This window comes from Equus przewalskii, chromosome 3 (genome assembly GCF_037783145.1).
Source record: "Equus przewalskii isolate Varuska chromosome 3, EquPr2, whole genome shotgun sequence".
NCBI classification, from domain to species: domain Eukaryota; kingdom Metazoa; phylum Chordata; class Mammalia; order Perissodactyla; family Equidae; genus Equus; species Equus przewalskii.
This window is the reverse complement of record NC_091833.1, coordinates 97,885,681-97,957,769: the sequence shown is the minus strand read 5'-3', so window position 1 is coordinate 97,957,769 and position 72,089 is coordinate 97,885,681. Positions and strand designations below refer to the sequence as shown.

At 40.1% G+C, this 72,089-nt stretch overlaps 1 long non-coding RNA gene across 1 annotated transcript; it reads left to right on the top strand.

Moving 5' to 3' along the window:
* Positions 1-25,886: 25,886 nt before the first annotated feature.
* Positions 25,887-47,418, top strand: LOC139082670 (uncharacterized). The gene is made up of 3 exons (XR_011538880.1): positions 25,887-25,966; positions 41,650-41,708; positions 47,026-47,418. It is a non-coding gene; the product is annotated as an uncharacterized lncRNA (long non-coding RNA).
* The last annotated feature ends 24,671 nt before the right edge of the window (positions 47,419-72,089 follow it).

Sequence of the window (72,089 nt, the reverse complement as noted above, 5' to 3'; positions counted from 1 at the left end):
AAACAAAAAGCTTTAAATTTTACATAGTGTTTGGTATGGAAGTTTAATTTATAGAAACTAGACTTAAGAAAATTATTATAGATGTAATTGATTTTATAGAAAATATTGATTTTATAGAAAATAATTAAAAGCAATTTTGTATTCAATAATAGGGAACTGATTAAACAAATCGTTACGCAGCCTTGAGATGGAATACTATTCAGCCATTAAAATGAAGGAGAAGAATATTTAATGATAAGGACAAATGTTAACAATACATGTCAACTAAAGCAGAAGATTAGAAAGATGTATGGACTTTAAAGATGGGAAGGATATATGCCCCAAATTAATAATGGTTATCTCTGAGTTTAGGGATTATGAGTGGTTTTAAATTTCCATTTATACTTTTTGTATTTTCATTTTTTTTCAGTAAACATATTTTAATTTTGGAATCAGAAAGAAGTGTTAATAAGCAAACAAAACCCTCTTACAGATGAAAGTGGCATTGTTGTAATTATTAAAAATGAACAGATGCTAATATTAACAATTGCAATAATTAAGGTCATGATTATAGCACTGTTGTCAACTATTCTTTTCTGTGTTAAATTAAGTTAAATTTTTTTAAAAAAATGCAGAAATAAACACATTGAACAATACTTGAATAGTCCAGAAAAAATGACTCTTTTTATTAGTGGAGATAGGCCAAGTTATACTGTGCTAACAAACGACCCCAGACCTCAGTGTCTGAAAGTACAAAGGCTTATTTCTCATTCAGGATACAGGTGCATTGTGGATTTTGGATGGGAGGGGAAATGGAAGATCTTCCCATCTTGCTCTTCTCGAGATCTCTATCTTGAATGTTGTTAGAAACAGCAGCACAGTTGAACAGAATGCAGGAGAATCTCACGTTGGCTCAGAAGTGATATAGGCTTTCGCTTACAACTCATTGGCCAGAACTAGTTACGTGACCCTGCCAATCACAGTGCCCAGGAAGATGGAGAGTCAGAAATATTTGGTGAATGGCATTCATAACTTCCACACTCTTCTTTCCTGATCTGGGCAGGTGGGTCTAGAACGAAAATTGGAAGGCTAGGGGGGTCGTGATCTGGCAGTTACCATGCTCAAGGCTGAATCAACGAGCAAAAAATCAGAGATGAGACAGGAAACTATTAACACATTTCTAGAGGAACTTAAAGCATGTCCTGTGTTTAAATCTTAAACACAGGAACCTTAAAGCATGTCTTTCCCCACTGTGATTAACATGGAATTCTATAGGTTGCTCTATGATAATGTGAAATGATTCCATGACTACACTTAAAAATTATTTTTTGTATTTTGAAAGATACTCTAATATCCCTGCCCACCAGCATGATTAGATAATCTTTAATCAACCTGTTTCCAACAGAAGCCACATGTTTATGCTGTTAATCTTTTGCAGATATGGCTTGCTGCCCCAAAATTTTGTCATAGAGTATTATTATAGAACTACTTTCTTGTGGCCCGTTTCAAGCTTGGTCCATTCCAAATTCTCTACAAGGGACTCTGTTTTAAGAAGAAGCTTTCCAGTTAAGAAAGACTGGGTTACAGTGAGAGATGCAGTGTCTGCCGCATTGTCAGATGAAATACGCTTACAAATAACTGAACGAAAAATTTGATCTAATTTAATCTAGTTATCTAATTGGAATAGCCAAAAGCAGTATTCAGAGGTTAGGACACAAAGGTGATGTAACTGCATAGCAGCTGGATCAACAGCTGCCTGTGAGCTCAAGTAGGATTCCAGATGTTCCTATCCAATCCCAGGATGAGTAACGTCAACTGATGTCAACACAGTCGAAAGATGACACTCTAGTGCAGGGATATCTCCTGTCAGTTAGCTTCTGCTGAAAGTGACTAGTGAGTCTCAGTTTGCCATTCGTTTCTGCCCTGAACAATCCTGAAAAATTCAAACAAACTGAAAGCAGGCAAAGATCTTATTTCTAACAAATAAAATAAAAATTCCTTGGCTCGATGCTACACAAATTTTATTTCCTTTGCATTCTGGTCAACATAAAACCTAATATCAGTGGATAATTAAAAAGTTACATGGCTTCAGAGATGATCACAGGAACACTAGCCATAAATGGCTAGAGTTTTTTTTAAAAGTGAGGATTTTGAAGATTCCAAGACCAGCCAGATATAGACAGATATATATCTATATCTTTCTATAAGATATATGTCATAGTCATTTGAACTAGACATGTAGCACGTTCAACCACATATCTTCAGTTCAGACCTTTCTCATGAGCTTCAGACTCTCATCATGTAAGGTGGTGTCCCATAGACAACACACGTTCAACATATCTCAAGGGGAACTCATGTTTCTCTCCAAACTTTATGTCCTTCTCTTGCTCCTGTTCTTCCTCTTCTTATTGTGGTGATGACGGGAGTGTACACCTGTGCATTTGCCCAATCAGGAACCTGAGCAATAGTCTAGATTCTTGTCATCGAATCCAATCACTTTCTGTGATAGACACTGCTAGTTCCCTACCCATTATCCATTCTTCCCTTCTTCCTTACTCAGAATGCCAATTTTATTTAAGTGTGGCAACATGTCCAATAAAAATACTCACCTCTCCAGACTTTCTTGCCTCCAGGAGTGATTACATAATCCATTATTGGCCCGTAAGATAAGAGAGGAAGTCTCCTAGAATGCCTGAGGATGCTATTGTTCTTCTGATGAAAAACAACAGACTGAGTTGGCTCACATTTTTGCCTTCTCCCTTTCACATCTCCCTGTCTGAGCAGAGATACAAAGCCTGCCAGTAAAATGCCCATTTTTCAACCCTGGAGACAATAGCCACATGCTAAGGATGATAGAGCGGGAAACTAGGAAGAATCTAATCTTTGATGAGTTCCTTGTTCAGATACAGAATCTTGGATAGTCTACACCCAGACTTTAGTAATGCGAGAAAAACAAAACCTTTATTTAGTTGAGCCATTGCAGTGGGCTTCCATTACATGACACCTAATGCAATCCTAACTACACAACCCTCAAATTTGTTGGTTTTACCTATGTGATATCTTTCAGATCTTTCTGCTTCTTTCCATCCTCCCTGCCATTCCTTTGGTTCAGATCATCATTCTCTTTTTCCCGGGTTACTGCAATAGCTTCTTAACTGTGCTTTCTGACATTAGTATTGTTCCTTTTCTGTGCTCTCCTTAATATGGCCAGAGTATTTGAAAATCAGTATTAATCATTGACACCCTGCTTAGAGCACTTCAGTGTTTCCTCATGACTTTGTATATAAACAGAGACACTTCATCATGACTTACAGGACTTACACACCACACTTTCTTAGTCTAATCTCTTCCTATCCACTCTGTGCCTTGAGCTCCCAACTCAAGTCACATGGAACTTCCAATTTCATGATATGTCATTTTCTTTCTTTCACGCCCCTGAAAGTGTGGTTCCCCACTTTCTAGTCCTGTTTGTTGACTGTCTAACTCCTACTTATTCTACAGGCCTGAGCAACTGGATACTCAGGGATGCCTTTTAATACGATAGAGAAGGCTCGGGAAGGAAGAGCTTTGGGCGTGAATACCAAGTGTTTGGTTTTGGATGTTTGAAGTTTGATATATCGATTAAGGATAAAAATGGAGATGTCCATGATGCAGTTCAACACAGGAACTGGAAGCCGAGAAGAAAAGTCGCAAGTGGAGACATGCCTCTGGGAGTCATAAACATCTAGATTATATTTAAAAGCATGGGAAGCATGAGGTCAGCAGGGAGGGACTAGAGATAGAGAAGGGGCAGGACCAAGCAACGTCTGTGGTTCAGGAAAGGAGTTGCTGGCAAAGGACTTATTTTACTGCATTGTATTTTTTGTTGTTTGTTTGTTTTTGTCTGTATCTAGAGCCGGGCTCTAAGCTCTATGGAAACAGTGTCCATGTCTGTTTGATTTACCCCTAAATTCTTGGAGTCCAACAAAATGTCTGGTATATAGTAGCCATTTGATTAACTGTCTTCAATGAAAGAATAAACACGAGCTCAGATCTTGCCCCTATTATTAGCTGGATGATTGGTGTACCTTGGATTTTCTTCTGTAAGAAAACTAAAAAAGATACTTTCTAAGACTCCTTGAAGCTCTGAAATTCTGATTCCCAAATGCTTGTGTTCTACATCCAGTAAGAAAATATCCCAGATTTTTGCATCTGTCTTGTGATTCAGAATTAGTAAATGCATCCACTGACAAGTCAAAATATGAAGGGTTTGATGTGGCTTTTGATGCTTAACTTTTCATCTAGGCTATCAGTTTCCTCATCTCTAAAGTAACGGGTTGCGATTTCTGGGCCTCTACAGCCCTTCATAGCTTAAAAACTCTGCATCTCATATACTCTGGAAAGAGTACTTGTAAGAGCTGACTTGGATTTTGTGCCTTTTGTGGGCTTCATACTTTTCCAAGTTACTGCTTGGGATTATTCATTTGTTATGTGCTAAATTGTGTCCCCTCCCACATTCATATGTTGAAACTCTAACCCCTAGTCCCTCAGAATGTGACTACATTTGGAGAGAAGGCCTTTAAAGAGGTGATTGAGTTAAAATGGGTATGTTAGGGTGGAGCCTAATTCAATATGACTGGTGTCCTTGTAACAAGAGATTAGGACACAGAGACAGAGACAGATAGACAGACATCCATCAGACACATGTACACATAGAGAAATGACATGACAACAAATAGTGAGAAGGCAGCCATCTGCAAGCCAAGGAGAGAGGCCTCAGTCAAAATCAAACGTGCTGACACGTTGATCTGGGACCTCTAGCCCCCAAAACTGTGAGAAATAATTTTATGTCGTTTAAGCCACCCACTCTGTGGTACATTGTTATGGCAGCCCTAGCAAACGAATACATCATGTAATGCATATGAAAATCGTATGAGTTTGGTACTATTTTATTACCCACATTTATACATGAGGACATTGAGTGCAGTGAAGTGAAGTGACTTGCCATTATTGATACAGTTAGTTCATGGTCTGAACTATTACACTTTAACTGAAGTAATGAAAGTGGAAGTGAAGTAAGGAAACAAGGTTTTTCACTTAATAATAGTTAACAGTTGTTGGACATTTGGCAGGCATAATTGTATGCACTTTATATTACACATTTATTTTTCATAACAATAGTTGTTAGCTATTGCTGTGTAACAAATTATCACAAAACATAATTGCTTAAAACAACAAATATTCATTATCTCACAGTTTTTGTGGTTTGGGAATCCGGTCATGTCTTGGCTGTGTGCTTCGTACTCAGGGTCTCTCACAAAGCTGCATTCAAGATGTCGCTGGGACTGTAGTCATCACAGGCCTTGACTGAGTCCAAGGTCACCCACATGGTTGTTGGCAGGATTTAGTTCTTTTCAGGTTATTGTACTGAGGGCTTCAGATCCTTACTGGGTGTTGACCAGAGGCCTCCTTCGATTCCTTGCCATGTGCTCCTCTCTACACAGAGTCTCTCAACATGGCAACTGGCTTCCATCAGAGCAAGCAAGAGAGAGCAGAGAGGAGAGGAAGAAAGAAGTCTCAGTCTTTGTGTAACTGAACCTCAGAAGTGACGTGCCATCACTTTGCCATATTCTATTCATTAGAAGCAAGTCACCACATCCAGCCCATACTGAAGGGGAAAGGATTATACGGGGCATGCATACAAGAAGGTGGGGGCAGTGGCTGCCTATGATGGATGAGCAAACAGAGGCATAGAAATGGTAAACAACTTGCTCAAAGTCACACAGCTAGTAAGTGGCAGAGTCAGGGTTGGAATCCAACTGGTCAACTCCAGGTCCTGTGCTCTTAAGCTTTCTATGACAATGCTTCACTATGCATAGTAGATCAAATGTCATCAGCAAATATGCCTTAAAACCTCTTTGGACTAGAGGTGATGAGTCAAATCCAGAGTCACACTGTGCTATCCAAAACTCAGTTATAGTGTTTTGGGAACTGAGGGTTCTGCTGTCTATATCGGGGTCAGCAAAATATTTTTTGTGAAGAGCCGTATAGTATTTTAAGCATTGTGGGCCATAGAGTTTCTGTTGCAATTATTCAACTCTGCTGCTGCAGCATGAAAGCAGCCATAGATATTAGTTAAATGAAGGGTATGGCTGTGTTCTAATACAATTTTATTTACAAGAACAGGCAGCAGGCTGGGTTTGGCCTGCATACTATTATGTGCCAACTCCTGGTCTGAATCACTGTGGGCACACAGGAGTACCAAGGAATTCTTAATGTTTTAAAAGCTACAGTTACTTGCTTTATCGAGATCTCATGAGTTACTGAACCAAAAGATGGAGCAGAAGCCATTTTGAAGCAATAGAAGTAGAAAAGGTTGATGTATTTTTCCATGGTTCCCATGTCCCCAAAACATCACTTGAATGCATTCAGCCATCGCCACTCCTTCTGCCTTGGACAATTTGTTTGAACTTGGTGGAAGGAACACTTCCTTGCATTTCCCTTTGGGCTTTCATCCTGTTGTGTTCTGGCTAGTTCTTTCTTTGCCCAATGCCTGGGTCCTTTTCCCTTCTTATAAACCCTGCTCTAAGCCTAGCTTTTTTCAGATTGTTGACAATGGCATAATATCCAAAATTTCTCTTGCTGTCCCTATTATGCTCCCTTAGATGGAAGGGGTCAATAGTCCCTGGGAGTTCCATAAACTTGTAAGTTTCCTCACTCCTGAGCATGAATGCTTGTGAACTCTTGAGACACTTTAAGCTGGAACTCATCATAGAACTTTCCTAAAATTAAGAGTGAGCCCTGGACCTTGGTGAGTTGTAATTTTGAAAGATGTCTTTATTGATACAAACAGGGTGTAGGAAGCAAGAGGGTGGAGGGGTTTGCCTTATTAAGGGAGCAGACCCAAGAATGTGCTGTTTCCTGAAGCCAATAGCCAAGGTATAGTCGTGTACATGATCTCCACCAGACTTTTAAAATAGTTTAAAAAAGTTAAGTGCTTATGTCAGGATGTCATCAAATAGCCAACCAGCAATTTTATTCTTAGTATGTTTTCTTTCTCACTGCAGAAAATTATCTGCTAGGAAAAAAAATATTTGCAGCCTATGCCTCAGCCATTGTATTCTGATACTGGTAACGGCTCTAATAGTAACATGATCAACAACTTCCTAGCTCTTGGCCTAGGGCATTGTTAGTCTTTTATACATATTTATCTTATTTTATGTTGTGTCTTGGACCTTCTGACACTTAATAATATAATTTATCTTGATTATACCACAGATGGGACTCTCCCTGACTCAATTTAAAAAACTAATGCATTTAATTTTAGTAGAAGTATGCACAAGACACCAGGTGATTCAGCTAAGTAAGAGAAGGGCTGCTAATTACATTTCTAAATCAAATTGCTCTCTGAGCGCCCTTCTGGGGTTAAATCCTGCAGAAGTTTAGGGCAGTCGAGGATTGCTGACTCAGTTTTCCTAAACTGTAAAATGGAGGGGGGTGGTGATCTGTATTCAACACACCCTGAGGTTTCTAAATATTTAAAATTAATATTCACTACTCTTCCTAAAGTATAGTGTTTAGGGATGTTTAGCAATGAATGAATCTTTTTTTCTCCCCTTAGGCCATTTTCTGAATTCCATTCGGCATCACCTCCTGTTTTATTACACATTTTCTCATAATTGCTTTTGTGTAATCAGGGTTTGTGGGATAAAGAAAAAATGACTAGTCGTATCTCAAGATGTAGAATCCAAGGTGCATCTCAGCATTATTTTAAGATTATTTAAAAATGGATTAACTGCATGCTTTTCTTCTTTCTCATAACAATATTTTCTCATTAGAATGGATTTATTTATTACATTTCTCTTCATGTTGTAGTGTGCGACATGAGAATGAATTAGAGACCTTTTCAGAGGGACTTTTTAAAATGACTAGATGATGCTTTCTCTCTTGTGCCATTTGTTAGTGTCATAGGGATGAAGAAAACAATTTCATAACGATTTTTCTGAGATATATTCTTGGGCAGGGTGTGGATCATGCTGTCAAGAAGCCAGGTCTAATTTCTAAATTTCAGAGAGGAAAAACTGTTTAATTGAGATAAAGCCTTGACTTAATGTATTTTGCTGGAGATGGTGATGTGGGGGCAGTTGACTTGGTTGATGAACATGTTTCGAAAACTTTCCAGCCACTTTGTTAGAACTAGTTTGATTGGATCTAGTTGGAATCTTTTAATTCTGGAGTTCTAGGCAGGGAAATAAGAGTGAATGAATTCAGAAATGGGCATGAATTGATCACAAGTGTACTAAGCCCGTAAAGTAAAAAAGCTCTCACTTAAAATTTCAAAGCAAACTATTGACTTAAAAAGTGACTCTAAATGGGTGATTAACATTCTTTTGTAGGGAATTGGAAATGGAAGACAAAGATCATGTGGAGTTTTCAAAATAGAAGTCTTAAGAGTGGTGGAAATAGAAATTCAAGAAAGGAAGACAATAATGGATTTCAAAACACTACAGGTTCACTATGACCCACAAGAAATGTTGAAAGTTGAAAAGGTATGAAAAGAGGGTCCATTAGTGGCTTGATGCCCAGAGTGTGGTCCATGGGCCAGCACCATTGACATCACTTGGGAACCTGTTAGAAATGCACAGTCTTGGGCCTCACCTGAGGCTGACTGCATTTTAACAAGATTCTGGAGTGGTTTGTGTGAAAATTCAGGTTTGAGAAGCTTTGCTTTAAAATAAGGCACTAAAAAGATTTTCCCTTTACCAACAATGCTTCAGTAGAATAGGGTTACAGTTCCTTCTCCGTGCTTGGAATCACACTATTTGACTCTACACTGAATAATACTTGCATAAGCATAATGTCGATGAAAATAATCCATAACCAATCTATAAATGAAGATTTGGGAGAGTTTATTCTGAGCTCAAATCTGAGGACCATGGCCCGGGGCCTTTCTTCCTGAAGGAAGAAAGGGCACCAAAGAAGTGAGGTACACAGAGTGGTTATATACCCCCAAACAGGATGTTTCACATATGATTGAAATGTCCCTCCCACAATAGTCACAAGATTGCCCTGTTGGGCACAACACTTGATGGACACGGCAGGTAGTGGGTCTGCTATCCCGGTGGGCGTAGCAGGAGGCAAGTCTGTTGTCTTGAGCTGGATGGTCACAGGTGAGCGCAGCAATCAATTTCTAGCCTAAGGAAAGATGCTTAATCCTTAAGGAAATGCCAATGTTGGGAGGGGGAGGGAAGTTGCACCCTTATCTCAAGGGCCTTTGTTCTTGCCATAGGGAATATCTAAAGCAGATATACAATGCATGCTCAATGGCCGCGGTCAGGCCCTTTTGGAAAAACAAGGTCAGGCTGAATTAGGTTTACACCAAATGGCTTCCTCATATTCTCCAATATATCCTATTACTTGCCATTTTTATTTGTCATTAATAATGAAAATGCTTTTTATAATTTTCAGGCTGTACATTAATATATAGACAAAGCTTGCTGCACTTGAGACTAGAGTTATAGAACAGAATGTAAAGGTTATAAACCTTGGCAACTTAAAATAACAACAACAACCAAAAAAGAAGGATAGAGAAGGGACAGAGATAAAAAAAAAAAAAGTAAGTAAAGGGAGTGATTTTCTCATATTTCACAGCAGAGTCAACAGATACATGGTAAAGTTGAAAATCCAGGAAACAGAGTTTGTCATATTTCAAATCATAAAAGAAATAAATATAATAATATAATCAACAAAATTTTGGGAGTAAGGCAGGGAGGGAAGGTGGAAGGCAGTGTAAATGAACCCAATTCTTCATTTTTCACAGCAACGAGCTAGTAGGTGCTATCCAGGGTTGACAGATCACAAAATAAAGGTGGGAGCATGTAGCAAATATGATTCATATTCCAAAAATCCAAGTGTGGGAGAAATGTCACATTTCTTTAATTATTCAAATCTAATGAAATAAAAATGCAATCTCTATCCTGCCAATTTGGCAAAAATTTAATCTTAATTAGGATTAGAGATCCCCTCCCCACCTATACCCGTGTGGTCTAAGATTGAGCTGAGCCCGCTTCCTCTTCCTCTGGGACGTGTAGCTAGGTTGTATTTCCCAGGCTCCCTACCAAATGGTTATGACTGTATCACTGAGTTTTGGCTATTGGAACAGTAGTAGATGATGTGTGTCACTTCTAGGTCAGGCCTTCCCTCCACTTCCCTCTCTCCCGATTGAATCCAGGGGCCACGGAGGTCTGAGAGGAGAGTTGAGCCGTAAGAAGGAAGGAGCTGGGTCACGTGAAATGCTGATTGGGAACATCCAGACACTTGAGCAAGAAATTAATGTCTACTTTTTTGGCCTCAGAAATTAGAAAGTTCTTTTATCATTAGGTTAGTCTATTCGAATAACACAAAGATCGTGGGAGTTTTATACAAAGCTGAATTTTTGAGGAGTCCCATCCTGCATCAGTCCACAAATCATCGTGGCCCCTCAATGTCAGGCATTTCATTTCTTTTATGCCATGCTAGGGCATGGACCTTTTTGCAGAGGCTGAGAAACCCAGGGGCTGGGGTCTAAGCTGCTGAAGGAAGAACTGAAAACTTTGGGGAGCCTGGTTGAAAAATGGAGGGAGAATTTACTTTTTACTCCATGCTCTGTTTACTACTCATTTTAAAAATCAAGTGCATGTGATATTTTATAAGATTATCGTTAAAAATACTTCTCTTATCCCTATTCATTGTCATACTTTGAAGCTTAAAGAAAGCCAATGACAAGGAATTTGATATATGAGATATAAATGGAAATGCTGTGTTAAGATTCTGATCCAGCTTAAAGTTTTCTCCTGGAAGAAGTTCAACAACAAGGGTGGAATAAGCAAATTAGAGTGCCCTTCTGCAACCTGTGTAGGAAGAATTGCACAAGAAGGGACCTTGTTTGAGAAGGTGCTTTCACTTCCCTGGGCCTCAGTTTCCTCACCAGTCTGATAGTCGTGTCACTACTTGCTTGCCTTTCCCGGAGTTACTGTGAGGATCAAATTCAGTTAAATTTACAGAACTTTTGCTTAGCACTTAACAACAAATAGATATTAAAATAGAGACACAGAAATAAATACCAGCATGTTCCTACTCACATGGAGCGTAAACTCTAGTGGATGAGGATAGGAAGACAGGTACAAAAACAAAGGAGTCTACGTATGTGAAAGAATTTCGCAAACTGTAAAGTGTGACTATAAAATATTATTAATTTTCCCTAACATCATCTAGCTGCAGACTTCCTAGTTGTTAAGGAGATAGAAACATATTCTTTCTTTCTTTCTTTTTTTTTTTGAGGAAGATTAGCCCTGAGCTAACTGCTGCCAATCCTCCTCTTTTTGCTGAGGAAGACTGGCCCTGAGCTAACATCCATGCCCATGTTCCTCTACTTTATATGCAGCATGCCTGCCACAGCATGACTTGCCAAGCGGTGCCATGTCCACACCCGGAATCCAAACCTGCAAACCTCGGGCTGTTGAAGCAGAACATGAGAACTCAACTGCTGCGCCACTGGGCAGACCCCAAGAAACATATTCTTAATCACGGGTCCATGAAAATCTTAGTTCATAGTCAGAAGTATACACATTGCTGCCACTCCAGCTGCTTCTGGAGTAACAAATGGTTCAGGAATGAATTTTTCTTGAGGATAAAGGGAGAAATGTGTTGGTCACATTTTAAAAGTCATGTGTTCAAAATGCCTGCAAATTTGTCTGCCTCAGTTCAGAATTATTTTTTCTTCCCTTCCATTTAGGAGAAAAGACTCAATCTTGAAACTGTGTTCTCGTTTACTTAGTGAAAGAGAAAGAAAGAAAAATGTCATCACCCTTTCATCCTTTAGGGCCTTAGCTTCGCCTTCAGGTTCGTAGCAACTGAACACTTTTTTCTTTTCCAAGTGCCAGACCTGTGTTGGGTCTTCATGAGCATTAACTCATCCTTCGTCACTCAAAATGGGGCTAGGGATGCAGGATGAGACAAGATGGAGCTGGATAGTGAAGGGCCCTGTGTGCTGTGTTGAGCGACATGCATTTTATTTTTCTAGACATTGAAGAGCCATAGAAAAGACCCTTTGGGGGATAGGCAGGCATATTAGTTAGGGCAGATGCAAGGTGCCATCTCAAATAGACCCTGAGAGTAGTGACTTAAAGGTTGTAGGTATTGATTTCCTCTCATTTTACACAACCAGGCGGGCAGCTTGTTCTACGTGATTATTTAAGATCTCAGATCTGGCCAAGTCATTACTTTTTCATCCTCTGAGTATTGTCTTCTGTAGGCTCAAAGCTGCATCACTGTTGCATGCTGGGTTTCTGTCAAGAGGAAAACGAAAGAGAATGTGGGGAAAGTACTCATGTTGTCTGAAGTCCCAGAGACAGAAGTGGCACATGTCACTGCTACTCACTTTCCTTTGACGATAATGTAGTCTTGTGACCACAGCTACTGCAGTCTGGCTGGATAGCCGAGACCTGGCCACAATTCTATTATTGGGGTGACTTTGATGGACACCTAGTCATCTCTACCACAACAGGGAAATAATCAGATATGTTTTAGAAAGAAAATTCTGATTTCTTTTGTATTTATAGCATTTAGCACAGAGCTGTCTATGTAGTAGCATTCCGTCAATAATTTTTGGGTCATTAATTGACTAATAGATTGATAAACCCAGGATGAGGCTCGAGGGCCATCTCATTTACTTATGGTGGCATGTAAAGGTCCATTGATGGCACCTGCCCAGTGATGCTTTCCTCAGCATAATATAGGAAAGAGGCTACTGAAGGTCTGTTCTACTCTGTGAGTATCATGTCTGGGAAATTTATGACCCTCCTGAGACAAAAGGGAATGACTCCAGACCCAAATCAAGAGGTTGTGAAATGATCCAATGTGCCATTCTACCTATTGTCAGGAAGGGGCTAACAACAGTTGCTATATTACATTTATATGACCACAACTTGTAGAGAGAGATTTTATGTGGAAGTCAAAACAAGGTTTGTTGTTTTATTTAAAAGCAGTCTTTTTCCTTCCTTTCTTCCTTCTAATGGTGAACCAAAATTGTGGAGGGGGTGAGGAAGAGAAGCTGCTCTAAAGAATATTTTTTTGCTGGTATTGTTTCGAACAGCTATCCCATGGTAATAATATAAAGCAGACTGACTTTTAGTTGGTTCAGTTTTATCGTTTTAAAATTCTCTATAGATAAATGCGCCAGGGTGGATTTCTTCCATCTCCTCTCTCCATAATATGCGTCTTCCTTCCTTCTTTTCCCATTCTTTTTCCTTTATAGTAAAACTCTTTGAAAGGTTTGTCTATTCTCACTGTCTTTCACATATCTCTTCCCATTCTCTCCAGAAACATCATTAGTCAGACGTTTGCTCCAACCACTTCATCCAGTTAGCTCTTGTCAAGGTCACCAATGACCTTGAAGTTGCTAGATCTGACTGTTGATTCTCAGTCCTTTTCTTTCTTGACTTATCAGCAATGTTTATCACACTCGCTTCTTCCTCCTGGAAACTTGCTTCCCTGGGCTTCCAGGGCGCTGTCCTTCCCTAGAAGGACCTCACTGGGCTCCCATCAATATCCTTTTTTCTTCTTGATTTCCAAATGCTGGAGTGTCCTAGGCTCTGTTCTTTGTCCTCTTCTCTTCTGCATCTATACTTACTACCTTGGTGATCTCATCCAGTCTCAGGGCTTTAAATATCACGTATAAACTGCTAAGCTTATGTCTCCAACCCAAATTTCTCCCTTGTACTCCAGATTCATTCATCCAGCTCCCTGCGTTGCATCTCCGTTGAATAGACATCTCAAACATTACATGTTCATGTCTGACTCCTCACCCTTCTCCCGTGATTGCTCTATTGCAGTTTTCCCTTTTGAGTTAATGGTAGCTCTAGCTGCTTGGGCCAACAATATAAGGAATCATCAATGACTCCTTCTTTTCAATATCCATACCCAGCTGGTTGGGAAATTTTTGAGGCTCTTTTTTAAAAATGCACCAAGAATACGACAGTTATTTCCATCCTCATTGCCATCACCAAACCAACATTATCTTTCACTTTTCAACAACCGTACAGAAGCCTTCTAGATGGTCTCTAGATCCAACGCTTTTCTTCTACCTCATGTCTATAGACAGAAGTGAGGGTTTGGAAGTCAGACCAAATCAATCTGCTCAAAACCTTCCCTTGGCTTTCCTTTCCACTCAGTAGAATTGCCAAAGCCTTGTGATCGGCCGCTTCACCATAACCTTTCCAATCATTTCCCAAATTATTTTCCCCCTGTCACTGTCTCAACCGCACTTGCCTCCTTTCTGTTCCTTCAGTGCTCTAGGCATTTGCACTGGCTGTTCTTAGTGACATCAAGCATCATCCTCCAGATATCTGCATGACTTGCTCCCTCAGCTTTTTAAAACTTTGCTCAAATATCATCTCAGTGAAGTCTTTCATCACCGCACTCAGGAAAATTGTAACACTTCCCATCTTCCTAACTCTTCTTTGCTTTCGAGCACTTATCACCTTAAAAGGTGTTGTATGCTTTACTAGTTTTTTACATTATTCACTATCTTTCCCCCAATAGAACATAAGCTCCATGAGGGCAGGGATTTTTGACTCTGTATCCCCATTGCCTAGACTGCAGTTGGCATATGGTAGGAGTTCAGTAAATGTTTGTTGAATGAATGAATGGTGCTCCTGCTTCCTGTTCTCTTCACAGTTCACCTCCTTTCCAATTCCTTGCTTTCCTCCAATGCTTTCCCTCCAACTATGACTTTTGGTCATTTTTCTCTTACCAGGAGTTTAATGTTTTCTATTCACCATCCATTCGTCTATCCATCTCTACAACAAATATTTGCTGAGCATATTCTTTGTGTCCCAAACTGTGCTAAGAATCTAAAGTGAGTAAGAAATAGTTTCCTTCTTCAAGCTCCTTTCCTGTGGATGCTGGTAGACATCTTCGATTTAGCCTTGGCTACTAATGAGTGTGCCTGTCAGATAATGGTCTGAATCCACCATCTCCTTATAACTTTCTAAGAGTCGTTGCCGTTAATGGGGTGTGCAATAGCTTTTGGCTGGCTGGGAAAAAGGGCTGAGAACCATTCATTCATAATAGTGGTGCTCCTTCAGGAAATGCACGATCTGCTGATTTGGAGCCTCACATTCATCAACTGTTACCTTGGCCTGAGTGGAAAAGATGACAGGGACTCCCTTACTGTTTGATCAGGCCAGGTAATCATGTTCCCCTCCTGCATGTGGGGCTTTTGGGGAACAACATGAAGAGTCTCTCATTTGTTGCAAGAAGACATTGCTGTTACCTGAGCCTCAGGTGCTGTGGAGTCAATAAAGTCCACATTAAAACCGGGGACTCTTGCTCTTGACTAAGGTTATTGGTCCTCCTTTCTCACCTACCCAGCTCTGATCTATCTCTGGAGGTCAAGGAGCCTGCCATATGTGGACTGGAATAGGTCCCTGACTCCTTTATCTGAACCTTCCCATCTAAAGGCCAGCTATTCATTCCTAGGGGAAGGAACGTAGACTTTGGGATCAAAGAAACCAAGGTTTGCATCCTGGATTTGCCACTTTCTAGCTGTTTGGCCTTGAGCAAGTTAATTTGTTCTTGAGCCTCAGTTTCTCCATCTATAAAATGGAGATAACAACAACCGCTTTCCTGGATTGCTGAGAGGTTTCAATGATTTAATGTTTGCAAAGCACTTACTTCAGGGCCTGCCGTGTAACAGTCATGAATGATATGGTGGTTATTATTATTATTTAAGTTACTATTATTTTGCTTACATGAAAAGTTCACTGTTTTTGTTGTGCTAATTGTCAATTGCTTTTAGAGAGTGTCCCAGAGGCACAAGGTTTGAAAATATTATCATTGCCATGAAACAAAACAAAACAAACCAAACCATCCCAACAGGCTCCCTGTGACTGAGAAAAGGAAAGAGAGGGCCCAGCAGACCCCTTATTCTCTTGTGGTTCCCAGGGCATTTGAAGTGCCTCAAATAGCCTGCTGTGATGGGGGGGAGCAGCAGGTTGCCCCAGTCAGGGCCAGAAGCTTCTCTCATCTGATGAAGGAAATGAGCGTGCTTCCTGGCCTCACTCTCACCCCCCTACCCTTGTGCTCCCCAGGCGCCTTCAGCTGCTTTGCACACTTAGGGACAGTTTCTGGGCTTCCTGCTCTGTTTATAATGCCAGCTCCCAAAAGGGGCCCAGACATCTGATAAGAGGCCAATCCCTGCAAAAGCAGCCTTTTTCTTTTTTCATTGCTAAGCTGGATCTCTGGAGTAGAGTGAAGATATCAGGATTTTTGCAGCAGGGGGGCAAGTCTGCCCACCAGTGAGCTTTTCTCCAGCCCAGAAGGGGTCAGTGCCCCGGAATGCTGTGCCCTGGCCTCAGAAGGCAAGGAGGGGATATCTTTGGGACCCTCTCATCCCTTCATTCCACCCATTCTCCACACCTACTTTTCTCTTCGGTCACCAGAATCTTCCATCCTATCTTTGAGTAGCATTGGCTTCAAAATGATGCAGTTATTTGCCAGAGACTTCGCTAATCCTTCCAGAAATTTTTTTTCTTTTGTTTTACTTGCCCTGAACAGTTGTTAGAGGCAGTGTGATATGCTAGAATGCTTTGTATAGTAGCATGCTTTGGCATTGGCTCAAACCCTAGCTCTATTACTTTCTAGCTGTGTTTCCTTGGGCAAGATACTCAGTATCTCTCAGAGCTCCAGGGATGTGTGCCTTCAGGATTGTTTATGGATTAAACAAGATGGTTTCTGAAAGACCTCCAGAAATATTAGTTACTCTGCTATTTGTCCATGAGCTGTAACACCCAATTCCTTGGAAGAGGAGGGAACGCAGGGAGGCTGGAATAATGACAGTGGGGAAGTGAGTACAGCGTCAAGATAGGCACTGTGTTAGTTTGCTGGGGCTGCTGTAACGAAGTACCACGAACTGGGAGGCTTAACAAACAGACGTTTATTGTCTCACAGTTCTGGAGGCTAAAAGTCCAAGCTCAAGGTGTCAGCAGGGCTGTGCTGTCTCTGAAAGCTCCAGGGGAGAATCTTTCCTTGCTTCCTCTAGTTTCTGGTGTTTGGTGACAAACAAACTTCCTTATATCTTTTGAGGGGACACAATTCAATCCTTAACAGGCATTGATATATTATCATATTTTATTTCCTTTGTTTTCAGAGTAATACAACCTTCTTTTCTTTTTGTCTGCTCTCTTATCCTTGGAGAGGTTCTTATTTACTCCTTCTGGGAGGTAAAGAGACTAACCACTTAATTAGACTATTCTACTCCTGTTTCATAGTATCGCTCTCTCTCATCTGTCATCTATTTATATCCATTTATCTATCCTATCTATCTATCTGTCTGTCTATGTGTCTACGTATGTATGTATGTATCTATCAATCATTTACCCAGCTATCCGTGAAAACGGGCTAACTTGCTTTAACTATATTTCAGTTAGTTGTCTGTTTGCAAAAGTAGTTAGATAATGCATTACTAAAACTCACCCGATAGATAACATCCTGATGCGTGGATCACCATGGTGATGAGTGCTTGAGTTTTTCAGGAACTGAGAGCCGACTCCTTGTCCAGTTCAGCCTGGTTAAGTCCACCGACTCATCAGCTGAGCCTGAGTGGTTGGCCAATAGGTGACCCTTTGATGTCAGGGAGCCAGAAACTCCACTCTCAGATCATTTTTGTGCTGCCATTTGGCGAACACGTGAAGAGCCGTGAAGCTTGACTACGCTTGCACAGATCATCAATTACCTCACTTCTCCCTACCTCCAATTGTCTATTCCCACATTCAGACTACCTTGCTCCCTTAGCCCATAAATATCCCTAATCCCCATTTTTCTAGGAGGCAGATTTGAGATTTGTTCTCCCATTTCCTTTCTTGGCTTCCTTGTGAATAAATCATTTCTCCACTGCAAACTCATCATCTTGGTGATTGGCATAATTGAGTGGCAGGCAAAATGAACCTGATCTGGTAACATCTGAGCATCAATTTCTTTTTCCACTTGGCACTTTCCTTTTCTTCACTGGTGACAGATATGTGTGTGAACTCTGTGAAAGATTAAAATGTATTAGACTCTTTACTTCTCAGAGGGTAAAGAGATACTAGAAGTAATAATGACAGTTAATTCCATTGGAGAAAAATATGCTTTTCTTAAATAGTGAAAGATTCTTTGCATTTAAAATATCTGTTTCCTAGTGAAAGAAACAGCTCTATCAGTTGAAACAATGTCATTTGTGAGCAAATTGTTCAGCAACATTTCCTGGGCCAGCCAATAACATTGGTATATACACAGCAAATCATTTCAATTTACCAACTGTTCTGAAATTATCTGACCAAGCAGAAAGCATTAATCCGAATCCTGTTACAAATGGACATTGAAATAGGGTCATGAACCTTGGAGAAGATGAGGAAGAATCATCTTCTCTGTGATTTGGAATGGGCTCTTTTATCATTGTTCAGTGTTTTTCCTCTTTTTATTTGTAACTAATGGCATACTGCAGTTCAGGTCTGCTGGTCTTAATCTACAAACTAGACCATTAGCAACCCCAGTCTGCATGATGGCATACCAATTAAAATTAGGAGATTAAAGAGTAATGTTCCTTGCCTGAGACCAGTTTGCATACCAATGACAATTTCCCCAGCTATTGAATGAAGAAAGACTTAAATGGCAGTGAACTTGATATCATTACATTTAGGGCACATTGAATAGTGCGCTGGGGGCGGGGGCAGTCTGTTAGAGGACTGCGCATTAAAGCCAGAGATAGAAGGTTTAACACTTGTTTTGCTATTTAATATTTATCCATTTATTTTTACTTTCAACGAATATTAAAACTTCATCTAAATTAAAAGAAGGTCAGGCTGAAGGAAGAGATAGTTGAATTCCATATATCCTCATTCCAAATAGAATTTCAGAGCTCCAGTTTTTCTCTCTGTGAAATAAGAACAAAGATAGCTACCCCTGTATCACAGCAAAGTGTGGAGAGATGGTACAATAAATAAGTTCAGGATTCAATCTCAGAATTGTTAAGAAATATCCAGTCATTATCCAGTCAGTATCCAGTCATTTCTATGTCAGCATAGCGTAGCAGCCAAAATATATTAAATAACAATATTATTTTCTTGGGTCTTTTGAAGATGATTTAAAATAACCTAATTTGTAAACCATAGCAACACTTTCACAAATCCTCTTTCTGTTTTTCTTGACCCCCAGACCTCTCCAGAGTCTTTCACTTTAACAAACTACCGCTAGAACTCTTCCTGATACCCAGTGATCCCAGAATTTTTCTCTCCTTTGGTCCATGTTTTCTGGCTTTTTTTTCTTTCTGATTCAATTAAGAATTCTTCCCAGTTTCCTCCCATCTTGCCAGAATTCTACCTATGCTTTCAATTTAAAGAAAAACTAGTTAGCAAAGAGATAAACTTCCTTGAAGAGGAGAGGAGATGATCAGAAGAGGTTGGGGAGACTAACGAGAAGGCTGGAGACATCCACACATTAATACTTCTTGTCCCTGATGCCCTTGGGCCATTGGGAAGCTCTCAGAGACTGGAAGAATGTCAGACAACTTCTGCTGCAATCTCTTTTGTCCTTTGGCCATATGGTCTATCACTTGTGTTGTAAATCTACTTGATTTTTCTCTGATGGAAGTCCAGGTTCTCTGTCATTCCTCTGCCCGCGTATAGTTCTTCACAATGGACCACCTCAAAATGGCGGCCTCCGCCCTCAAGTTTTCATGAACTTTGGATTGAATTGTTTTAATTAAGTGATTCCCAGGAGAGGGAATTCCCAAGGGAGAGAATCTATCCTCTAAGATTTTTTCATAAAAAGTTCCCCTTGAACGTTGCAGGGAATTCATTCCTTGGAGGAGAAACACTGAGGGAGAGAAGATAAGGTTAGTTTGATTTGAGCAGTACCTAAAATCAGGGTAAATTCAAGCCCTCAGTGGTATGTACTGCAGAGAAACTGATGTTTTGATGTCTCTTGGTCTGGCAAACATTTCCATTAAGCACAGCAGGGAGGCATAATTCTCAAACTAAAATCATTGACCTATTGAACTAACCTCAACTTAGCTGTGATATACGTACTTCAAATTCAACAGGTCACAACTAGTACTCTGTATTCCTTTCCCCACCCAAACCAAAACAGGAAACACTTCCTATTCTGCATTTACCAACACGATTACTGCTATTTAATTATCCAAAATAGAAGTTATGAAAGCAATTAGAAGATAATTATCCAAGATCAAGTGATGATGATAGTGATAATGATGATAACGAGTTTTGCTTGGACTATTGCAATAGCCCCTTAACTCTTTCATCTATTGCAAGTGTTATCTCTTTTTAATCTATTTCTAACATAGACCAGAATTATCTCTTTGAATTAAAAAAATAAAAATTCTGTGGCTCCATGTTTCCTGAAGGACAACAACAAAACTGCTTTATAAAATTTCTTCATCAATCTTATCTAACCTACTTACAGAGTCTCTTAAGTCTCATTACCTACCACCTCTTCTTTCCTTGTATTTCTTATTCACTGCTATATCCCCAGGGCTTAGAAAAATGCCTGGGAATAGTAGGCACTCAGTAAATTTTGTTTAATAAATTCCTTTTTACCATTGCCATCCTTATCCTTTTTCCTTTTGACATAGATCCTTCTTATCTTTTCTTTATATCATAAAAATATCAAAGTCCTTTTCTTCTTCATTTAATTCTAAATATATTTGTGTTCATGTGTGTTCTTCCTGTTTTCTAAATTCAGAGATGTGTGTACCTTTGCCTCTGATGTCATGCTAGAACTCCAATAAGAAAGTATTTGATTGAATCTTTCTTTAGATTTGTGTTACTTTTCTCAAGGAAAATAAAGGGAGCGTGGTTCACCTGTAAAGTCAGAAATATGGCCACTGATATTAGTAGCAATGACCCTGAGGCTCAGACTTGGAGGGCTGGGCTGTGCCATTGCTTGGTGAAAGAGTGGACACTTGGCCTACTTATTCCGAGTGTCTCATGATCTGACCTCTACTAATGTTCACCTGCTGCAGTTACTATGGTTGGTCTCCATTCACCTATCTGGTTTTTAACCTGTTGCTGTGGTTTCTGGGGCTGCTAAAGTTGTTCTCAACGTGGTGGTTGTCTTGCTGGTGCAAGGGGAATGATTTTTTTTTTCTCCCATCAGTGTTAATTCTCACTTAGTTTCTTGTAGGTTTCAAAGTGTGGCAATGATTTTACTTAATTGCCAATAGATTGGGCTTACTCTTTCATTTCCTTAGAGTCCCCACTATAAGAATCCAGACCTGTACATCTTAGGTAAAGGTAGAAAAGAGTACCTCCTTGACCAACCTTTAGTCCAGTTCCTCTGAATCTTCTTCTCAACTAGGCCTTGACCTTTGGACTTTCATGTCCATCTTTGCACTACCCAATTTTAGCAGAAATCCTGCTAAACCAGTTTAGAGAGAATCCTCCACTCTTAATACCTGGTCGAATTCCTCATCCTGCATGATCCCCCAGGCGATATCTGATCACCCTGTTCTGCCTTCAGCAAGAATCATGTTAAGTCTGTGTAACCAGAATCCCACTCCCCTGATACTTGATATTTCCTCTCAGTAATTTTCCACTCACTGACACTCCACCCTAGTCCTTGGCTATAAATCTCTACTGTTCCATGTTGCATTTGGAATTGAGCTCAATTCTGTTCTGAGATCTTTTTTACCTTATTGTAATAGTCCTGAATAAAATCTGTTTTTACTGCTTTAACTACTGTCCAGCTCTGTTTTTTCTTTAACAGAAGACACTTGCATAATACTTTATATGGTTATATCCAAAGGAATCTTCTATATTTAGCCAGCCAGAATGGAGACTAAGCCTCTTGGTTACCTCAGGGTAATTTTCCAATCCCCGTGATATATTTCCTGACTGTTCATCATTCTCTTTCCTCTACATTTTCATCGAGGCACTGAATTCTATTGATTTGGGCCCAATTACTCTTTCAGTTGTAGGAAATAGAAACCACTGTGGCTATGTTTAGCAGAAAGAGGTTCAATATAAGGATCTAGGTGCTAACACTCTTTGGAAGGGCTATAGGTTTCAGATGTGGGCCGGGTCCCTGGGAATGACCTCTGGAACAAACCCACTAGACCAGCCTACCAGGGAAGCTGCTTTCTTTGCCAGGAATGTGAGGAATTAGGAGGCTGCCACTGGAACTCTGTCCTCAAGAACACACCACCTTGGCTGTGATTCAGGGCCAGCTTCCTGACTTCCTCTACCCCCACTCTCATGAGACTAGGGGCTGGACATCAAATCTTGCTACAGTAAGCCCCAATATTTACATGACTGTGTTTGCAATGGCAAAACCAAGGCAGAAGGAAGACCTTCACGTCATACTTACCTTCTAAAATCTAATAAGTGCTTCTAATTTAGTAGAAACTAGTTTATATCCAGAAATCTCTCCTCAAGAGAATCTGAGAAATGTTTTCTGCAGTATAAGAAGAAAGTTGGAATGAATGGTGAATAATCTGATCCACCACAACCCGTCACAAACTCATGTCAGACATCAGGATTATACTGCTGGTTCTCACTTGGATTCCAGAATTCGAAAGGTGTGCCTAGAGTGTAGGCTATATTCTTTGAAGTGGGAGTATTATGTCCCATGGGACCTCATGTCTCAGCTATGGCTGATTGGGCCAGTGAATCCACTCTTTCACCAGTAGATAATTAGGATCTTTCTCTTGGGAATTTGAAGTAAGACACACAGAAGGAGTTTTGACTAAGAGGACCCAATCTAAAAGATCAGAGGCTGAGGTCCCCATTGTGGGCATGTGTAAGATGAGTAAACGGAGAAACTTGGGAAGGGAAACATGGAGGACAGAGCACATAAACAGAGATAGAGATAGGCCCCTGAGAAACAGAAAGAGAAGACTCCGTTTCTGAATTTACAGTTTCTAGGGAGGCCCAACTATGTTTAATTTCCTGCTTTTGGATGCTCAAATAATGCCTATTGCATCCTTGCATTAACAACTCCCTTCCCTCATTTTTTTCTTGAGCTAATTTGAATGGATTTCTGTTCCTCACAATAGAAAGTTGATTAGAGTAAAACTTCACAACTTTTGGATGACATTTATTTAAATATTAGCATTGTGTTGGGGGAAAACTGCTCATGTGCATTATTATCCTCAATTTTCCAGCTTCTCTTCTCTATTCCCAAAGAGAAGTTGTTGGCTGAGGCGATATTAGGCCAATCTACATTAGTGATTTATGTAGAAGCCACAGAGGCTATGTGAGGAAGAAAGTTTTGGGTCATTTGAAAAAAATCACTCTTGGTAGCATATGCAGGTGAGAGAAAAGTGTAGAGAAAGAGAGAGGACATACTGGTGGTGTGATGGATTCCAAATGAGTTTGAATTACTTTTTAACCATTTTGGTAGTCGTGTTACTTTCTTTGAATAAACTATTATGATTGAACCACATGAGTGTGCAGATTTATAAGGGCCACATCCACAAAAAACACATACATTTACAGAAATATTTTGGTGTATTTTGGCCACAGGATGGAATATATATGTATATTCTAACAATATTGGGATGTTATATATTCACACATGCACATCTTGGTGTTCCCTTGAAGGTAACAAGAATATTTGGGGAGACCTCTACCCCATCCCTCCATCCATAGAACGTTGACTTTACATTGATTTGGTGACAGATTGTGGGGAGCATTTGTCTAGGTGTTTTGTGGTCTGTCCACAATGATGCAGACTGTTCTGCAAGAGATACCCAGTTCAAACGACTAACTGGCTTTGTCTATAGATGTGATTAAGTTCCATAATAATCTTGAAAACAAAATTTTCAACAGGAGTTAATTGTGGCTTGGATGAGAATAAATGTTAGTGACTGGAACAGATGAGCATATCCTTTTAAGATAAACGCTTGTACGAACAGTGAACAAGTACATCTAAAAGCCATTTCATGGGGAATTTTTTTCACTGACTCATTGCCTGGTTTTAACTACATGCAAAAAAATACCTTAACCCTGCACCTTGCAAATAGTCATTGGGAATGGCTCATTGTCCTTTCAGTTGGCAGAGAGACAATGTGCTTTGAAGTAAAAAAACCTGCTCCCTGTCTCTTCTGTGTGAAGCACACTATAGTTTGAAAAATGCAAACCCTTCTTTGTTTTCAGGGCAAATAACGTACTCAGGCCCATCTGTGGTGTCAGTTGCAAAGAGGCATCTACAGGGAGAAGGGCTTTCAGAGTTTCTGGAAGGCTAGAGGTGGAGATATTGTTCACTCCCTGGTTAAGGATGTAGCCCTTTCCAACCTTGGATGCTGCTGGGTCTGATTCAAGAACCAGGAAAGCCCAGTGTTTGTAAATAACTCCTTGTATGAATACTCAGTTCTTTTGAAATGGTAGCAGAAGCAGCATAAAAAGAAAGTGTTTATTTTTTATTTTTATTCTTTTAACATAGAAAATGTCATTGACAGCAGAATTCCCAGGAGCAGGAGAAAATAAAAATAAAAAATAACAGCTTTTTGCTGTGCTGATTCTGTTGCCAAACATTCTGTATCTGTACCCACTCTGTGTAGCCCCTTGCCTTCCCTAAGATTTGTATCTGCTATGGTGGATCAAAATGGCTTTGAACTACTTTTTAATCACTTGGTAGTTGTGCTATTTTTTTGAATGGGGTGTTCCAATTGAACCACACGAGTTTCTGGGTTTATAATTGCCAAATCTACAAAGACCATAATGCTTCCATTGTTTCTTTCTTTCTTTTTTTGTTAGTCAAGTTCCTGGAAGAAAACAACAACAAAGTTTCTAGTGGTATTTTGAAGGTGTTTTAATGATGGAGCTAGTCACAAATGTGTAGGCAGGATTTAGGATCCCAATAAGAGGGACTGAAGTACCTCAGAACTAACAAGGGGGAGCCTCAAAGTCCAGGTTGGAGTTCCCAAATCCTGGATTGGCTATAGAGTAAGCTCTGGGGATGGCCACATGCTGTTGAGCCTGGAGCCCAAGAAGACTCAAAGGGCAGTGTTTCCGGCAGAAGCCAATATCCAGAGGCAGGGAGAGAGTCCAAACCAATGAAATAGTCTGAAGGGAATTAGAAGGGATTTGAGAACAAAGTAGGCCATGAAGGGATAGAATTCGGATATTTTATTTCAGTTGTAAGGTGTGAGGAGTCCTGTGGAGATTTTCTTAGTCTTTGTAGGACAGAAATGGTAAATGTTTATAGGAGGCTTGCAGCCATTCTGCTGTTACTGAAGGAATCAAGCAGGCTTGGATACAAAGTGGTTGAAGCTAACTAAGCCTTATTGTCAACATTTCAGTTGAGCAGCATGTCTCATGTCTTGCTTTGCAGTGACCTGACTGTGTCACATATCCCTATAATTTCTTATTCTAGATTCATTTTGATGGTCTGCCTCATTCTCCAGTTTTTGTCTCTCATTTAGAATGAATATAGATTAAGAAGTGTACTCACTTTGTGCTCCCAAAGTCTTCAGTTATCTCACCTAAGGGGCTGTGTATCGGGGAGATAGAACGAGATAGTAGGTACCAATGCCACTTACTACAACAAGAAATCCTTGAATTTCAGGGGTTGAACACTATGTAAGTTTATTTCCGTCTTCTACTACAGACTACTGTAGGTAGGGTGGCTCTCCTCCATCTTTTAGCTATACCTTCTGGGACAAGAGATAGCCAATGTAACCACAGAGAGGTATGGGGTATCATGTGGGATGTTTTTAAGCATCAGGTCTGGCAGGGAAGTTGATTATATCATTCCCATTCCCATTCACATTCCACTAGCTGGAACTCAGTCAAATGCCTCAAACCAACTGCAAAGGAGGTTGGAAAATGCAATTTTTGTGGGTGTTCTGGAAGAGGAAACAGTGGGTAACTGCCATAATCACAGACAGAGAAAGCTCAGGAATCTGTGAAAAGCTCAGGAAGAAGGCATCCCTCTTGGAGAGCTACCATGTATGTGTCTTTGACATCTTTTGGTAAGTCCTAATCCACTGAAGTGGGTCCTTTTGGAATAAGAGTCAGACCAGAAGTAGCAGTTGAAATAATTTAGGCTTAGTATAAATAATAGCTAGGACTATGATGCTGGCTAAATAATGAAAAAGAAGAAATGGATTAAGGACAACCACATTGCTGAGAGTCTACAGTATTTGGAAATTCATCCATAGACAAGAGAGATAGGTCAATGCAAAATTATTTTCAAGAATGTCAACCTGTGTAGACATAAAGATGGTGATTTCTATGCCTATGGTAGGAAAATTGAGAAGAGGCTGGATTAGACGATGAGATTGGTTTTTGAGATGCTGGCATGAATTCCAAGCAGAACTGTCCTGGGAATGCTTGAAGAAGTGTCTGGGGAGCCATATCAGTGATAGCATAAGCCATCAAGGCAAGTGAGTACCATAGAAGGAGATGAAGGCATCTATATCAACTATAGAGGGAGAAAGAAAGATCTAGAACTGAGTTTTGGGGAATATTTTTGGGCAATACAAAAACACATATGGCATGTCATAGGTTCTGCTCATAGGAGAGTCAGAAATAAAAATGAAAATGGTTTCAATAAATTAAGATTTAAAAAATTTACTTGTTCATTTTTTTGCATTTCAATCCTTTTTTACTGGTATCTCTTTTTAACATTTGGGATGTGTGATACATTATACATGTTTCTTTTTCAGGGTAAAGCAGTTGGTATTTAATTTATGAAATAACTTGATATAGTTATCCATAAAGTGAAACAATGATTTGCTTAATTCTTCTACCCTAATGCAAATGGTTATTGCATAGAACCTTGATTATAAACTATATCTATCTGGATTATATATATATATAATCTATATCTATATATTGTACTTTATAAAACTATAGATATCTAATACTAAGGAAAACACATTTCTCATACTTACTTAATACACTCTTTATTTAAACGAACTATTTGGGTACCAAGTAACCCAGAGTTACTCGGTTCTTTCTAACCAGTCCTTTAAATAACCATCATTTCATTAAAAGTAGTTGGATGAGTTATGACAATGAAGCAGGCTTGTGAAATATATTTCCTGCCTTGAGTTTTCATTTGCTTGCATGATTTTAACCTGTCTTGAAGGCAGATTGACAACAATTAACAACCCCAAAGGAAAAATTAAACAATTAATAATGAATTTAAACAGATGGCAATATAGCGAATATGTGTGCAGTCAGAAGCGGAAGGGCCTGGTATTCAGAGAAGCTAATTTTGAGACATTTTCTTTCTCTTGGTCTGCTGCATAACTGAAAGGCTCTTTCATGATAGACTTTGATGAAATCCTCTTAGTTTAAAACCTCTGATAGGAACACACAAGTGGGCTTCTTTAACCACAGACTCTGAAATATATCTCTTGGTTTTTCTATAGAAAAATATCAGTGAGGATTTAATAAAAAAGAAGATTAGAAAAAAGCATTTTTTGACACAAGTTGTTTTAAGAGAATCTGGAGAAACTGGCTTCAGACTGAGGGAGACCAACTTCTTATCACTCTCACAAATTTGAAAAGTTTCCTGAGGTACCTGAAGTATGAGTAGAATTAATGTGTTTTTGCTCGTCAGTCATTGTTTAGTAATGAAACCAGACGTGGTAGGAAGTGTTGTGATAGTATTAGATGGAAATTTTTCCTGTATGTGTGTTTCTGTGTGTGTAAGGAGTTTAAAAGGCTCTGGGATTCAAGCACCATTATTAAATTAAAAATGATCAAAAAGATAAGATACTTTGATTACTAGTAAAGACAATATAGTTTCTTCTTTTGATTTCTTGTACACCCAAAATGTAATAAAGACCAATATGGAGGCTCAAGTAATGGGTTGGAAACAGAATGCAATATGTAAAGAATATTATTTTATGATTTGCTTTTTTTTTTTTTCCACTGAGGAAGATTAGCCTTGAGCTAGCACCTGTTACCAATCTTCCTCTTTTTTCACTTTAGGAAGATTAGCCCTGGGCTAACATCTGTGCCAACTTTCCTCTACTTAAATGTGGGTCCCTGCCACAGCATGGCTGACAGGTGGTGTAGGTCCACACCCAGGATCTGAACCCACAAATCCAGGCCGCCAAAGTGAAGTGTGCCAAACTTAACCACTAGGCCGTGGGGCTGGCCTCTATGATTTGCTTTTTTATTTAGCAAGTATTTAACAATTCCTGAGTGTGACTCAGCTCTCATTCTGAGAGTCCAAAACTCACACAAGAGTTCTGGTTTATTGACCACAAAAGCAAAGAGAATTGAAAATAGTTTATGTAAACTGATTTTAAGGATGGGCTTGGAAATGTCTTCCAATAATAAATTAAAATGGGGTGTAGTATCTGTATTTTGGCCTTCAGGTTAAAATAGTTTAGACTTTTTACTTCATTTTCCTTTTTTCTCTCTGGCTGTGGAAACGTCTGCGAAGTTAATAGAGAAACCCTTCAGTCTTCTGTGAATGTGACAGAATTTGTGTCTCAGTTGATTGAAAAGTCAAGCTGTGCTAATAATGGGGGCAATCCTAGAAAAAGTGATTTGTGCAAAGCCTCTGGAGGTTAGCACAAGTCTCAGGGTGGGGAACCATTCACCTTTGTGGAAGCTGCTTCTGAGACATCTCTGAGGAGAGAAGGAGAATGAAGGACCTAAGAAGAGCTACGAGGCTATTTGGATCAAGGCAGCACATGCAGGGGGGGAAATTGGGGTTTTGGATCTCATGCATGTTGCTGAGGGAACTGGCATCTGGTTTCAGAAGTACCTAAGGATCAGAGATTAAAAACCAGGAAAAGCAACAGATGTTGGCACAAGGCACAAGACACATGTGCCTTGATGTTGTATATCACACTTAAAGAATTATGAAGGCTTTTGAGAGCATGTAAGCCTATATTACTACTTTATAAATCAGGAAACTGAGTTTAAATTTAGTTTGGGATAGAACCTAGATCTATTGGCAGATTTCACTTTACTTTGCAATGCAGAATTAAGGTTAAAGGAGTAGAACGAACATTTAATAAAGTGTTTCTGCATATGCAGCACCTGATTAAGATCAGCAATTAATGCTCTAACTAAAACCAATGGAAGAAAGATAAACTCAAAGAATTTCAGCATTTGAAAACCTTATACATGGGAGTTCAAGTGATAATAGGATCTCTAGAGAAAAAGAGGCCTTAGAAAAACAAAGAGTAAGCAGTTGTCTGAACTTCTCATATTTTTCAAATTTACCCCGATGCTTAATTGCTGGACCCAAGCAGGAATTCTGGGAATTATGGTTGAGTGTGGATGTGGAGCCAGGCTTGACGCAAGTCTTTAGAATGAGGAGCTATGAGAGGTCAGGAATTCAATATCCTTGGGTAATGCTGAATTTGAAAGCCCATGCGGACAGAATACACTAAATCATCCAACTGAAGATATTGATCTAAGCGGTAGAAATGGAATATGAAGTAACTGGGTAGAAACTAGGGACAACAGAGCAAGAAAGCCTAGGTTAGCTGGAAGATTACTGGCTAATTATGGGTTGATGTTCTAGATACATTCAAAGGAGAACCTGATGACAGACTGGAAGGTCATGAGGGAAATCTTAACGGTGCTACACCAGTTTGCACATTGTTATCTGTGACCATTTAGGGGAAGCTGAGTCATGAGATGGAGGAATGTGGCAGGGAGTAGGTAACCTAAGGTTTGCTTTGACTCTGACTTGGGAAAATGTCTTCTGGCCACCGTGTAGGTGAAAGTCAAGGTGGTTAGAGTATAAGATGTTGATTTGGAAGAACCGTTGACTGTACTTTTTTCATTTAGACAACAAATATTTATTGGGCACTAATTTTGTGCCATGCACTAGAGATACAACTGTGAACATAACAGACAAGTTCTCTGTCTTTTGTTTGGGAAGACGTATCTGAAAAGCTGGTGTTTAAGCTGATGAGAAAGATTTATCCATTTGGAGAACTGATGAAAAGCATTCTAGGCATAGGAAAACACATAAAAAGGATCTGAGGAAGGAAATATTTCAGGGTATTCTATGACCTGTCAAAAGATCGTGTTACTAGAGCAGTGTTTGCATGGGGGAGAATGGCGTTAGATGAATTTTGAAAGGTAGGCAGGGATGAGTTCATGTTGGGCATGACGGGTCTTGGTAAATGTGATAGCCAACCTCCAAGATGGCCCCCAATGATACTCTTGTGTGGTCCTTTCACACAGTGTACCAAGATTGGTCTGTGTGATGTGACCAATAGAATATGGTAGAAATTATAGTCTGTGACATCTGAGATTAGGTTATGAAAGCTACCATGGTTTCCATTTTAGTTGTATGCTCTCTCTCTATTTCTCTCTATCTTGGATCTCTTTCTCTGAGGGAAACTAGCTACCATCTTTAGAACAATCTTATGAATATGTTCACGTGGTGAGCATATGTAGCCTCCTATCAACAGCTTCACAAATAAGCCTGGAAGTGGATCCTCCAGCCCGAGTCAAGCCGTCAGACCGCTGCAGCTCCAGCCAACACCTTGGCTGCAGCCTCATGAGGGATCCTGAGCTGGAACCACCCAAATAAACCACTTCCAGATTCCTGGCCCCTTAAAAGTTGTGTGAGATAATAAATTGTTGTTTTAAGCTGCTAAATTTGAGGTCATTTGTTATGCAGCAATAGTACCTAATATAGTAAGGAATTTGGATTTTATCTAAGTACAATGCCTTTTTGAGCCAAAGGAAAGGGAGAGGGCTCTTGGCAACTATCACTGGCTTGAACGCTGGCCAAATAAATTCTTGAGACTGCCCTTCAGTGACTGTTTGCTGGATCCCTTCCCTATAGACAGTGATGTATTTAATCTCCTTGTGTTTACGACTCAAGTACCAATAGAATGAAGAAGTCATTCTATTAGCAGTCATCTTGAAAACAAAGGCAGGACTATATTTAGAGCTTTTATACAATAGTGTTACCTTCTTCAGTTCCAAACTAAGGAAAGGACATTTAGCATATTGATGTCTACTCTAGTTCAATCCAACAAACATTTGTAGAGTACCTTTAAGGAACAGTTCTGTGGTTAGCATCGAGAGGCAAGGGCTATGACCAGAGGAGCAATTCCTGTCCTGTAGTTTCTCACAACTTACAGTGGAGATTGATTATTTTATGCTCTGTACAAATTGGTGGTACCTCTCTTATTTTGACCAGATAGCACTTGGTTTTTATTGGTGACAAGGAGACTGAAATTGTAGAATACCAAGAGACAAAGACTAGTCTAAGCATTTTCCCTTCTTTTGTTTCCTAAGAAATGCAAGTACTATTTGTATTATTTCCAGACCTATGTAGAAATTGGGACTTTTCCAGTCTGAAGAGTGTTGGGCCAGGAATTAACAAGCCTTTCTTGCTAAGATGGTCACTGAGGGGGTTAGTCTGAAGCTCGTAACCAAGTCCTTGTAGAGGCAACTGGTGACTTACCTGAGGCCAGGGATGTTCTTACCCGATTGACTGCTTCACTCAAGGCACAGAAACTTTGGGTATGTTGTGACATCTGACCATTATTTTATTTATCATATTTAGGACATTGAGAGATAACCTTTTCCCCAGTTTTACATATCTATAAAAACTAAGCAACCATGGTTTGAAAACAAAGGGGCCTTAAGTGTGAACATGTACCCCTCTTTGTTGTAGTCTATCTCTTAATGGTGTGCAGAGGCCTTGGCATGTCTTCTTCAGAAAAATATACAGTAGATGCCGTCTTTTAATTCTTTCTGATCTCCAGGAGAAGCAAAACCATTACCTGTCAGGTTGATTGTAGGAATTTTTTCTCAAGGGCCTCCGAAAATACAAACACATCCAGAACAAACACTAACATAAGATAAAGCCTGATAGGTGTGTCATCAGAGGAGCATACTTCAAGGTGCCTTTGAGATCTGAAGACCTCATTTTGGAATTCTGAGCAGTCTTAATAAGCAGGTCCATCATCTCCGTGAAGAAGGAGGTCAGCTGGGGGCACTGAGGCAGAAACGATTGGCTAAATTGCTAATGGCCAGAGAATGATCTAGCAACAGCCTGGCACCAGGAGGACAGAAACAGCTGTATCCAAGCTGCGCTGAAATCTGCCTGTAATTACATTCACCTAATAAAAGCTTGGTTATTTACCACTGGAAAGGGGTTCATGATGGCACTTACATCTTTCATCCTTCCAAATAATTTTGCCAGGTTTTTTTCTTCCCCTAGGTTTGAGGCACCAAATGTTGAGAAAGCACATTTCCAGAACGTCCTATTTCTCGCCTGATGCAACGTGCAATCATCTAGTAATCACAGATGCTAAAGGGGTGTCTAATTCTTGAAAAAGAGAATCAGTCAGTTCACCAGGGCACTACTGTATCTCTGTTGTTGCCCAAGGAAGATTAACCAGCCAAAGTTCTTCATTTATCTGATGGCGGCCAGCCCAGGTCAACTGTGTTTCTGAGTTAGTTCTAGTGCTTCCCATTGGATACAGGTTTCCACAGTTCCATCGTGAATAGTGTACCACTCCATGAGCCCTGAGAGTGACATTAACAGTTCAATAAAGGCCTCATAAATTGCTTATATGCCAATGTCAGCTAGCACACAGCAGGACACTGGTAGTTATTAAACAGGTTGGGACTGCTCAATGCTCTTCGTTTTCAGAGACTTGTCAGTGCTATGTTCCTAAACAGAAGCATTATCGTGACACATGAGGATTGGACTGTTTTCTGAAGCCTCAGTCTTAGCCCAACTGCCTGACTGTAATTTGAAAAATGACATTTAGCAGTTTCTGTATAACATAGAGGTTATTGTGATTAACTTTGGGACCAGACAGACTTTGTTTCTTACATGACGTGAGCACAAGTTCCCTAATCTTACTGAGCCCTGGTTTCTGCCATGTGCCAAGTGGGGATAATAATACAAATAAAGTAAGAGGGGAGTGCCTTTTCACCATTCCTGGTTCCAAGGGAGATATATTCCTGGCTTTGATAATATATGCAAAGTGCTTAAAATATTGTCTAGAACATATTACGTACTCAGTAAGTGGTTGTTATCATTATTGGAAGCAATTCTGACCTCCAGTTTACTAATAGGGAAATTGAGGGGTAATTGATATAATTTCTGGTTACTCTATGATTTCATTGTGAGAGCAGGGTTAGATGCTCTAGTGCCTGCTCTCCAATCTGATGTGGCTTTCATAACCCTTATTTGCTTAGATGGTTTATACTGAAAAGATACGTGTAGGAGGCATCATTGCAGATTTTATGCTAACAAAACAAATAAGACAAATTTCTTCTTTTTCTCTCAAAATGAGCACTTTGCATAGGCCAATCCACCCACTCCATCTTTTCCTTCCTTTCTCAACCCACATGGGCTTACCCTTCACTGTTACTCCTTTTGAGACTGGAGACCTACTAGCCAGCATCTGCTGACCTCAAATTCTCTAGTTTTCTAATTTTCTAAAATGTACCTCTCTAGTCACTCCTCTGCTTAAAATCCTTAAATGGCTCCCATTGCCCACAGAAGTTCTTTGCCAGAACATATCAGTGCCTTAGAATAATTTGGAAATTTTATTGGGATAGAATCTCAAGAAACATAATTAAAAAGAGACTAGGAATAAAACACAGAATGCAGTTCTTTGTCAGTTTACTGCTTGATTCCTTTCAAGTTCATTCAAGATTTGGTAAGTCTGAGAAATAGGCAACTGTGTCCCATTTCCCTTGCCAATTCTGATCAATTGGCAATGACTTTCTGGAGCATTGTGTCTGAAGGATCTGATAATGTGTTTAGGTTTAACAGTAGAAAATTGTAGTGACCCATTTAAAATGATTCCTATGAGTGCAGAAAGTAAGAGGGAGGTAGCAGCATTTGTACCAAGTATTTGCCATCCATGCCTTAAGATTTTGGGTTAACAGCAATGCTAGAAACTCTTTTAGAGCTGGAATCATTGCTGATCTGTCTTTATTCTCTTCAACATACATTCAGTGCTTTGTATTTTGTTTCTCAGATTTATTTTTTTTTTTGGTAAATATTTGTTAAGTGCCTACAACATTCTAGGAACTTGGGTATCCAACCATAAAAGTGGGTTCCACTGACAATATACAAGATGTACCAAAGTCTGTAGCCTAGTGTCAACTATTTCTTCCTCTTCCTTTCTTTGTCATTGTCTCAGTTCGGGCCCTCAAACTCTTGACCTGGACTGTTATCACCTTGGTTCTCTAGGCAAAGGAGAACACGCCACTCTACCAAATTACAATTGCCCAAGGTCTTGAAACACATATTTATGAGTTCTCCCAAGGGAGGGATGAAGGAATGGTAAGGAAAGAGAGAGAGTGGGAGAGAGCAAGGAGAGACGTATGGTAGAAGCAACTGGATAAATACTGTCACTGAGAGATTGCTCCTGGGAGGAAAAAATATTTTATTTGGAGATGGTTTTCAAATAACCACAGACACCAAGAAGGACAAACATTCTCTCTCTTGGAATTTGGAAGATAGGCACATGCCCCTTCTTGTCTTTCTTTGTGAGCTGTACAAACTTATGATTGCTGTGGTCTCCTAAGTACTGTCCTACCCACCATCTTGTGTAATCCATTCCACCTACCCCATTGATTCTAGAAAAAATTTTCTAAAATGTGTGTCTCCAGTCATGTCACTCTTCTGCTTACAAACCTTTGTTGGTGCCCATTGCTCACAGTAGAAGTTCTTTACCAGGACCTATCAGTGCATTAGAATAATTTGTGAAGTGTGAACTGGATATCTCCTACTAATTGAGTTAAAGTATTGAAGATTGGTAGTGATTTACTTTTGTAATATGAATTTCACAATTTTGAACTCCAATATTTTTTCCTGAATGTAATAGAAAGAGATAAGGTTGTGAGTAATCAGCAGCTATCTTTTCTCATGGGATACACTGTGTGGCAACTGCCGTTCATGATTGTGATGATGTCATTATTTCACTCAAAATCTGGGACTGTCCAGGGATATGTGTCCTCTGTGTCACCAGCAATTGTCATAGATTTTACAGTGGAAAAGCCTCTGGCCCACCAAATAAAGGCCAAATTCCATAAGGACTATATAAAGACTTCACTGATATCTTGTTTATCTCTTTAGACAAATCTTAGAGAGTACCATCCTCCACTCCCATCTACTTATTCAACCTACTCTCTCTATCTGAAATATTTTTTATCCCCACAATTGATTTGGTAAACTCCTCAAATATTTTAAGATCATGATTCATTTCAAACATTACTTCCTCTATAAAGTCTATCTCAATACATCCTCTCTACCTCTGGTAGAATTGAGTCTTACCCAATGGAACAGAAATTAGAAGAATGAGGTCTTTTCCTCTTGCATCGTTCCCTTTTCATTTCTCATTTGTTTCATCAGGTCCCAGTAGCAAGTATCTATTTCATGAGTCAGAATAGTTCAGGGCCTGCTATGAGAATAAACAACTCCAAGATCTCAGTGGCTTACAACAACAAACTTTTTTTATTGCTCACACTCCATGTCCATTGTGAATTGGCTGGGGTCTCTTTCTACACCATCATTCAGAGACTCAGCATGAGTAAGCAGCCACCATTTTAAAAACAGCTGGTTACAGTGCCAGAGGGAAGAGACAGTCTCTTCAGATTAAATCCCAATGTTACTTGTATTTCTGATTTATTAATTCTAACTGATCCCATCCAAACACAAAAAGGCCAGGAAATGCAAGACTACCTTGTGCATGCAGGGAAAAAATATTTGGCTAATAGCACTAATTATGACCACAGATGCCCAACATAAAATCAACCATGGTTATCTCCTAGAGCTATAATGGGGCCTATTTTTCTGGGCAAAATTACATTACATATCTGGATGCAATTAACATTTCCTTTGCAAGGAGAGGTCATTGGAGAGATAACCAACAGTGTCTGTCATACTTTGTTCCTTCAACAGCTGCACCTAGGTTCTGTGGTTGCAAGGGTTTAGGAGCTCCACAGAGCACACTATATTTTCAGTTTCTTGGAGAGCCATGATAAGCCTTGCTTAGCTAAAAACTCTTTGTGAGCCACTATTTGGGGAACTTCCTACATAACATCTCACTTATAGTCCCAAAACCCTATGAGCTAGGCATTATTTTTCAGACGGGGAAATAGAAGACCAGAGAGGATAAATAGCTTGCTCAAGGTCACAGAGCTAAAATGTAGTGAAACCAAATTTAATACTGGCCTGTCTCCTGGAAGTCTTGCTCTTTTTCTTTATGTCTGCAGCATCTTACGTGAAACCCCTGGAATTATATTAACTTCTTTTAAAATTAAACACATTTTAATCTGAATCCATTATCATCTGAGGGTACTCTAAGTCTTGGGTTTGTTTTCTGCCATTTAAACCACATTTCTTTTTGTTTTAAACAGTTCTCTACATATAGTTTTAAGGGAGAGTATCAAGGGTTTATCTTCTTACAGAGTCCTGTTCTGACAACACGAGGGCATTTTGCAGCGACAGTGGCTTTAATTCAGAAAAATGGATGGCACAGTGGTTCTTCTGCAGCAGGAGATTTATACTTATTTCCTCCTCTCTGTTAACAGGATTTATTCACAGCCCTGAGCAACACATGCCAAAGGCTGCGTTTTCTCCTCCCCCCATCTCCCAAAAGAGCTATTGATCTTGAGTAAATAATCATTGCTATGACTTGAAATGCTTGCTATAATCAGATCAAACAAGGCAATCAGGTTTTATTTTTTAGAGCAATGAATGTAGTTTATTATGTCTCTTTCGGAGAGTTGGGGTCGGGGTTTCAGCCACAATGATGCCACTTTATTATGAATTTCTATTAGTTGAATAGACTGAAATTAACATTTGATGACTTCTTCATTGATATCTGACTTTTTTTCATAGGCAGACTCTAATAAAGAAGTCAGTTAGAGCTATTAGACATATTTTAGAAGAATTTCGTGATGCGTATCTTCACTTAGATTACAGACTTTAAATCATTGCTGCTATCAGTGTGAATACTAACGATATCGTCTGCCAGATGGAAACGTTTCATAAATTTTCAGTTTTCTCTTACAGTCTGTTGTAAATCTTAACTAAATGACTTCTTGGGTGAACTATGTTGATATCAGCTTTAATGCCTTATGTCCACACTGATTTCAATGTCATGAATACCTGGAAGGCAGACAACTCTTAATTAAATGTCATTTTCTTTTTCCCTTATTGAACTAGAACAGAGTGCAGACTCTCCTTGCATTGTCTGTGGCTTATTGGCGAATAGCTCAGCTCCAGCTTTGTCACAAGTGGGTTCTTTGGAGCTCTTTAAATGCTTTGGTGTCATGCAGTTTCTCCTCTCTTAACTAAAACTGTCTTCCTCAATGTGTCTTTCAGAGAGTAAAGCGCTGTTTCTTCAGCCCTTTGTTCTCCATTTTGACAAAACACATTCTGTAGGTTCTTGCCTCATTTTAACAATTTTTTATCCTCCAGAAATTGATGTTTTAGTTCTCTTCGGGAGTGCTAATCTCCATATGAAAACTACACTGCATAAAACTTCCTTTTTCCCTCTGGGAACCTGTCAGCATTCAGACCAAATCTTCCAAAGGACTTTTCTTACCAATTACGAGGAGTTTCTGATAACTTGTGGTTGCTTATCACTTAAATTTCTTGTGGAATTTTTTTCTTTTCTTTTCTTTTTAAAATAGAGCCAAACTTTGAAAGGTATTATCACTTATTTTTTTTTTTAAACAAAACAGGAGACAAAACAAAATAAAATTAAATGAAAGATTGTTCAAACTCTCTAGTCAGTGGAAAGCCAAGGAAAAAGATGATAAAAAACTCAACAAAAATACTTAGTTGAGTCAATAAATATTCCCAGTAGAAATCTTAGAAATCCTACAGGTAAAACAACTTTTTGCAGTTATTGAGTTATTTTCTCACCAGTTGTTTATTTATTGATTTGTTTTGCCATTAAGCCTACGAACCAAGTGATAAATGTGCTTCCTTTGTTGTTACAGTATAATGCATTGAGCTTTCCTTGAAGCTTCATTAAAATTATATCTAAAGTACCGATTATAAGAAAATGATTAATAATACAATAATGTGGAGCGATTGTTCTGTGGAGCTGTTTGGAGTTGTGGGCTTTTTCATCAACACTCTGTTTTGTTCCCTGCTTCTGTTCACACAGGGAAGCAAATGCCTGTCGCCATTTTTTTCATCAGGCAACAAGAACCATCATTCTGTAGGAACAAAGGCTCCAACAAAACATTCTAAACCATTGAAATAATTTTCCGACGTGGTTTCAATAATTAGTGTATTTCAGTTTCAACAACTGTAATTAAACCTGACCTTTAAGCTAATTATGTCTTGACATTTATGATTTTAAGCTGGCTTTCCCTGTGGTGATGGCATGTTATATTCAGGTTCTAATGAATAGTTTTGTAGTGTTTACCTGTTGTCAAAGGGTCTCTGTTGTGGCTTGGAGGGGACCACTTCACTCAGCATCTTGTCATTGGAAGCATAATGGTGCCACTCTGAAGGAGCATTATCTGTCACAATATCAGGCTGATATGGATTTTTATAAGAGTGTTTTGATATAATTATAGGCACAGCAAAATCCCTGGTGGAAATTTTCAAAGAATAGGCCAAAAGTTAACTCAGAGTTTTGAGTAGCAGATAAAGCGGGCTTCCTTGGGATCTGATAATTTGTGGCAGGTAAGTTGGATGAAACTTCCTAGCTTCCATGAGAAAAAAGTCATGTCAAAGAGGAATCGGAGATGGAGCAGGAACCAAGATGGTGGGCCTGGTCTTGTTGGCTTTCATTAAGCTTGAGCAGAGGTGGAGTTTTTCCCTGCTTTTAATTCTTTCCTAGGCTACTTCCAATTCAATTTCTTCCTTCTTGATAATAATAACAATAGCTAACATTTACCAAGCACTTACTATTTGCCAGGCACTGTTAAACACTTCACATGCATGATCTAAACATTTCAACAGCCTTATGAGATAGGGGATATTCTAGCACCTAGCACAGTCAATCCATTGCCTTTTGATTTTTTTTCAAGTCTTAAATGCCAATATCTGGTGAAGTCAGATAATATTTTGAAATATTAATGTCTATGTTCCTTTTTTCCCCCCTTCCTTCTTATGAGCACCTCCATCCACCACTCCCACTCCATTAATCAGTGGCATCCACATTGCTTGTAGGAACCACAAGAAACAGTCAAGTTTAATTTTCTGACCTCCAAAGTGGGTCCTAAGAAAGCAGGGCCATAACCAGAAAATGGAAAGAGGAAGGGGTAAAAACCAGAAAGCCAGGCTACTCCTCTCCCCACCCCACTACTGGTAGGTCCCTGCATGAAAGAGAGGAGAAACAGGGAAGATGGGTGACCTCAGTGGAGGGAAGTTTTGAGAGAGGTGACTTAATAGGGGATGGTGGTACAAACCAGGCAAAGAGGTGGTATGGGGGAGATAATAGGAATAGCCAGACAGAGCACAAGGGAATACCCTGGAAGCCCAGTCATCAGAGGCAGACCATTGCTGCCAGTGGGAGTACTGCACATTTTCAGGTAGGCAGAGAAGCCATGTTAGTGGAGCCATTATTCTCATTAACCTTGTGAGATGTGGACTTTTCATGGTGAGTGGTCTGCAGGTAGCTTATGGATTGTCCAGAAGGAAGATACCTGTGATGAGACCTCATTGAGGCCTTCTAACTGCTCTGGGGAGATATCCAGTTTTTTTCTGTGCCTAGGACATATGTAAGAGTCCCAAAATATAGGCTGGAGATCATTATGCCCAAAGAGGCAGAGATGTGGAGAGGAAAGCCTGAGCTTCATGCTTCCATGGGACAAGACGGTGAGGGAACCCGCTCCTGTTACATGGATGGAGATTTAAATTCTCACTGGAGATTTTAACTGAGTGATTTTGGTAAAAAGCAAACAAAAACTATCCTTCCAGGCTCCACCAAATGGCTCTCTAATGGTGCAATTAGAGCCAGAGGGAAACTTGGGTTCAAAAGGCCATTATAAATTTCCTTTCAATTAGACTCTATGCGTTTCTTCCTCTTTGCTTAATACAAGGATGAATCTGCTTGCTGGGTAGCACCGAGAAAGCACCAGAAAGTGAGATGTATGCTTCACTATCATGTGTGTGAAGGAACAGGTGAGACTAAGTGTGTCCTCTGACTGAGCAGTGGGAGACGGCTTGGGGAGTAAGATTAATAAGGCAAAAGGGGAACATGCAGCTATGGAGTGGTTGAGAAATTAGAAAGGAAATTTTGGCAAAGCTATTTTAATATTAGGATTGTTTTGCAGTCTTTCTTAGCGCCGCCTTCTTGAGAATATGGAGCCTCTGTTGTAGATGGTAATAAAACAAGTTTCTTTCAAGTTACTCACCAAGTAAGTTATTAACCAAGTTAGCAATCACATTAGTAGAACATTGTGTGAAGAGACCTGGGCTTTGCTCACTTTAGTAGGTGTCAGACAACATCATTTAGCTTCATCGTACTCAGTTCATCTGCATAGGAGGGAACTGGTGGAGGGTTGGTGACTCTAAACTCCTGGTAGCGAGAAAGGGGGACAACACTGATTAGAAAAACATTAGAGAGTTAAAGTCAACAGCCATTGGAATTTAGGATCCGCTCCAGGGATTATTTTAAACCAATGGTTAGCTGGTAGTGTCAAGCATTAGCTGACCCTGTCTGCCTACCTGACTAGGGTGTGAGTGCTATGAAGTCTGGGGCCATTGTCAGTTTTGTTTGGGTTTGTTTTGCTTTTCCATCTGCAGTGCTTGGAACTGGTCATAAATGCCTCTGGTTAAGCAAGTCTAGCTTTTGCAAAATATTTGCTCTTGCATGAAAGAGCAGTCCACATGTGGTCACTCACCGCATTACTCTAATCACCATCTCTCGGTTCCAGTGCCCAAGAAGAGTTAGCTTAGTGAGTTTTGGAGGCCATAAAGACTCGAAGAGAATTGACTTTTTGGTGTTTGGGAATCTCCTCTTTTCATCAGCATGTGGACAAGGTGAAGGCAGCCAGCTGATGACTCTAGGTGTACCTACTGTGACAGAGCACCCCAGACCACTCCTGCTTTCAGCTTACAGAGGAGCCAGGTGGATGGTTAATTTGTTCTCCCTCTGTGCTAGCCTGTGCAGCAATGGGTCTGCTATGCAACAGCACCTCACAGGAGACAAATAGACAAATCCTATCAGCACAAATGGGTTTTACGGGTCAGATGTCTAACATGATTCCCGTAGCTCTGACCCCTGGTGGATTTATTATCTGGGTCTTATAGTCCCTTGGTGTCTTGAAGACTATAATCTGTAAAATGCGTGGTGGGTAAAACCTAGCCAGACTGCCATTCTTGACATGTTATTGGTCCGTAACTCTGCCAAGAAGGCTCAGAAAGCTGTAAGTCTGACTTGACTTTAAGTGGCAGACTGAAGTGTAGCCAATGACAAGATGTTTCCATCACTTACCACCCAGGGATCACCAACACACCAAGACGCGCAGAGCCGGTCTATCATGAGTTAAAAGTAACGTTCAGTTTAATTGCTCTTAACCCAGGCCAGCTCTAAATAGTCACTGTGTATGTATTTACTTCTGCAGCTCAGAGCCCTTCCTGACCAGATCTTTACATTTCTGTGCTAGCAGTTCATTCTTTATCAGTAATGATCTTTCCGGAGACATTTGATTTGTCTGTGCAGTGACACATGATATTTGGATAAACTGAGATTTATTTCCTCTCTAGCTCTGCACGTGGAGTTTGGTGACATGTTTTACAAGAGATCACCTGTGATGAGGACAAAGGTCAGTGGAAACCTGTTCAAACAGAGAGGTTTGGCCTCGAGGAGCCCGTCTGAACCTCAACTCTTGACCTGCTCATTGACTGCGTTTGCTAATTGGGTCTTCAGTGCAAAGAAAGAAGCAGTGCTCAGAATCACCAACTGTTTGTTTAGCCAGAACATGAAAATCAATCTACTGATGACCAAAAGGGCACAGCAAACAACATCCCCACGGAGTTGGGTGTTTTCGGCCTTAGCATTCAACAGATGTGGTCCGAGAGCTCCCGCAACCTGTGTGCAGATGTGGTTCGCATAATTAATGCAATGTATCCTTCTTGCATGAAGATTTTCTTCACGATATGTAGGGCTGGTGAGAGATGGATAGAAAGCGAGGGAGCCTGAGGTTAGTAGAAATAAGTGAAACTTGAAGGTTCTTTGGGTCCAGTTGCAATGATTACGTACATTCTGATATCACTCGATGTATTTTTTTCTTTAATCAGTGAGATGTGAAGGATTTTACAGCTTGGGAAGGAAAATAAACAACACAGACACAAAACAAACAACCTTTTTCTGAATAAATTCCTCATTTAGACTCTAAGGAAGTAGCTTGTCTGGCTGGCCAGGGACCAGAGAAAAAGGAACCTGGTGGCGTTTAGATCCTGAAGTTTTTCTTGCAGCTCTCCTATTGTTAGCATTTGAAAGAAATGGGACAATTGATCTCATCTGAAAATTGCATGCAAGGTAGAAATGTTTTCATCCCACAGAAAATGAGAAAATAAGCTCTTGACATTTCTCAACTTAATGCTGTCAGATCCCAAGGAAATTAAAAAAGCCTATGTTTGGATTTAGGAATATGATTAAAGAAATACCTTGGAAATTAGCTGCCTAGCACTGGACCTTCTTAGGTAGAATTTATTAGAAGGATCCTGAGTAACTGGCATCTCTTTTACTTTCTTTTTACCATTTAAGGTGGGAAGCTCTTTGCTCCTTTCTCAGATGCTTGATGCTAAAGTAAAGACAAAATGAGGAAGCATATTTTAATCAGCGGGATATTTTCAACACTTGCAACAATAAGTTACATTAGATCTATCCAGGAGGACATTTTTTTTGAATAACAGTACTGCTACTTTCTGCTGTAACCATTAAAATTTATCCCCAACCAATCCCACTTCACGTACTTTCTATTTAACAAAGGAAGGAAAGAGAAGAGAGAAAATAAAGAAGAAATAAATCGCCTGTAATGTGGCAGATGCCTTTCTCGCTGCTTATAATTGTGTAAAGAAACAATATGATGCAGTAAAACTCGGCGGATTTTATTTGGTTTATTAGCTCTGACTGCATCTCAAGCTGTCTCATTGCTCCAATTTTAGACAACGCATGACATCATAATTGCTTCTGGCATTTTACAGTAATAGATACTGGTGAGAGTTGTATGAGCACCGCCTGGTGCCCCCCCCCCGACCCCCGCCACAACCCCACTTTATGAGTACTTCTTTGGAAAATAGCAGCCTCCTGTTTGCAGAACATGCACATTTTGACTAAGGTAGTTTTCCACTATGTTGCCTGCAAAGATATGCTGCCCTATTTAAGTTCAAAGGCAGCTTTCTCCAATCCACCAGACTGTCAGAGTTTCACACCACATCTACCAGCTTATTCAGCGCAGTACACCTGTCCAGTGTCCTGAGCTGGGATGTTAGCAAAATTAACCAAGACCAGGGCAGCCATTAATCTATTTTCAGAAAATCCAGATTCCTAAAATGATGCCTGGGACCACTTTGCAGTAGTCCTGAAATAGTATTTAGATTCTCAAAATATGTGGAGAGATTTACTTTCCCTCTGCATGGATGACCTCTGTTATGTTCTGAAGACCCAGCTAACAAACCAGTGACAGGGAGATGGCTAAATGAAGTTACCAAATGTGAGTTTGCAATTGATCCAAGCACTGGATGATAAGGACACCTTTATAAATATGTGAAGCTGACGCAGGCTTTGACTGCCACGCAGCAGATTAGCATTGTTAAACCGTGTCACAGTCCAAACAGTGCCTGGCTTGAATATTTATTATGTTCTTTAATCTTGCTGAGCAAACAGACTATATTTCTCAGCAAAGGGAAGGAACTCCCCTTTGAAAGGCTAATGTGTCCAGAAAGGGTTCATAGAGACATTTATTGTCAGAGCTGGCAGGATTGGTGGAGATCATTTAAGCCCCTGTTTCACATGTGGAGAAAGGGAACCAGAGATGGTAAGTGACTCATTCAAGTCACATAGCTATTATGTAGCCATGCTGAGACTGGTTTTCTACTCTTCTGATTTCTAGAGAATGATTCTTCTCCCTGACACAAGCACCCCGATGGCGGGGGAAGAGCCTGCAGTTTCTTCTGTCCAGCAAAGTCACATAATGATAGTGGTCCTGAGCTGCTTTATGTGTTTTCTCTTGGATATAGCTTAGCACTGGCCTCTGGAAGGAATAGAACAAAGTTCTCTTGCTGCCTGACTCACAACTGACATGCTGTGACATGATCTTCTCTTTGCTTCATCAAAGTGAATTTATGGCTCATTTCTTTAAGACCTTCCCCTTGCTTTCGACTGTAAATGGTCTGGACATAAATAGTCATATATTGCAATATGAGACCAGAGCCAATCGAAATAAATGCGCTTCTGAGTCTCCAGAACCCTATTTCTCTCTCGTATGGTTCTTAACGCTTTCTACTTGCAATTATCATCTTATGTTGTTGTAGGCTACTGCGCTTTACTGGATTGCAATGTCCAAGATGCAGTATTATTACCTCCATTTTATAGATGAGTAAACCAAGAGTTTAAGAGATTTATCTAAGATGAGTGAAAACTGACTGACTAATCAGTATTGAAACCAAGATGTCTAGTTCCTAGTATAGACTTATTTCCACTCCCATATAACTCCATCTAGGTACAATGCCTTGCACATAGACAAGGATTAATAGATTTGTTTTGAGTAAATGAGGTGAAAGCTGACTTCCAAATGCCTCCATTTTCATATTCAGAGATACCTTAATCTCAGGGTCCTGGAGTGAATTTATCATCTTTCTCTACAAATCTGCTTTCCAGCTTTTGTTCCCTATTTTACTAGGAGACATTCTGCTTATCTATCTGCCCAAAGCAAAAACCTGCAAGTTATTCGAATCCAGGGAACCATCCCCCAAGTCTGGCTGATTCTCTTTCCCATGTGTTTTGGTTCCCCTTCTCTCTCAGTGCTGCCGTTATCCTAGATCAGGTCCTCATCATCTCTGAGCTGCACTAATGCAATAATCTTCTTAGAGGGCTCTCTCACTATGGGCTCCTCTCCCCTCCAGCTTGTTCTTCATAGAGCTGCCAGTTCTAATTCATGAATCTGATTATGGCACTCTCTACCATCAAGGATCCCCATTTTTCAAGAGTCAGAATCTTAACCTATTTACATGGCATGCCATGCCCTTCATGAACTGGCCACTGCTTGCTTTTATAGAGTTATCTATTGTCAGTCTTTACTTCTTACTCTGTCACTCTGACAAACTGTTATCATTTGCCCCACATGCTCTTTCATACTTGCAAGTCTTTGCACGTGCTGTTCCCTAGAATGTCCTCCTTCAACAAAGCTGTCCGTAAATAAATGATATTGCGAAAATGTGTACACGGTTCTTCTACCATCAAAATCCACATTGTTTTCAATGGCAAAGTGGCATTTTTCATTTTTAGATCGGCACCTGAGCTAACATCTGTTGCCAATCTTCTTTTTTTTCTTCTTCTTCTCCCCAAAGCTCCTCAGTACATAGTTGTATATTCTAGTTGTAGGTCTGTCTGGTTGTGCTATGTGGGATGCTGCCTCAACATGGCTTATGAGCGGTGCTAGGTCTGCACCCAGGATCTAAGCTGGCGAAACCTTGGGCCGCCAAAGCAGAGTGTGTGAACTTAACCACTCGGCTAAGGGGCTGGCCCCCGAAGTGGCATTTTAAAAGTAGCTTCTTAGGGGGCTGGCCCTGGTGGCGCAGCAGTTAAGTCCACACGTTCCGCTTCAGTGGCCCGGGGTTCGCCGGCCTGGATCCCGGGTGCGGACATGGCACAGCTTCACACGCCATACTGTGGTAGGTGTCCCACATATAAAGTACAGGAAGATGGGCGTGGCTGTTAGCTCAGGGCCAGTCTTCCTCAGCAAAAAGAGGAGGATTGGCAGCAGTTAGCTCAGGGCTAATCTTCCTCAAAAAAATAAATAAAAGTAGCTTCTCAGACTTTTGCTTCAGGCCAGTGAGATACCTACCACTAATACTAAAATGGTTAAAATAAAAAAGACTGACTGGGTCAAGTGTTGGTGAGGATATAGAGGAAGGAGAACTGTCTTACGTTGCTGGTGGGAATGCAAAGTGGTACAGTTACTTTGTCACTTTCTTTAAAAGCTAAGCATATACCTACCATATGACCCAGTTATTCTATTCCTCAGTATTTACCCAAGAGAAATGAAAGCATATGTCCATACAATGACTTGTACACCAATGTTCATAACAGCTTTACTTATTATAGCTCTAAATCGGAAACAACCCAAATGTCCATCAACAGGTAAATGGATAAACAAATTGTGGTACATCCATGTAATAGAATACCACTAAGTAATAAAAAAGATTTGACTATCTATATACTCTACACTATGAAATGATATCAAAATACTTATGGTGAATGATAGAAACCAGACAAAAACAGTACATATTGTGTAATTCCACTTAGATAAAAGTCTAGGAAGTATAACCTAATGCATAGTGACAGAAAGTAGATTAGTGGTTACCCAGGGATGGGAAAGAAAGGGAGGAATGGATTAAAAAAGAGCATGAGGCAACTTTTGGGGATGATGCATTTGTTTATTATCTTGATTGTGGTTATGCTATAGTGGGTGTATAAATACATGAAAACATTAAATAATACATTTTAAATATGTACAGTTTATTACACATCCATTAACCTCAATAAAGCTGTCTTAAAAATCATGTTCTAAAATTTAAAAATAATGAATTTTTAGTTGTGAGAATTTCAGGCATTTTGGTGGGTGACATGATCCTGGTCAGTGAATCTTACTTTTCCCCTGTCTGTACCACCTAGGAGTAAGGCTCGTCCCAACTATAGCCATTGACTATTCCAAGTAAAATATTTCTAGAAGTAAATTTCGTGTCTGGAAATGAGGAAAGAAATGCAATATCTTCCTGAAAAGGATTAAGAAATATCAGACAGCTTCTTTTGGGATTTTCTTCCTGTATTAGTCAGGGTAGGTGAAATGCTTTAACAAAAATACCCAAAACATGAATGGTTCAAGACAACACAAATTTATTTCTCACTCTCTGCAGGTCCTTGCCTGGCAGTGCTCCACGTGGTGATTCAGGAACCTTTTTCCTTCCATCTGATGGCTCCACTATTCCTCAAAACCTCAGTGTCTCGTGTCTGGTCAGCAGGCAGAGGAAGCCTGAGTATGGGATGGCACTGGAGGTGTTCCGTGGCCTAGGATTGGAAATGGTGGACCTCACTTTTACCTGTGCACCTGTATCCATTGGCAAGAACCCATCCTCAAGACCACATCCAACACCAGTGGGTCTAGCTGTGTGTCCAGGAATAAAGACAAATGTCTACCAGCCTCTACCATACTCCTCAATAGCACCCTTCCCACATGCATTTCTTAAGCAGCCATCAGTACTGTTTGACAAAGACACTCCTTCACTACTTATTAAACACTTTTTGGTGCACTTCTTATGTGAGAATGCAAAACAAACCTGGTCCCTGTCTTCATTGTAATTACAGTGTCACAAGAGGATATAGTACACACAAGGAGAAAGGGATATTAAAAGGATAAATTTATAAATGATTCATTATAACTGAGGGAAGTGTTACAAGAAGAAAGATCAGACAGAGTACCCATGGTTTTTATGTGAAAAAGATGAAGCTTCACTCATACAACTCTTTTTTATTGAACTCTTAAATGTGGGGCACTGAGCTTTGGTAGAAAACATCCAGCCCCATAAGTTCCAGCCATCCTTGCTTGCACTTCTGGAGTTTACAAGGAGTTGAGGAAATGAAACACCTATTCAAGGAACTCCAGTAAAAGGCCCTTCTGAAGTGCTATAAGAATTTGGAGTGGTGACAACCAGTTACCCCAAAGGTCTGTTTCCCCTTTCTTCTGATGAGAAACTACATTTCCCAGCTGTGATGGTTAATTTTATATGTCAACTTAACTGTGCTAAGAGATGTCCAGATAACTGATAAAGTATTTCTGAGTGTGTCTGTGAGGGTGTTTCCCGAAGAGATTAACATTTGAATAGGTAGACTGAGGAAAGAAGATTGCTCTCCCCAATGCAGCTGGGCATCATCAAATCCACTGAGGCCTTGAATAGAAGAAAAAGGTGGAGGAAAGGTAAATTTGCTCTTTTTGCTTGAGCTGAGACATTCATCTTCTCCTGCCCTCGAGCATCTGCTCCCCTGGTTCTCAGGCCTTTGAACCTAAATTGAATCACACCAGAGCTTTCCTGGTTCTCTTACTTGGCAGATTGTGGGACTTCTCAGCCTCCATGATAGCATGAGCCAATTCCTATAATGAATCTCCTCTTCTGTCTGTCTGTCTGTCTATCTATCTATCTATCTATCTAATCATTATCATCATCTATCCTATTGGTTCTCTTTCTCTAGAGATCCCTGATTAATACACCATTCTCCCATGCAGTTGGGTGTGGCCATGAAACAGTTTTTATGAGTGGAATGTGAGCAGAAGCTAAGAATTCAAATTTTACCTCTCTTGCTTAAAAGAAGATCATGGGCCTTGGATTCTGCTATTTACCCTTCCCCTGAGCTCTTTTATGGATGTACCTGTGACCTAGCCTCAACCATGAGGATAAGGACAATGACAAAAAGGATGACAGGGCCAAAATACAGAAAGAGTCTGGGTCTCCAAATGATGAGGACCAACCTGGACTGCCCATTTCAGGAATCTTATGATACAAAGTCATAAAATTTCATCTTATTCAAGTCACAATATTTCTGGATCTTTTTGTTACCAGAACTTACTCTTTACTCATAAGTCATTCTAAAAAATACAAGAAATAGACTGACTTTCACAGGAAAGAGATCCCTTCCTGCTGCAGTGATCAGAGGATGCTTATGGAGAAGGTGGCATTTAGGTTCAACAGTTTTGTTTTTTTTCTGGGAAAGATTCTCCCTGAGCTAACATCTGTTGTCAATCTCCCTCTTTTTCTTTTTCCCCTCCCCAAAGCTCCAGTATATAGTTGTATATTCTAGTTGTAAGTCCTTCTAGTACTTCTGTGTGAGCTGTCGCCACAGCATGGCAACTGACAGATGAGCGGTCTGGTTCTACGACCAGGAACTGAACCCGGGCCACCGAAACGGTGAGAGCACCAAACTTTAACCACTAGGCAATCAGGCTCTAGATTCAATATTATTTTAATTGGTCAGGGAAAGGGGACTTCAATAGAGGGATGAGCCTAAGCAAAGGTAGGGGACTAGGAAAGCATCAGTTAGCCAGAGAGACACATCATCACACACAGCTAGAGAAACATTTGTCCTCTTCTCCCTCCCACCATATAGGATGCAGAGTTCTTTAATTTTAGAAGTTCCTTTTTTTGTTAGTTCTAGTCTAAAGATGTTTAATAACCTGTAGGGTTGGCAACATACTTAAAATTATTTTTAGACCTTTTTGGTGAAATTTGCCATTATAATTAATCTTCCTTTATAATACTACTCATAATCCTTGAACTATCACTGCAGAGAAATGAGGATAATTGGGATAATTGGCTATATGACTCAGCTTCAAGTCTCGTGATGGCCTAGACAATCTGGGTTGTTTAGAATTTGGGGCATAAATCCTCTGAACATCTCTCTGTCACCTACTTGTACCCACTTTTTATGGGTCAGTAGGTATAACTGACACTTCCCTCTAAAGAGATTTCCTTTATTATAGGCTGAATTGCGCCCACTCAAAATTCATATGGTAAAGCCCTAAGCACCAGTCCCTCAAGAATGTGACTATACTTGGAGATAGGATCTTTAAAGAGGTGATTCAGTTAAAACGAGGCCATTAGGGTGGTCCCTAATCCAGTTTGACTGGTATCCTTAAAAGAAGAGGAAATTTGGATGCAAAAAGAGACACCAGGGATGCCCACACACAGACCATGTGAGGACACAGGTAGAAGGAAGCCATCTGCAAGCCAAGAAGAGAGGCATCAGAAGAAACTGAACTTTCTGATGCCTTGATCGTGGACCTCCCAGCCTCCAGAACTGTGAGAAAAGAAATTTCTGTTGTTCCAGCTAGCCAGTCTGTGGTATTTTATTATGGCAGCCCCAGCAAACTAATGTATCCTTCTTCTTACGGTCTTCTCGCAACATAAACCTTGGGATTCTGTTACCTTTGAATTCATGATCATGGCAGCTTGCTCTATAGTTTAGAAGGCGTTTGTTATATACAGGATCTCATTCTAATTTAGATAACTCTGAGCTAGACTTCAGGCTGGTGTCCTTATCCCCACTTTACGGATGAGGAAAGCTGAGGCCCAAGAAAGGCGATTAGCTTGTTTGCTTGAAGTTTTGCCAATAGGTCATTATGGATCCAAGAATCAAGCCCGGGTCTCCTCATTCTAACTCTGATGCTTTAGAGATTAGGCCTCCTCTCCTTATAGTGATTTGTTCCTACAAGACTTTGCTGGTAATGTCTCCGGGGCACTTTAGAAAGATGTATGTTGGTTCTGGAGCCATACTTCATGGGGCTAAATCCTGCTGTGCCATACCTCATCTGAGTGGCCCTCGGAAATTAGTTACTCACTTTGTGTCTTAGTGTCCTTATTTATCAAATGGAGATAAGAATAATGTCAACCTCATAATATTTTGAGGAGATTAACTGATATATGTGGCATGCTTACTAGATGTGGGTTCCAATTATTATTCTTTTCTGTTCTATTCTGATAATCTAAGTCCTGAAAATTCAGGCTAAATACACTCAACTTTTAAGTTGAGTGACTTAAATTCCAAATCAGGACTCACTAGGGAATTCCAGATTCTCTAAGTTCCAATGCTTCTTCACGAAAGGGGAATTTTTAATATAGAGACATTGATAGCTATAAAATTTTAATTAATTGCAACTTAATGACTCAAAGCCCAAATTAACTAAAATTTCTTTCTTCTATTTTGTTTTTAAGGAGAAAGAAACAAATCAGGAAAGGCAGCTATTTGCTTAAACGGTTAATATTTAACGAGCACCTACGTTGTGTAACGTATTTTCCTGTGTACTGTGAGGGACACAAGGATGAACCTAATGCTTAGTCTGTCCCCAAGTTGTTTACAGTTTAGTAGCTAAGATAGGACATGTACATATAAGTTTAATATAAGGCATAGATAATAAGGGCAACGAGAGGAATATGAGTATTATTCCGAATTGCTGGAAATCTGGAACTTGGGAGTAAATTTTTTTTCAATTAAGGCACATCATAGACTCAATGAATTTTGAGTTCTGTCTCCTACTGTCTTTACAACAAAACTAATGATAGGAAAATGATTCCTGAGAGCCTGCAGGAACCCCCTTATTACAGCAAGGTTCACTTATGGTTTATTGGACTGATGTAGAAAAGGTTTTTTTATTTGTTTGTTTGCTTATTTGTTTGAGGAAGATTAGCCCTGAGCTAACATCTGCCAATCCTCCTCTTTTTTCTGAGGCAGACCGGCCCTGAGCTAACATCTGCGCCCATCTTCCTCCACTTTATATGTGGGAGGCCTGCCACAGCATGGCTTGCCAAGCGGTGCCATGTCTGCACCTGGGATCTGAACTGGCGAACCCCGGGCCGCCGAAGGGGAAAGTGTGCACTTAGCCGCTGCGCCACAGGGCTGGCCCCTAGAAAAGATTTTTGAGCAAAGAAATAAAATACGACCTTTATTCCTGCACCAGACAGAATCACATCACCAGAATATTCTGTCCCATTAACTCTGAGCCTGCCTGACCTCAGCTGGAGGCCAACATCACACTTTTTAGCGACTTCAGAAGTTCTCAGTGTTTTGAGGATTTTTGAGGGCAAAGTTGTAAAATGCTCTTACTGTTTGACGAGACAGACTGGCAAAAAAAGAGAAGTGATAAATAACAAAGATAGCTATTTCTTAATTCTTACAATAATTTTAATAAGTGGGAGCAATATTGTTACCCCATTTTATCGATTAAGAAACTGAGGCACAGAAAAATCAAGTAACATGCTCTATATCGCACAGCTAATAAGTATTGGGTCCAGGATTCTAGCTAATTCCAGCAGTATGCAGAGAAAGCATGTTAACTCTACATGATACTCCAAACAACACAGTACAAAAATGAGCAAAAAAAATGGAGAGGCAAATCACAGGTGAGAAAACGTAACAGACAATGAATGCATGAAAGGATATTCAGCCTTTGTAGTAATCAGAGAAATCCAAAAGAACAAGATACCAGTTTTAGTCTTGAGAGTCATACAGTATTTGTAGTAATTGCTTAACTCTGTTGTTGAAGAAAGAAAGTGACCAAAGAGGTGGCCAGCCCAGTGTGCAGTGGTTAAGTTCACACGTTCTGCTTTGGGGGCCCAGGGTTCGCCAGTTCAGATTCTGGGTGTGGACCTACGCACTGCTTATCAAGCCATGCTGTGGTAGGCATCCCACATATAAAATAGGGGAAGATGGGCACAGATGTTAGCTCAGGGCCAATCTTCCTCAGCAAAAAGAGGAGGATTGGCGACAGATGCTATCTCAGGGCTAATCTCCCTCAAAAAAGAAAAAAAGAAAGAAGACAGTAACCATAGAAAATATATAAAAAATGGACATGGCTGAGTGCCAATAAAAGTTTATTTGTGAAACCAGGTGGCAGGCCAGATTTAGCCAGTGAGCTACAGTCTGCTGACGTCTGCATTATGATAGTCTATGGACTATGACATAAATATAAGAAGGAACAGACAAAGGACTTGAAGGAATAGCTCAGATATAATATTAAGGGAAAAAATGGGAAGTTTCAGGGTTATGTATACGGCAGAACTCAATTGTTGTAAAGAATTGTATATCAAAACATACGACAGTTGTATGTTGAAATGTGTGTTTCAACAAGTATGTTGAAAAATATGTTCACAAATTTATGCATGTTGGTTCAGGCAAAGTGTGGAGTGTTATATACCAGTCTACTACCCTCGGCTCCTTCACCTAGGCAGGCAGAGACTATTGACATTCTCTATATATGCTCTGACTTGTTTGCCTCTGTAGACCAGAATATATTATTGTTAGAAGTGAAAGGAAAAACAAACAATATATCACAGAAAGATGCAAAAAAAGAAAGAAGGGAAAAAAGGAGAGAAAGAGGGAGGAAGGGAGGAAGGAAGGAAGAACTCTTCTTAGTTGATCCTTTTTTTTCAGGAAGATTAGCCCTGAACTAACTGCTGCCAATCTTCCTCTTTTTGCTGAGGAAGACTGGCCCTGAGCCAACATCCATGCCCATCTTCCTCCACTTTTTTATACGTGGGACGCCTACCACAGCATGGTGTGCCAAGTGGTGCCATGTCTGTACCCAGGATCCAAACTCGCGAACCCCGGGCCCCTGAAGCAGAATGTGCACACTTAACCACTGCTCCACTGTGCTGGCCCCTCTTAGTTGATTATTAAGCTTTCCACTGGAGAAACACTCTGCAAGAAGGAGCCCACGATGTGCTCTAGGCAAGTTTTTCACAGGTGGAAGGCAGGTCAGGATATGTGCCCGGCAGAGGAGAGGACCTCAATAAATTCTTCACTAATGAATAACTTCATGAAGGTATTTTTCTGAAGGAGAGAGAAAAGATCAATGATTTATGAATATTCTTGCACTCCTTTTATCTAATTTTTATATAAAAGAAGGCAGAATAGCATGGATAAGAGCGTGTGTTTGAGTTCTTGCCATGCCCCTTACTGGCTGTGTAACCATGAAGTTTCTAACTTCTCTGTGCCTCAGTTTCCTAATCTATTTGGTGGAGACCATAATAATAGGCATATCTACCAAATAAGAACTATTGTGTAAACAATATGAGATAACATACAAAGTGTTTCAAATAATGCTTATACTGAAAAGGTTGAACCAAATGCAATTGATATTTGACTCTTTATCCTATAAAAATGGCAATTGAATATAACAAAATTCCATAAAAGTTAGATTTTGCTTTACAGGTCTTGCCAGTCTTGAGTAGTGGGCATGAGGGGTTGGGGTGAGAATCAGCCATGGATATGGCGTAGTGCACTGGAACAACCTGTGGGCTATGCAGACAGACTTGGGTTTTGATCCTGCTTCTACTGTGTGACTTTGAGCAAGTCACTTACCCTTGCTAAGACAGTCTCCTTATCTGTAAAGCAGGGATAATAATATACCTCCCCCTGTTGTTGTGAGGTTCCATTGAAAATCTGAGTGCCTGCTCAGGGCAGCACCCCACGTGCACAGGGTCGGCATCCACAAAGAGCAGGTGTCCTGTGGTTGACTGCCATGTCCTCTCATGTGTGTTGGTTCCTTGGGTACTCTTGTCTTCTTCTCTGTGGCTAACTGCTTCTCCTGCTTCTGCTTCAACTTGTAAAAAACTTCACTCTGCTGTTTATGACCTCCCTTGGAGACTCTGCCTCCAGTCCAGGTTCTCTGTCCCCTGGGGCTGTCTGCCACCCTCTTCTTTTCCCGCCTCAGCAGCTTCTCTGCACTCTGCTAAGCAGCTCCTGGCCCACCTGAGTCTCTCTAGTTCCTACATCTCTTACAGAGATTGACACCTTCCGTGCGTATTTCCTTCTGCCTAGGGACTTGGGACAAGCATCACCACCCTCAAAAAGTGGTCCTCAGTGATGACCCCAAAATCCCGTAACTCTAGGGAGAATCTGGGTACCTCGATGCTCCTCTCTTAGGGTGAACATCTGCCATACGCCATCTCCAATCCCCACATCCATTCATATTCCCCTTGGCTTCATTTTTGTCTTTCAGAAATGTTGATCCTGATGTTCTAGGATCTAACCAGCTTTCCTAAAATCCTCTTCCCATTTCTCCCCAAAGTCCTATCTGGTTTTTATGCTAAGGAAACTCTTAGTAAACGGTCTTAAAATGCTAGAATTTGGGGGGGAGTATATACAGCTTTAGCACTCCCCACCCCAGCCTCCCTTCCAGAGCACACAAACCTTTGCAACTTGCGGCACATACAATTTTCTTGGAAGTGTGATTGTGGGGTGGAGGTGGGGAAGCAACCCATGAAAACAACTGTATTCTTTTTTTTCCCCCCCAATTGTTAGCATTTTTGCTGGTGGCAACAGTTTGCTATCAATTAGAAATGATTGGGGTCTCAGGCTCAGGAAAACTTCTCCAGATAACAGTCATAAGATACCAATTCCTTTTGCTATCTCACCTGCCTCGGGTGGCCTTTCCTGCATGTGAGATTAGTTGCAAAATTCATGTGTGTCTGGCTTCATAAACATTTACTACCTCCTATGCATTTCATCAGAAAACAGGAGGTTAAAACTTGCACATACTTACACCTGTCTAACCTCTGGGAAGAAGTTTGGCTTTTCTTTTGTTGAACAGGAAACTTCTCCAAGGGGGAGTAGTGATACCTGACCCCACAGGTATGCGCATCCAGAGATCACAGAACAGACTGTACAACTTAAGAGCATGCATTGAAAATTCACGCTGTGCCCAAGGGAAAGCAAGTTTAAGGACCAAAATCTTAAACAGATTGTGCTCAGTACTCATCCATCTAAATAGCTCTTCGTGTTTTCTCAACTTTTCACACTCTCCAATTCTTCCCATTGGAAGAGCATTTGGTCTTGGAGTTCAGATGTTTTGGTTGACTCATTTTGTGCGGGACTTGGGAAAATTACTTAACCTTTCTGAGTTTCAGTTTATCTTTTTGCAGCATGGGGATACCAATAACTACATCATAAGGAAATTATAGACTACTAACATGGGATTGTGACAAGTATCGTGCATTTTCTAGTCTAGTGTATTTCCATCTTGGGTGACTGTGTGGCATCCATTCTCCTGTCTTGATGGCATTTGATTTCCTTTGGGAGATTTATGTCTCACAAAGTTTACGTACTCTTGGTGAGAATGTAGATTCAGGAGCCCCTTTCTCACCATTGGAGTTGATGGAGTCTCTTTGCCAGATCTTTCTTTGCTTCACCCGATATGCCTAAAGGGAAGTCTCAGAATCCAAATATAGCTAATCAGACTTTCTAGTTAGGGAACCGTAAATATTGATCAAAGTAGCTGGAAGATATAGCTAAAATCCATTCACTACAGGAGCAGCTTCACTGTAGGACTGTAGAGTGCTTCCTCCCATGAACACTTTCTGAGTCTCCAGGCTCCTATCTGCTGAGAGCCCGGTCCTTCAGCTTTCTCATTAATCTTTTTACTTCCTTCCTATTTTCTCCAACCCTTTTTATTTCTTCAAATCTTTTTTCATTTATTTGCAACCAAAAAAATCCTTATTTATATACACAAGCATTATTTTATTTGACTCTGACAATAATCCTAAGAGGAAGGAACAATAATTGCTCTCATTGTTCTTATGAGGAGGCTGAGGCTCAGAAATGTCAAGTAACTTAAATAAGCTGTGTAGTAGGAGAGGCTGCAATTCGAAGCCAGGTGAGGAGGGAAAGATTAAATAGGATATAAGCACTTGAAGGCACCTTGCACAAAACTTAGCACATCATAAGCACTTATTAACACTAATTAATTCTAAAATTCATTATGAGTCTTTGTGTTCAGTGAAAAACGACTACCTACTATGAGGGGAAAAAAGTAACATACCCACTGTGAGAAAATGTAAAACAAAGTCATCATTTAGTGGTTTATAATTTTACACGAATATTGTTCACCATCTTTGTTCATTTCTCAAAATGTGGACTTTTTAAGGGCAAGTTCTCTGCTCTGGAATCTCACTGCATTTCCAGAGGACATTAGGAAATTTGGGTACTCAGGCTGTGTTGAGCAAGGTCTGTTAGAAACAACTCACAAGGCCTGGACTAAGATGTTTTCCTATGGCTTAGTGTGGTCCAGACTTTGCAATAGCCACTGCCTCAGCTTCCAGACCCTGCTGACACCTCTGTTCTCCTGGAGTTAGTGGGAACATTTGCTAAGCCCTCTCAATCACTGCTTGACGAGTGTGTACCAGTAACAGTCTGGGGAATGTGTCCAAGTTAATTATTTAACAGAAATTGCACAGTATAGCAGTGACTACTCACCGGTTGTTTGAAACTGGTAATAATATAACAGCATGAAAACCATTTTCATAACCCCTGTTATTAAGTTTATCTGGACTTTTCTCTGTATTTCTCAAGAGGCAAGTTTGCTTTCTTTTCAGGCATATTTTCATTCAAATAACCTCAGTTTTAGATTTATTTATTGCATATACTTGGTGCTTTACTGATACACAATAAAACTCCAGGCCCTTGAGTGTTTACTGCGCCTGGAAACATTTTTTAATAGAATGAATTCCTAGGGGAAAGTCAAGCAGTGTCTTGTCTTTTCCTTTTCTTCTTTAGGTGTTTTCTACATTTCTTTTCTTTTCCTTTCTTTTTTCTCTTCTCTTCTTTTCTTTCTTTCTTTCTTTCACTTTTGTCTTTTTTTTAAATCCAAGGCTATCACAGAGTGGACTCCAGGCTCCCCGTGGGCGATTGTACCAAATTAAATCTGACCTTTCCAAGTGGTCATTCTGGTCATTTGGCAAGGGTGAAGGACAGGCAGCATGCAGGCCTGCACTTGTTTAGTTCCACCAGCATCGTGCTCTCCAGCTTCCTTGCAGGAATATTTTCCACTGCGATAAAGTGGTGTGGATTTGGAAGACTCAGGGCTGGCTTGACTTTCTGACTGTTCTGTCTTGGTCAATATGTCAATAATCAGTTAGGGGGCTGTTCTGTCCAACTTAACACTTGGGCATTGCACACTCTCTCTTCAGCTGAGTCCCTGATCATGCTGGGGTTGGCTTTCACACGTACCTCTTGTTAAAGTTGTAGCTTTTTGATAAATGTGACCAGTCTGAATGGAGTGCTCTGGCAAGGGAGCAGGCTTCTTTGGTGCTCAATAATACTTGGACCTGGGCTCTGGTATTCTTATATAAAGTTCTTTCAGAATTTCACTGCACCCTGGCTTGCCAGAAGTACTGAGTATCTCCTCTGATGGGAGACAGTTTTCTTTATTGGATAGGTATCTTTAAATACGGTTTCAGGAGTCCTTCCGGGAGTGTCTGCAGGCAGAATCGTGACATACAATTGTCCTCTGATTAAAGGACACTTCTATGGGGATGATTTATTCTACAGAATAATTTGCCCGGAGGAACTTGGGAAAGGGACTTGAGGTGGTTGTGCTCATTCTCCATATAAAGAATAGATAACATTTCCAATAGTGATCAGTGTTCTGAAAATATATCTTAAACCAAAATGACATTATTGTCACAGGAAGCCTTTGAGATGACTCTAGCCCCAGACACCATCTGACTATATCTTCATTGGAAACTCTGAGAGGGACACGCTTACTGAACCCTGAAACTTCCGGAACTGTGAGAGGGAAAACTAGTAACTGATTACGACCGATAACTATTGTGTATGCCATTAAGTTTGGTAGGGTTTTTATACAGAAATAGATAACCAGAACAGCAAATAGAAGCCCCAGAATTAGAACTCAGTTTCTTTGACTTTGTCTATTGCTTTGATTGCTTCATTAAAATAATTTCTTGGTTTTCCTTTGGTTTAAATTAGAATTTAGGAAATGCTTTTATTTAAGGTATACTGAGGGTCTTAGACTATTTTTAGCAAATGAGATAACTGGGAAGGCTATCACAGATTTTTTATTTGAACCTCCTCCTTATACAGATGAATACATTAAGCCTCAGAGAGTTCATTATTTAGGACTGTTGTAAGTGGTGAGATGCTATGCTGATTTAAAACTTAAGTGTCTAAATGCTGCATTGTAGTTGGCAATAACAGTCATAAGCAATGGCGCTCAACCAAGTTGTTCCCACACACCATTGACCAACAAGACATAGTTGTCTTGATAACATATTATCAGGTTCACTTGATCCAAAAATCTGGGCCTCCACTTGATTTGGAAGGCCTGAATTATGCCTGAGAAACGAATTTATTTTTTAGTATTCACTTCATTTTGTGCTTTGTCGACAAAATCAAAATACTCAAATGCATGCAGAAGTGCGCATGCATATGGTTAGTCATTTGTATATTTTTACATTACAGTTTGAAAGATTTTTGTGTTCTTTTCCTTGAAAGCTATTGGAAGAAATGGATTAGAAAATTGAAAACTATAAAAGACAGAATCAAGGTGTGTGAGAAACAGGGTGTTTGCTGAAGAAGCCAGTCTTCTGTGGTTGGCTGGGGGAACACATATTGCTGCCTTCGACAGCATGTGGTCTCAGAGAGTCCTGGGGGAAGATTGCAAGAAGTTGATGGGGATTTTCTATTTTTTGCTTTTGCCCACTCTGCATATATCCGCCTGAGGGATAGAAAGTTAATCTCAAGTTACCTAGGCTTTTTTTTTTTTTTTTTCTGCTGCTGCCAGTGCTTTTTAACGGGTGCAGCTCTTCTGGTTCCCTGAGGCTGAGCGAAGGAGGCCTTGGGAGGCCCGGGCGCCGCCACCACAGCACATTTGACACTTTAAACATAAAACCAGCCTTTCTCTTCTGCCGAGCGCTCAGCAGTCTGGGTGCAGTTTTATTGGTGCCCAAATACCCCTTGATTAATGAGACATTCTAAATCTTTTATGCTTTTAAGTTTAATTTTAGTTGAATTATTGTGGATTTTTAAATATCTTTGCTTCTGACTTTGGTTGGGATGTTGATGGATTGACTTGTGATTTCCAGAGACTGTATGCACTTTTCCACCAGCTGTTGGGGATGGGGGTGGGGGGGATGCCTCTGAGAGAGAGGACACTGTAACTTTGGATGTGTCTGAGGCCTTAGCATAGATAGGCATGGCCAAGGAGAGGAGGACTTGGGGTGATTTTCTTCTTTATTTTCTTGGTCATTGGACCAGAACATAGTAGGAGTATCTCTGATTATGAGGAGAGAGTGAAATTAGCTACCTTTGTTCTGGTCCTATGGTTCAGAGAGTTGAGTCATATGAGAAAAAGCCACTTTGGTGTTAGGAGACCTAGGTTCAACCTTAGCTACCTCATTTATGAGACCATAGTATGTTATTTAACTTCCTAGAACCTCAGGTTCCTCATCTGTAAAATGGGGATAATAATAAATTACTTCCTCAATTAAATGAGATACAATTCAGCAGCTATCAGTCCAACATTTGGGATTTTTTTTTTGGTTTTTGGTTTTTGGTTTTCTTTGTTTCTTGATAACATAATCTAGGCCAAAATTTGAATTTAGTATACTGATAATCAAGTTGAGAAAGAGAAAATAGAATAATTCCATTTTTATTTTATATATAAAATAAGACTTTAAGTTTAAGAAATTTTAATTCCAGTGAAAACAGCAATTTCATGGGTCTGATTCTCTTCTGTGTTAAAATTTCTGTTTCAAAAGTCTAAGCGTGTCTCCTTCCTTCCCCCCACCCACGTACAATTTTCAGGAAGAAGCAATACTTTGACTCATTCAGTATAAATTAGTTTCAGATAAACTTGAAACAAGTCTTCCTGACAGTGGTATCACTTTCATAGCAGCAGAAGAAATCATATTACTATAATTACGCTAAATTTTTTTCAAAGAAATTACTCCTGCTGAGTTTTATTATTGCCAACACTCCATTCGATCTCAGGAATGCAGCTGAAGTCCAGTGTAGGAGGTTAGTGCCCTAAGTTACTTGTATGGGATGAAGACATGATAGTTGTTAGGATTGGTGAAGCAGTGGTAAATATCCCTGTTTTCCTTTTTCTTGCACAAGATTGCAATTCTATAAATCATCAAAATGCAATCCAATTAAATGTATGGGTGGAAAGTTAGAAGGTCCGGACTCTTGAATTGTAAGAGGAGGACTGAAGTTTCTTTTTCTGGGTTACACTCAAGATCCAGGAAGGAAGCACGGTTATATAAATTCTAAGAATCATAGGATGATAGAGTTGCACATAAGGTGAAAATCTCCTGTTGTTAAGATTACACTTGAAAATCCTTAGGAAGGCAATTCATTGGAGGCTGACGTTGGTGTCAGGAAATGCAGTGCAGCCAGTTTTTCCTCCAATGTTGGAGCAGGTGGCTCTTGCTTTGGTTGAGCACCGGGCAGGCGTTGGGTTGCGTTTGGGATTGTGTGAAAAGCAGCTCCTCTGTAGCCCTATTTTCACACTTACTGTAGTGAGGTCAGAGCCCACACTGGGAGACACCTGAGAATCTACTGAGGGATAACAGTCACAGCCCTGTGTCACTCTCACACCCAGGCGTAGGAGCAGGGAGTGGAATTTTGCTGAAATTAATGACATTCCTTGTGTGGTTATTTCTCTATCTCCATGTCTCTCTGACTTTCTTTCTCTCTTTTTACCTGAGAGCATATATTTAAAGTTTAATAAGTTAAATGTGCATATAATGGAACTCCTCTGAATATGTGTTGAACTTCTGTCATTATTTTTAAATTCCTCTGTTTGCAGACTCAGGATTTATTAATGTTTCTGATTGCCTTCTCCTTTTATCCCTAGAGCCCAGGGTCACAGAGTCTGATTGAGGATGCTACAAGTTTGCTGAATGGCTGACGTACAGTCTCTGTTCTCAAAGACATTCATCCTTACTGGTGTCTACTCAACTCCACAGCGGACCATGGAGCTTTCTTGGGTGGTTGGGGCTGTTTCTTTTGTTCAAAAATGTTCAGCCTTTTCCTCTGTCACGGGAATAATTTATTTAATACAGTCAACTACAGTCAAGCAAAAAAAAAATCATTTGTGTTTCATCAAAGCAGGGAAAAACTCTATTCTGGTAAAGATTTTTTTGAAGATTGCCCATCAAGAAGAATTGTGTCTTTAGGTTCAGAAACCAGATATTTGACACACCGATGCTGTGAACTCTGTGAACTCTGAAGTTTTGAAATAGCATGGAGCAGTGAAAAGAGCACGGAACTTAGAGTCAATTGAGTGTGACTTGTATGCCAGACTTTAGGTAATGAGAGTTGATACTTACTATAAGCCAGATCCTGTTAGAAGAGCTTTCCATGTATTAGCTCATCTTTAATCTTCCTCCAAATCCTATGAGGTAAGGCTATTATCTTTATGTCCATTTTAAAGTAGTAGAAACTGAGGCACAGAGAAGTTAAATAACTTGCCCCAGGCCACCCAGCTTGAAAGTAGCCAATCTGGGATTTGAACCTAGGCAATCTGGCTCAGGATCTGCATATTTAAATGCTGCCTCTGTTTCCCCTCTACTTCTATCTCTTCTAATCCTCATAACAATTCTGCAATGCAGCCACTATTATCCACAGTTCACATGTGAAGTTACAACATGAGCTCAAATTCATCCACTTATAAGGAGAAGATTCAGGGCTTGGGTCTAGGTTTCTCCAAAAGGTAGTAATTGTCAGAATACTGTTTCAAAGAGGAACCTGAATTTAAGCTGTGTTTATGCCTCATACAAGCTCTGTGACCTCATGTTAGTTACCTATCCTTCTGGGGCCTCAGTTTCCTTATCTGTAAAGTGGAGATGATGATAGGTCTCTGCCCATGTCAAGGGTTTGAGGATAGCAGCCAGTGAAATAACATAATAGGTGAAAGCTTGTTTCTTTCAAGTGTCCTTGGCAGTGAATAAAGGAGCCTGTTCGGATCATTTCCCTTTTTCATTTTCCGAGAGACGATACAGCGAGCTCAACCTGGAGAGTTACTGTCCTTTCTTAGGCATGGGAGTTACTCCCCAGGAGGGACTTGGGCACTGAAGGGCTTGGATCTGCTTAACCAATCTAGCTGTTAGAGTAGTTTCTAATTTTCCTAACTTTGCTTGGCAGCCCAGGCTCAGGGAGAACCTGGAGGATGAAAGAAAAGTACTTAAAATAACACCAGATATTTTTGCAAAAATGACAAAATATTTTGAGGAAAAGAAGTTTCTCTTAAAACAAGCTACTGTACTGGTTCCTCTTGATGAAGAAAGTTTATTCCCATGACACACTTATAACTGCATAATCTGGACTATTAGAATACAGATGGACCAAGGATGCATTTATGACATCTTATAAGCACCGATGTTATTTGGAAAACTCATTAAGCGATTGAAAAATATTATACAAAATCCACAAAGTATGATTCTTGGAGTCTTGGGGTGGAGGCAAGTGAAGGCAGAAGTTATGAGTGATAATCCATTACCAATGAAGGGAGTGGTACCAATGGTAGATTGGTTTGTAGACTAGATGAGGAGGTAGGCTAGCTCTAGGTACTAGAAAAGGGAAATTAAATTGGAACTTATCTTCATGTGCTCTCAGTAGCTCCTGGGACCATGCTTCTACTAAATTCTTATGTCAGTTATTATTGCTGAGTAAGTATTCTGTGGGGTGGCCGGATGGTCTTGCTGTTGGTTTTGACTGTGCACATTGACCTGGAGGATTGGCCAGAGGTCGGGCTCAGCTGGGACAGCTGAGAGGGTTGTGCTTCTTTCTCTATATGGTCTTCATTCTCAAGGAAGTGACTAAGCCATTGTAGGGGCAGCATTACAAGAGGATAAGCCGCAAATGTATAAGATGTTTTCAAATCTCCATTTGTCTCACATTTGCAGATGTTTTATTAGCCAAAGAATTCATGTAGCCAAGCTCGGAGCGAATTCAGGAAGAGATTCAACAAAGTGTGGATACTGTGAAGTGTGAATTATCAGGGGCAATTCATTTAACAACCTGCAATAGTCTACTCTCTGTTCTTTCCCTTTGTAAATATGCTCAGAGTCTCACCTAATCATGACATCCTGGTAGAAGTTTATGAATTTATGGGCTGAATCAAGCCTAGACGTAGATGAGGTGGGGCCTTTGAGAGATGATTAGATCATGAGGGTGGAGCCTTCATGAATGGGATTAGTGCCCTTATAAAAGAGACTCTAGAAAACTCCCTTGCCTCTTCTATCATGTGAGGACACAGCAAGAAGACAGCCATCTGTGAACTAGGAAGAGGGCCTTCACAGATAATGAATCTGCCAGCACCTTGATCTCAGACTTCCCAACCTCCAGAAGTGTGAGAAATAAACTTCTGTTGTTTCTGATCCACCCAGTCTATGATATTCTGCTACAGCAGCCCAAATGAACTAAGACACTTGCCTAATTGCTTCATATCCCTGAGGCTCAGTTGCCTCATCTGTGAAGCAGGAATAATAATACACACTTGACAGATTTCTTGTGATAAATAAATGAATTAATATATGCAAGGTGTTTAGCATCATGTCAGGGTCAATAATGATATCTATTATTATTATTCGGAGCTTGCTTAGGTATAGAGACCTTAAGAGGGTGAGCCAATACTGTAGCTTTGGAAATACCCCTTTGAAGGATAAGAAAAGTGTCGTGGAACAGGACTCCAATATCACTCTTTCACCATGCCTGGCAGTGTTAAAGCAGCTTCCCCAAAGCATCTTGGTCCCCGAGGGCCCCTTACTTGCCAGGAGAATCTGCTTCCTCCCGCGTGTGCTCTGCTCATCCTCCTACTCCCATCTGCACCAATTAGCAGGGAGCAGACTGCCAGAGACCCAGGAGAACCGCCAGAGAGCAAAAACACCACGCTGGGAACGGGCAAGCCTTCAAAGCCTATACAGGTAATGGGGTCAAACATGAAGATATATTAGAGGAAGAAGGATTACAGCTCTGCTGGTTAAGTGATGAAGTGAATGGAAATGAAAAACTTGGCATAAATTATTAAGGAAACACTCGCTGCTCCAGGCAAAGGCAATGGATGAAGGAGGCAGGATATTGTTAAAGGTTGTAGAATGAACCGGCAGCCCTAACCTGAGGCCTCACTATGACACAAAGAGAGGAATTTTATTCCCAATGTTTTCTGTATTTGTTAATGGTTTCTATATTTTCAAAGATGTCTTCAATTCTCTATTTAGCTGGCTCTACCCACTGAATAAACATAAGAAATGACTTCAGATTAACATAAAAACACAAGTTTACGCCTATAATTGAATAATTGAGCTAAAATATTCAGATAAGCCATTTGGATTCTACACAGTACATTTCAAAGAATAATTCAGACAGCCAACTTCAGAATGCTTTTCTAATCAGCTATGCAGGGTTCTGGATAGAATTCTCGAATTATCACTGCAGTGTGGAACAGTCTGATCAAGAAAGGAGAGGCGACGCGGATTCTGGTAAACAGAAATTAGTGTGAAAATTTGCACCTTTTGGAAGGTTTGAGCATGTTTACCAGTTGATATAGTTTTCATTATTTAAATTGTTGTGATAGAGCTGTCAATCCTTTCTCCCCTGACCACAGATGCACGATTGAATCCATCTCTCGGAATCTCTCTGTCTCTCTGTCTCTCTATGTCTTTTGTCTTTTTGCCTAGGGACACTGTCTCTAGCAGTTCGCTGGAAGACAGACTTTGTGGCTTAGACATGGGTATAGCAAAGATGATGCAAGATGCAGCTGCAGAGGAAAGCAAAGAACAGAGACATCTCGCAACCCCTGAGAGAGAACATGACTGCAGTGGCTCTCAATGGCTTTCTCTCGGTTCCCCTATCCCAGTTCCCAGAAGGCTAGTTGTGCTTCGTGTCTGGTCCAAGGATTACAGGAGAAGGATCCTGACAGAAGACCCCCATCTCCTCGAACTAGTTTAAGGAAGGTTCTCAGATCTCACAAAGGTAACCAGTTGGTTTATATGAGGCTGAAAGTCTCTCCATCACATTCCTGATAAATGGCCATTCAGTCTTTGCTTGAATACATCTTGTGACAACAAACTCATTATCTCTCAATGTAGCTCATGCCATTTCTGAACAACTCTTCCCAGCCAGGGACATAGGGGCAATGGGGGAAATTAATGTTTCCATCGGTCAATAAATTAACAATATTAAATCAAGGCTGAGGATGTAAATGTAGCCAAAGCAAGAAAGGATAATCACATCCTCTTATACATCCTTCCCCAAACCCTCTTTCCTACAGGCCTGGCAGCCAGTGCACACACCAATAGATCAGGAAGGGTGAAGCCCTCTTTGTCAGTTTGATCTCTGTCCAGATTTGGACCGTGAGAAGGATAGCATCAAAAGAAAGATGAGAAATTACTCAGAAAACATTAGAAAGCACTGTGTCTGCCTCCACTAGATTATAGCTGAGGAACCATAAAAAGTGCCTTGGTGGCTTTTTTTTGTCCATAGTTCTTTGTGTAAAATTGTGTTTTTATCCTGGTGACAGAAGTAATATATTTTCATTGTAGAAAATCCAAAAACATGGTAAAGTATAAAGAAGAAAATAAAAATCATCCATAACCCTACCACCCACACATAAATACTGTCATTTTGGTGTATATCCTTTCAGAGAGTTTTGTCTGTTTGTTGTGTTACTTAATTGGGATCATAGTTTTCATAGTGCTTTATAATTTGCCTTTATTTAATGTAACAATCTACTATGAACGTTTTTCCAAGTTTTTAAATTTCTTCAACATAATCTTTAATAACTATAGTATTCATGCACACAGAAGTACCAGAATCTGTTTACACTGCTGTTTACAGTATATGCATATGCTATTTATTTATATATCTGCTTATAGTGTTACTGATGAGCATTGAGGTTATTGGTAGCTTTACATAATATTACATACAATGCAGGAAGGATCAGGAGCTCTGTGACCACAGAGGAAGAGCTCAGAATCTAGATTTAAAGGGTCAAGGAGAGCCTCCTGGAGGAAGTGACACTTGAACATTACTTTTTAGATTGTAAGACACACAGCACACATTATCTATTTAGTCTTCACAATTGACCAAGATAGCCTAAGGTTCCCTTCACCTGGCTAAACTTTAGACAGATTTCCTCCTGACTCTAGGCCCTGACCTCCCTTTTTCTTAAAGAATTTACTTTAGAAAACTTGTGATTGTAAATTCTTTCTCTGCGTCTTTGAGATGCAAATCTTTTTAAAAGCTTCTTGCCAGTTTTACAGCCCAAGAGTGTCTTTCTCAAGGACTCTCCATTGGAAAAGTCATCATGGAGGAAGGATATTACCCCTATCTCTGTTTCTGGGGGAGGGTAGGAGCCTAACTTTGGCAGGCACTTCACTCCAAGTTGCAAAACTACCTCCTCTCATGAAGATACGAGAAAGTTTACTTTTCCCTTAGGTGAAGTCAAGGAGCAAACACACATGGCCTGTGATCCCTCCATCCCAGCTCTTAAAACCTCTCCAGACCTTTGTTTTAGCAGAGTTGAGCTCTGACTGAGTTCTGGCCTCTCTTCCCTGTTGCAATAGTCTTGAATAAAATCTTCCTGGTCTGTTAAACTTTGTCCAGTGCAATTTTTGCTTTAACACAATAAGAGTCTTAAAAGGTGTCGCATCCTATTGTGCAAGAGAGGAAAACATGACAGAGAGAAGCAACCAAGCTAGGAAATCCATGAGCACCTAGCATGGGTGTTGGTAACATGTTCGAGTCCTCTTTGAGTTCCTAGATGCTGCACTGATAGAAAGAGGTTGAAGTTAAGTACAGTGGTTTGATTACACTAATGAGAGCATTGGTGATAGTTGGCTGGCTCCTGCATGGCATCTTTATTCAGAAAGTGAAACCAACAATAGTACATACCTACAGGATTGTTGTGAAGATGAAATGAGTTAGTACATGAAAAGTGGCAGTTTCTGGCACATACAGCTATTCTTATTAATATCGTTATCTTTATTACTATGGAAGAGCACTGATTTTAATCAGAAGAGGCTGGGATCATATGCCAGCTGTATCACTCACTGAGTGAACTAGGCAGTTAACTTGTATCCTTACAGTTTGTTGAAAGGTTTAAAATTTTTAAATAGCACATGCAAAGCAAATGGTTCACATTGGTCCTGTGGTTGGCTGAATTCTCAAATGGTCTTGCAAGGTTTCTGGCCTCCAGTTATTCACTCAGACACTGATCTAAGAACTGCAAAAAGGGATATTGAAGATGTAATTAAACTCCCAAATCAGTTGACCTTAAAATATAGAGCTATCTGGATGGGCTTAATCTAATCACACAAGCCCTTTAAAAGCAGAAAATTTTCTCCACTGGTTAAAGAAAAGAAAGTCAGAGAGATCCCAAATGTGAGAAAAATTCAATATGCAGTTAATATCTTTGAAGATGGAGGGAGCCGCATGGAAAGAACTGAGAGCACCCTCCAAGAGCTGGAGGTGACGCCCAGCCAACAGCCAGCAAGAAATCATTCCTACCCTCTAAGGAACTGGATTCTTCCAATGACCTCCATGAGATTAGAAGCGGATTCCTCCCCACATCCTACAGATGAGAGCACAGCTTGGCCAACAACTTAATGGCAGCCTTGTAAGATTCTAAATAAAGACCCAGGCAAGCCTGCCCTAATTTCTGACCTACAGAAGTGAGATAATAAGTGAGCGGTGTTTTAGGCCACTACCTGTGTGGTAATTTGTTATGCATCAATAGAAAACTAATACAGTCCCTTAGTAACATGAGAGTTTCTTTCTTTTACCTCAAACCTCTTTTTACCACCATCAAACCCAAACCAAAGGTGGAACCAGGGTCAACCATGCAATTTGCTCTTTCCTATGTGCCCATGTACTATGATCCAAGGTCAAAGTACCACGTTATCCCCCAGAGGACTCCCTGACCGCATAGACGGCACCCTGCTTGAAAGTCCAAGACAGCCTCAAGAGTCTCTTTGAAAATATACTTGCTTTTCAAGCCTCAGCACCAATGCACCAAAGAGATCAGACTGTTTTCAGAATTGAGAATCACAGGCAGGTCCATTTGTACCTTTTTATTGACATTTCTGACCTTGCTGGAAAAGCATGTTACATTTTGCTATAAAAATTATCAGAGAGTGCAGCTTGCTGAGTGATATTTTATATTACAGGACAGAGCACTCAAAGCCACTCTCCTCGAAGGAGTGCCACTGCCACTGAAAACCTCTAAGATGTTGGTGGGACTTTTTTCCCCCTAGAATCAGATCCACAATGTTAACTGGACCTCACTGTTAGCTAGTGATTCAGTAGATGGAACCATAGTGTGACATTTGCTTGATTGAATCACTCCAGCCAGTTTAGGTGCAGTTTTAAGTAAAATGCTAAAAGTAAACTTAAAGTCTTAGGCCTTATAAAAAGAAATTATCTTTTCCTAAAAGTTCTTGGTAGATATTGAGGATACCTGTGAACAATGGATTTGTTTGCACATTGACTCTTCTGACAATCTCAAAAATGAAACCAAAAACCAAGTTAGGATCAAATAAATAAATAAGCCCTCTAGACGCTGTATTATTTTGTTCAAGTTCCTTGTTCTAAGACAGAAAACTTTTATGTTTAGGCTAACTGTGCTGCAAAGTTTCCTCTTAAACCAACAAATGTATCAATTATTCACCTGCAGGATTTTCTTTTGTTGATTTTCTCCCTGATCTCATTATTATCAGTCAATCTAAACTGAACTCAAATTAGTAGTTTATACCTTTGCAACCAACCACATTTAGAGAAATTTCTGGTTTGAAACTTGTCTTGCTGATTAATTTGCATGTTTAAAAGATATAACCAATATTATATTTGCATTTAGTTAGAAGTCAATGGGATTACTCCCACCAAAATCACATATATCTAGGGGGAGAATCTATAATCTGCAGAAGTCATAATGATTTACTCTCAGGTTGTTTTTTTTGTTTTTTGTTATTTTTTTTCAGTTCTGATAGTGTAAGATTTCTTTTTTATTATTGTTATATTTTGTATTTCAAAGCAGGGTATATCCTCAAAATGGCCATGAAAACTAAAATGTGTGCTTCTATTTTTAATTCAGAATTAAGCTAAACTTGATGAAAATAGATTTTTTTGGTTTTTATTTCTAAGACTGTGCAAGAGACTAGTAACAACACCACAAACATGATGATAATATACACTTCTTGATTACAGAGATTTTACCAGGCTCCAAAGCTTGCCCATTACATGCAATACTAGTCATAGTTTACCTGCTATGTCTGGACTTTGAGAAAAATTTATATTTGAACAAAAAATATTCCAGCCTCTACTCTAATACATATTTTTTGACAAATCACCAATTTTCTCCATATTCAATCCCTTTATGTCTATTTGGCATGCTTAAAAGTACTTTTAATCAATATGACTATATAATTTAGTGAAATAGCAGAATAAACATCCATAAAATATGTGAATTGACCATCAAAGTTCATTTCAAAATAAATTAAGGGAGATAGCTATTCAAATAAATGCATTGAATTCTTTAAAATTCCAACTAATGTGTATATCTCAAGGCCAGTATCCACCCCATATTTGTCCTGTTTCTCTGATTCCCTCTTAATATATTTCTATAAATACAATAGACACTCAATACATTTTTATTAAATAATTGATTAACTGAACTCATATAGCAGGTTGCCATTTATGTCCCAGACTCAGTTAGATGTAAAAAACATACAGCGGTGAAGCAGAGCTCCAGGCAGAGCCATAGGAAACGACACCCCAATAATCCAAGCTGTAGTCTCATTTGGTCATCTAATGAGACACACAACTTCCAGCAATTCCGATTCAGTCTTGTTCGCACTTGAAAGTGTTGGATTTTTTTTTTTTAATCTTTTCTGCACTGAGCTAGACCTTACAACAACACTTTTCTGTGCAAATATGCTATTTTATCTAAAAAGAGAATGGGGTGAATTACAATAGCTATTTCATCAAATATTAAAAATACAGAAATTTGAGAAGACTGTCCTTTGGTTTCCCCACCCCTGCAGTGCTTAAGATGATTTTAGGCAACTGGCTATCAAGTTGCATTCTCTTCTTGCCCTTAGTTTTATTTTCCCTCAAGGAACCAATCCATCCACTGATCCTGCAAACATTCCTGAGGCATCTAATGTGGGCCAGGAATTATTCTGGATGTGAAGGTGAATAATAAATACTGCCCCTGACCTCAAGTAGCTTATAGTGAAGTAAAGAAAAATCTTTAACTGCTTTAAAGTATTACATTCATGATTGTGACTACAATTGACTTTGAATAGTACTGACCTCACAGGGAGGCTGTGAAATGAAGTTTGATGAGGATCAAGGCTGCCCCAGGGAGAGAAGCCCAAGGAGTCCTGCCCTACATGCCGATCTATAACATCCTCTGGGAAGCACAGGACGTCCTGACCTGATCCAACCTGATTTCTATCCAAAGTTATAGGACCACCCAATAACCAGACCCCACCTCCACTGATACCATTTTAATGATGTTTTCATGATCTTTCCTTTGTATTGTAAAGAAATAACTCACATACCTACGCCTTATAAATTTAGCTCTAACCCTCTACACATTGCAGCTCTTACTGCCCATGGGTCCTGTCCCCATGCTATTCTCCGAATAAAAGAGCACTACTGCCAGACCTTGAAAGTCCAAGAAATCTTTCTTTTGATTCCTCGATTCACTGAGCCCACCTCAAAACTCAAATGAGATCATGCATGTAAAATGACAAGTCCAAAGCCTAGGAGCGTGCATGTGCTCGACCAGCTTTAGCTGAAGATATCGGGAGCCAGGCCCACCAGAGGCCGACAATTGGAGGGCTGAAAGAGCAACTTTCCCTGAGTGATAGGTGGAAATGTTACAATGATGTGCGACTGGAAATATAACAGAGTAGGGAGAGGAGGGGTCCTGGAGGGGTACTTGTCCATGCGGAGGCTTTGGGAGGATAAAGCAAAAGTCAAAATAGTTTGCTTTCTTTGAGGCCAGGCTCTCAATGAAATTTTACTCTAAATATCAATTCCTTTTTTGCCTATGCTCTTTTTCATTTTCTTAGCACTAGTCTGCCTTTGTAAGGAAGCTCTTCAGCCCATTCGTGGAGCGACCTCAGTGGTTACTAAGCACTAGTGCTGTGTTACCAGGAAGTGTGCAGAAAGGCACTCCTGCTGAGACCGTGAAGGAAGAGCTGCTCTCCCTGCGGGTGGCCAGACCACAAGGGAACAGATTAGGCATATAGCACAACATACAGGCTTGGAGAAAGGATGGCTCTCGGCCAAATTTCTAGTAACTGGGAAATTACTCTTCTAAACGCCTGCAAGTCATGCTGGATCTGCTCTCTCTAGATCCTTTCATTCATCAGCCACCAAGTACTAAAGGTTTGGCCTTCTGAATACTTCTCAAAACCTCTCCTCCTCTCTACCCAACTTGGGTTGGACTTCTGCAGTGGCTTCTTTGCTCATCTTGTGGCCTTCAATCTCTACCATCAGTCGCTTGGCTACTTATAACACTTCCATGTTCCTGAATATGGTTTCCAAAGCCCTTCACGATCTGTCCCTTGCCTAACTCTCCAGCTCATTTTCTGCAGGGCCATCTTGCGCTTTATCCTCCAGCCAT